Raw genomic sequence first — 71,294 nt, forward strand, 5'->3', positions numbered from 1 at the left:
AACAAGATACTTACATTGGGACTTGGGCAGAGACTCATGCTTGAAGCTTGGACAGCGACTCGTGTTGATAACGTGTTATAAAATAATATAAAATTATATAAAGTAGATTAGAAGAAAGAAGAAGAAGATGAAGAGAGAAAGAGAAAGTGAATGAGAATTTTTAAGTTGTTTATTCTAATGGGGTGAACCCCTATTTATACAAATACAAGAATTAATAAGAAAAAGGGAAAGTAAGAAAAAATAAATGTTGATTACAATTAATGGTAATAAATAAAAAATTTAGACATCCACATAATTATTAATATTTATAATAAAATTATATTATTATAATTAAATATAAATATTCAAAATTATAGTATATATAACATTGTGCACTTTAAAAATAACATAATAACAATAATAATTAAATAAAGTTGTACAATATAAATAATAATAATATAAATAAATAAATTGATTTACACTTGTAAAGCAACCAAATGCTTTACATATTAATATGTGAGTATATATGTGAGAATAAAGTACTTTTTAGTAATTTACTTAGTCAAGGCCGAAAATATTATCACTTTTATTATGGTAATAGATTATTCTCCACAATTTAAACTTACAAATTATCCATTATTATCCACAAATTAATAGACTTTTGTCACAAGTTATTTATGTAATTTCTTGTTAGTATTTCTAAAAAGTACATTTATCTTGTACCTCTCTTACAATTATTCTGATCTTTCATATCTTATTTTTTTTTTCAAGAAATTTATTATATTCTCTAAGTAAATGAGTTTATATATTTGTATATATTGTTGTGCTTCTTTCAAAATTGTTTTGAGCCTCCATATTAAATTTTGCCCTCTGAACTTGGGGCACTATTTAATTTTGTTATTTAAAATATACCATTTGTTAAAATTCTTCTTAAAAATTATACAGTAGAACCTCTATCCAAGAATACACTTGGGACCAAGTAAATTATATTCTAATTGGGAGATTATAACTAAATAGAGTTACACTAGAAAAAAAAAATTAAAAAACCAAAAAATATCAATGTAATAATAATAACAATAAATAATCATTAATACTATATCATAATAGAAATATTTTAGAGTAAATATAATTTCATACATGTAATATAATTTAAAATAAAATTATTAATTTTACATAAATAAATTTACAAAATACATGTATATATTTTATTAAGATGTAATTATTCTTATATAGAGGTATACTTTGTTGATACGGGACTTAGAAAATGTATAACTAATTACAATTTAGAGGTTATTCTTATTTATAACTGGCCCAAATCGGGACTTGATTTTTTTTATAACAAATTAGAGGTTATTCTTGAATAGAGTATTCTTAAATAGAGGTTCTACTGTAATATTTAATTTTTTTAAAGCAATTATAATATTCAGAAGAAAATAATAAAAATTCTTAAAAAATTTGATAAAATATTAATTTTACTTAATAAAACTTAAATCATTTCTAAAAAATATTTTCAAACTTTATTTTATTTATAAACACGTGTCTTAAAAATTAAATTAAAATTATTAAAAATCTAATAAATAATTTAAATAAACTAAAATTTTTGAAGAAAAAATCAAACTTATTTATATTTATAAACTTATATCTTAACAAATAGAGAAAAATATTTAAAAATTCAATAAAAATATAAAATTATTTCTTAAAAAAGTTATAAATTAAATTAAAATAATGCTATGTTTACTTAAATAAATCTACATTTTTGATAAAAATAAAATCTACTCAAGTTTGTTCCCGTAAAATTTTGTTTTTACAAAAAATAAATTTTTAATATCTATATTAATTTTTTAATAAAAATAAATAATTTTTATATCATTTAATTAGTTTTAAAATTTCAATTTATTTTTTATTTTTCTTAATCATTCAACATAATTTTTTTCTTAAGATTTAAATTAGTTTTTGAAGATTTACTAAAAAAAATATTGAATCTATCTCATTTTTATTTTGAGGGGTATAATTTAATAGTTGTCAAAATTTAGGGAGCAAATGTGCTAATTGATAAAGACATGTCATCATTTAAACAGAATAATGAGACGGAACCTAACAGAAGGACTAAATTTTTATAAATGTAAAAGTTCATGAGAGATTCTTAACAAGTCGTATATTTTAAGGGCCAAAATCAATATTATCGAAAGTTCAAAGAACAAAATTGCTAATTATTGTAATTAATATATCATTTGAGTTATATTTCTACTAAGTATAATATTTTTTTTTTATTTTTACAAATTAAAATTGGTTCCACCTTTATTTTTTCGATTTTCATATTCGTTGGAAAAAGTATTATTTCATGATTTTCAAAATATTTATGTATATTATCAGTAGTTATTTTATATTTTGTTCATTTAATAATATGCTTGATTTTTTAGTTATCGAGTTATTGAAGTTATAGAGTTATTAGAATGAAAATTTTGAGTTTTAGCGTTTTCAAATGATATGCTTGCTTTGCTAAAGAACAATATTTTTAGCAGTTTTCTTATTTATTTTTTATTATATTATATATATGGTACTTTCAATTCCAAGTGATTTTTATTAATTGCTAATTTTCTTTATTTTCATGCCATTTAGAATATTTTTGAGGAAGTACAACAAGCAATTGTAAAATTAAGAGTGGAAGATGGAGATTTTCACTAATTCAAGCATATTATCTGGCAATATTAGTGACGTTGGATAATTTCCTTCAAAGTTCGTTGAACTTGTTGATTATGAACACTTAGCAATTGTGTCGGCTTTTGCTAGAAGACATTTTTTTTTTGTGATCTAAAATTACTGTTAGAGGATATAACAAGCATGTTATCCAGATTATCCATATACATATACCGTCAATGTGGCTACATATGAATTAGTTGTGCATACAATTTGTTTGCCTAGAGACTATCTATTATTTTATTATTTAGAATGTATATTCATTTAACCTGTACGACATTATTTAATTACCAGTAATATTAGTCATTGTTTGCAAAAAAAAATATTAAAGGAAAAGAATAACATTATAATAAAAAAATAGAAAAAGATAAAGGTGATAATCGCATTAATATTAGCAAGTTAATTGTGATTTTTGTTCTTTTAACTTTTACATATACTAAGTCATACTTTAAATTTTTTAGCCCGACAAAAATTCTCCTAAACTATTGAAATTATTAAATTTAAAGACTACTATAGTGATTATCTACATACTTTTGCTTTTTAATTTTTTAATTACAAAATGAAAGTAAAATGTTTGTTTTTAAAAAATTTATTTTTAAAAAACAAAAATGCGTTCTCTAACCACTTTTGTTTTTCAATTTTAAAAACAGAAAACAAAAGTGTGTTCTGTAAAGTTCATTTTCATTTTTATTTTTTGATTTTATTTAAGTCGGGTCAAGATTCGGGGTTAGATTCGGGTTCGGGTCAGAAGCCGGGTTCAGTGCCAAGGTCGTGAGGAGGGAATTTTGGTCCGGGTCTGGTTGTAATCCAAAAGATTTATTAAGAAAAAAAACTCTTTAAAAAAATATAGAAAGTGATTTTTTTTTGTTTTTAAAATTTTGATTTTTAATTATAAAATTGAAAAGTAAAATCAGTTTTATATAACATGTTTTTAAAAAATATTTTTATTTTTTCACTTTTAAAAATAGAAAATTGATTACAAAAATATTACCAAACGCCACCTAAATCGTTCATTTTAAATTTTAATATTTACTAAACTTATTAAATTGTGGCCTTAAATTTTCACAATTTTTAATCATTTGAAAACTTGAAAGCCTCATTTGATACACGTGATAGAGGAAAATCCAAATTACCCGTATTATCACGTATTGTATATCGACCACCACCGACTTACGCTTTAAAACTATTTATAACACCGTTTTGTAAAATAGTAACTTAAAAAGATTAAGACTGAACTCATTTGCCCTAAAAAAACTAAAATAAAAATTAAAATTAAAATCAAAGCTTTAAACTCTTCGAATCTGGACTGTTGATCATCATCATCGGGACTTAATAAAAAGAGAGAGTAGGGCTTCTCATCTCTGTTCATCTCTCCAATCACGAATTCAATCCCTAGAACAACGATTCCAAAATCAATAAACGACTCTCTTGCTCCAAATTTTGTTTCTATGGTGAGAAAATGTTTTAATAATTCAATCTTCGCCTTTTTTTTGTTGGGAAAAACTCAAACCCTAAACCTAATCGTTTCTACTCGATTTCTATTCTGATTTTTTTTTAATTTTTTTTTCTCTATTTTATGGATGCGGAAAAGCTCGCACTGAGCGAAGCAAACCCTAGTTTGATTGCTTTCCCGCCCGAGCAGCCGCGGGCGTTGATTAACATCAACGGTTTCTGTTCCGGTACCAAGGCAATGCCCAATGAGCTTTCTCAGAAGTCTCCGCCTTCCGTTGTCGACAAGTTTAAAGCGCTGTTGAAGCAACGGGACGACGACTTGAGGGTTTCGGCGGAGGACGAGGTTTCGTTGCCACGAACGGAGGAAATTGTTCAGCTTTATGAGTTGGTCTTAGCGGAACTATCATTCAATTCCAAGCCCATCATTACGGATCTTACTATCGTCGCCGGCGACCAAAAAGAGCACAGCAAGGGCATCGCTGATGCAATTTGTGCTCGCATTCTTGAGGTCTGTTTTTGGTCTCTGCGGGTTTCGTTTTTTCTGCTTTGTGTAATTATGGGAAGTTGGCTGGGTTTGTATTTTGTTTTGGGTTTATTGTTTTTGAGTTTCTGTACATGTAAACCTAATTGTGATGAACGTATAATCGATATGTCCTCCAAAATTCTATCTTTTGTTCCGTCTGATTGGAGAACCTTAAAATTCTGTTTGAGGGATTTTAAAGTATAAAACTAAGCCGCTCATTCATTGATATCTCAAGTGATGTTGTAAATTTCCAGTTTTCATGTTATACTAGACTTCTACCTTTATTTCATCATTCAAATAATTAGTGTAAATTCCTGCATTGGCTAAAGTTTTAACTTCAGTTGTTAGTGTTACTGAAGATTCTTCTTTCTACTTACATTTTGTACACGAATCTAAGTAATGGGTGTAGCTAGAGAAATCAGTATTCCAGGTGAAAGATCTGTGGTGGCTAATTTTGAGAATGAATGTCCGGAGGAAAGCTTGTAATAGTTTTTCAAATGGCCTTTTGTGTTATTAAGGGTTATTGCAGCTGAACTGCCATAAAAAGTCATGGCTCTGTTTATACTACTCTTTCCTCCTAAAATAGTCTTTATCATGTGTGTTGTCATGAACAAAGCTCTATAGATTTCAATACTTGCTTGCTCTAAATTTGGTTGGCTGTGACAGCCTTTACATTATTACAGATGATTCTTTTAGCTTGCATTTTTGCATGTTATTTTTAGGATTTTTTTCAAGTCAATGACAATAATAAATTGAGGTGACATTCTAAGACACTAGTGATTAGTGACCTACATTCAATAGAGAAATTTTAGTTTTTTACATGTAGGCTCTTATATCTTATTGTTAAGAAAAACATATAGTTCTTATAATATTTATTGTACCTTTTCAGGTTCCCGTTGACCAAAAACTTCCTTCATTGTATCTTTTGGACAGTATAGTTAAGAATATAGGTGGTGGTTATGTCCAGTATTTCTCTGCCCGTCTACCTGAGGTAATCTAACAAGATTAACAAACTGTTGTGACTGTTTTCTCAGATGATATAAATGAATGTATAAAAGTTATCTCAAGAATCTCTAGTAACTTGTGCTTTTAGCTCTTGCTTAGGTCTTCTGTGAGGCATACCGACAAGTTCACCCTTCTCAGCATCCTGCTATGCGTCACCTCTTTGGCACTTGGTCATCAGTATTTCCACCAGCTGTCCTAAACAAGATTGAGGAACAACTGCAATTTTCTCCATCTGTTAACCAACAATCATCGAGAATGCCTCCACTGAGAGCTTCAGAATCTCCTCGACCAACTCATGGAATCCATGTAAATCCAAAGTATTTGCGTCAGGTGGAACATTCAGCTGCAGAAAGTGTAAGTTTTTTCAGTGGATTATTTCTTTTCACCACCTCAAAACATTAGGGATTTGGCTGATAATCTATTTGGATTATATATTTACAATCACAAATATCCAAACGTGCAGCATTGTCTTTAGATCTCAACTCTAATCTCCACTATGAGAAACAAGGAATTGTAGTAAAATCATGAGAAAACTCTCATCAAGCGTCCTCACACCTTCTTTAACAGAAAGTGTGTGGGTCGTGGCTCCCTTCTTCTTTATCTTTACATACGATCATTTCTAAAAATTTGAAACTTATCTTCCAAAATGCAATCCACTCTGAACAATCATGGCTGAACTAGTTTGTCAAGTGATCATGTCAATTTATAATTTTGAATGGGACAAACATCAGGCTAAAGGAGTCATTTTGCCTTGTACTTTGGAATTCATTATAGTGACGTCCTTGAATGTTGTGGGTTCTGGATGAAAACTAGGAATGATGGAGATTATTATTATTATTATTATTATTATTATTATTATTATTATTATGTCTTACTAGTTGTGTATCGGTTGATTGATAAATTACCTTAGCTGCAATGTTAAATATGTAATCTGTTTACAATATTTTGCAGCACATGCAGCAGGCAGGCAGGGCTTCAGCTCTGAACATATATGCTCAAAAACCTGGCATAGGGTATGTAGAATTTTATTCTGGCTGAATCTGTTTGGATTTTTTTTTCTTCAATTAATTATCATTAAATTGTTTTGATATATTTATCTCTATATATATATGTTTTAAAAACTTGGCAGAACAATTGGTAGAGATGATGAGCTTGGTAAATGGCAACGAAAACCGTATCATAATCAGAATCAGTTTGAAACTTCTGCAGCATACAAAGTCAGTAATGGACGTGAGCATCAAGGACCAAGGGCCTTAATTGATGCATATGGAAGTGATGACAGAAAATCAACTTTAAGTGATAGGCCTTTGCAGGTTGAGCGTATTGACGCAAATGGTTTGGAGCATAGGGCTTCTTTAATGTCATGGCAGCATACCGAAGAGGAAGAGTTCGACTGGGAAGATATGACTCCAAATTTAGCAGCAGACCGTGGTAGGGCTGGAGAATTCTTGCCATCTTTGAGAAGTTTTAAAGCAAGGCCAAATTTTTTAGCACCAAGAACTACCCTTGTGGAGTCTGATACTCGGAATAGTTGGTCAAGTCAGGCGCAGCTACCTGCAGCGGATGATTCCTCTATTGCTATGGAAGATGCAGTCCCTCCCCTTGGTGTATGCTTCCTTCATATGTTCTCAATATTGTTTATACGCATCTAATGAAATTAACGAGTTTCCAACCATATCATGTCATTGCATCGTAGATTCATGTTTAATTCTCTCTCTTTACGTTTGTTGGTCATCTTGATTAACATACGTAATTTTCTGTATATGTATTTATGCAGATTCAATTTGTTTGCTTTGTAGTTGTGCTGTGATTCCTTCCCCATTTTTCTTTTTTACTTTACTGTTGAGAGACACTTTATATATTGTTTAGAGATGTCTTCAAAGATTGTTTGAGATAATCTCCGTCATCAATTTCACTTTAAAGACAAAAACAATACATGAAAGTTGTTAAGGAAGCTCTCAGTTGTTAATTTTTTAAGTTTGGCAGTGCTGAGGCCTTGGTCTGTCTTTTGTTAGAACATGGACAAATAGTACATTAAAACCCCAATTTGATCTGCTAGCCAAGTAATTTCTGTTTTGTTTTCTTTACGGTTTTGATAGGCCATACAAAATCCTCGTTTGTCTGACCTTTTTTACCTAGTGCAATTTTCTTCCTAGTCATTGGTTTTTGTTTATGCTACTTAGCTCTGTGAAACATCAGTTAATTGCTATAATAAGTCCCTACACTGATGCGATGTACATTTTTATTTTGTTCTCTTAGTTTTTATATTATGTGGAGAAAGATCTTGTTTAATTGGCCATAAAACTAAATGTGAGCTTTTTGCTAAGTTAGAATGTTATTTGTTGTTGTGCAGTTTGGCCGTGGGTTGCCGGGTAACATATCTCGATTCCAAGATGAGACAAATCATAGTCTAGTTTCTCGTTATCCTCAAGAACACTGGAATATGGCTCACCTCTCTCAGACTTCACACCACCATTCCAGAGGAAGAGGCCGAAACTTCCAAATGCCCATACTTCCAGGTGGCGATAACAAGTCTCCTTTCATTGACAAGCTCCCAGATGTCAGTACACAACAACTTCATGGGTCCTTAAATGTAGTTTCAAGAATGGGTTCTTCCACGATAGAATCCTTTAATGGTGAATCTCGATCAGTTGTTCCATCATCACTGGGAGTTGTTCCATCATCACTGGGGCCAAGGCCAGTACACGTGCATAATTCGAATGTGCCAATGCATCCTGGTTTGCCATTGCGAAACCAGAAGGTTCCCTATGACTTTACGAATTCAAGCAATACCCAAAACAATCAACGCCCAAATAAGACTTCATATGGTTTTGACAACAAGGAGCAAAGTTTAACAAAGCTGCCGCAATTTTCTTATCAGAATGTTTCTATAGCTCATGCAAACCAGCACAACCAGATGCAAAATCCCTTACAACCACAACTTCTTCCAACACAGGATGGCCGTGATAATTTCCTTAACTCTACAGGTGCTCCTTTGCCACCTCATTTGGTGAATCCAAACTTGGATCGTGGATACAGTGCACGAGGATATGGTGTCCCTACTAGTACTAATATGTCAAACCCTGTCCCTCTTGGACAATTGAGCTTACCATCCAACAATATTATGAATGGCTCCTTGCACTTACAGGGTGGAGGCGTACCACCTTTGCCATCAGGACCTCCTCCTACTTCATTGCAAGCAGTTCTGCCTTCTCACAATGCTGGTCTGCCTGTCCCTGGCCAACCACCAGGGAGTGCATTCTCTGGTTTGATTGGTTCTCTAATGGCACAAGGTTTAATCTCATTGACCAAACCTACTCCTGTACAGGTATCTGAGCTTTTTCCCCTTGACCACTTGAAGTTTGAAATCTGCAGTTTAGGCTTATGTTCTTAACCATTTTGTTTAATATTTTAGGAACCTGTGGGACTCGAGTTTAATGTAGACCTTCTTAAGGTGCGTCATGAATCTGCAATAAATGCTCTCTATACTGATCTGCAAAGACAATGCACAACTTGTGGCCTCCGATTTAAGAGCCAAGAAGAGCACCGCAGTCATATGGATTGGCATGTGACAAAGAATCGAATGTCGAAGAACCGCAAACAGAAGCCCTCTCGTAAGTGGTTTGTAAGTGCAAGTATGTGGCTTAGTGGTGCAGAGGCACTGGGCACGGATGCAGTTCCTGGGTTTTTGCCCACTGAGACTGTAGTGGAAAAGAAGAGTGATGAAGAAATGGCAGTTCCTGCTGATGAGGATCAGAATACTTGTGCCCTATGTGGAGAAGCTTTTGAAGAGTTCTATAGTGACGAAACTGAGGAATGGATGTACAAGGGCGCTGTCTATTTAAATGCAGTAGATGTGTCAACAACAGGCACGGATACGTCTCACTTAGGTCCTATAGTGCATGCAAAATGCAGATCAGAGTCGAGTACCGTTCCCCCTGAAAATTTTGGACAAGATGAAGGGGTATTTCTTCTGCCCTTATATTAATTCTTTCAGTTTTCTCATTTTTTTTTTGGTTATACAATGTGTATATTTATATTACACCGGTGAGAAAAACAACATCTTGGTGGTTATAGTTTTCTTGTGATCTTTTAGTGATGTGCCCACCTATTTGAAAATTAGCTGCAAATGTACATTGGTTTTAACTCTGATTACCATTCATTTTGCAGGGAACTATTGAAGAGGGTAGTCAAAGAAAACGAATGAGGATTTAGTGTAGTTAGGTCAACTAGATTTGTCTTCCTGTAACTTATTGAGTTTCTTCATGTTTATGGTACTGGCTTAACTTGTTTTTACAGTAGTGTTGGAGCTTGCAGTACCATGGCATGATGCCATAATCATGTACATGTATAGTTTGGATTTGTACCATTGACACTATCTTGCAGCCAAGGTCAGATTTTTTCAATGCAGTATTGTGCAAAACCAGCAATTTTCCCCATCTCTTTTCTTTTTTCCATCAGATAAACGCATGCAAGAGGGATATTCAAAACAATGTTAGTTCTTTCATAACAGTTTCTTTTATTCTTTTCAATAATATTTTGTGTTGAAGGATCCCATTGAATTATTATATGGTATAAAGCAAAGGGCTCCCGAGGCCTGAAGTATTGGATTGATTGTGTATGTTTTTAGGTCCTTCTGCAATAATATTATAAAATGGTAACTACTGTGAATTTAGAGGATATGGTGATTGTTTCTGAAGCAGGTTCTAATGGCAATGTGAGAGATGTAGTCCGTACAGTCTACACCGACCATTGACATTTGGGAGTGATAAGACACATCTCAGTGGTCGGTCTTAGTTTGTTTCCTTTTGTTTTTATTATTTTAATTTCTATCTAGCAAGGATACAATGTATTATAAATGTAACCTAAATTTAGCTTTTCCATTGTATGTTTTTCACATGTGTTTTTGATGCAATCAATTTGTCTTTTTCATTTCGGTTATTTTCATTATGTACAATTCTCTCTCTTAATAATAATGATTGATCATTGTTCAAAAATAATAATAATAATGATTGATAATAGTAGTATAAGTTGAGTTTTATAATAATTTTTTATATAAAGTCTATATCTTTAATTTATATTATGTATTTATTTTTTGAAAAAAGAAATAAATTTTCTTCCAATTCATATCTTTAAAAAAATATAACTATAAAACAAAAATATATTATATCTTGAGTATTATGATAATTTTTTAAAAAAGTGTGAAATTTATTAGAAAAAACTAAAAAATATTAAAATAATTTTAAAAAATATGAAATTTTATACATGATTTAAAAATCAAATTAATTAAAATTAACGTAAAATAATATAAAAAGAAAATTTCAAAAATATCTATTTATAAAAATTAAGTTTATATTTTTTTAATCGCAAAAAGAAAAAAATATGGGAAAATCCATTTTCAATCTATACAAAAAGTACGAACATATAATTTTTAACAAATCAAATAATAATAATAATACCTTACAAAATAATAATAATAATAATAATAATAATAATAATAATAATAATAATAATTAGGCACAATAACTATTTCTTTCCTTCAATAAATAAAATATAAGCCAATAAGATTACAATCGATCTTCTTCTTTCTTTTGCTTTATTCAATTTTTTAAATTAAAAAAACATATTTTGTATTTATAATTTTGTTTTTAATTTAAAAAATGAAGTTATTATGGTAATTGTTATTTTTTAGATAAAAATTGGAAAAAATTATATTCAAAGAATCAATTGGAATAATTTAATATCGAGTCTCATATATTTTAATTTAATAAATAATATAAAAAATCATTAAACTTATCATTATGTGATACTTAAGTATATTACTAGTGCAAGATTCTTAAAATTTTTAAGTGGTTCAAATTTTTACGTGTGTTGGCCTTGGCCTTAAGAGGCTGACTTTGAATGTATTACAGATGAGATTTTGCAGCTTGAAGAACCTTTAGTTCTTGCTATCTTGTTTTTCTTCTAGGTTTCTCTTAGTGAAGAAAAAAGCTTAGAGAAAGTATGAGTGTTTTCTCTCCCCTCCCCATTACATAAAGGGATAAAGGGGTTTATATAGGCTTAGATTCGAATTCGGAGATACCTGTGACCCGCTAGGGTTTCTGTGCAAAAATAGGCTCACTATTGGGGTAAATACATTTAATACATGACTTTAAGGCCTACGGTAGAATTCTAGATTATGGGGCGAAAGTATCCGTACAAAGGAGGACCCATGCTATCTGGACAAGTGTCATGCATGAGTGCTACTACAGTAGACAAGAATGTCAGAAGGACGTCGTTGAACAAACGAAATATATTTATCCTTGCGATACGTGCACTACCATGTCCTCACATAGGAGATAGGATCTGATTTTGTAGGTCCAAGTGTCAAAGAGTAGTCACGACTCACGTCACACTATAAGGGCTTCTGGATGTACCTCTTGGGCTTCTTGTCCAAATATGATTTGTTGATTGTCCGAAGGATGTTGTTCGCTCTATCTTTTGTAAGGCTAGACTGGCTTCCGGGAGTAGGATGATCTCGTCTCCCTAATTGTAGCTCCAAAAATTCAAAGTGAAAATTACATGAAATATGGGATTTTGTAAAAAAGTTACAAAAATATGGCATTTATAGGTTTGCCACTCTTCTATGGCATTTTTTCACATTTAAGATTTTCTATGGTATTTGATATGCCATAGTTTTGTAAACCTATTATCCAAACCCATATTTCATGTTTTTGTTTCTAACTTAATTAGTTTTATTTTTTTTAATTTATTTTACATTTACATTTTAGGGTTTCTTTCTATTTGGAAAATTTACACCAAATACTAACTTTTTTTTTTTCAAATATTACATTTATAATTAGACAAATAAATTTTTACATTTATACTTTTGTTAATTTTTTTTTTCTTTTTTATTGTTTTTTACTTATTAAAGCTTTAAAAAACTTTTTTTTTGTCTTTTTATATGTATTTTTTTAGTCAATTTTGGCTCTCTTTTTTCTTTCATTTTTTAAGTCTGACTTTTTTTTTTTCTTTCCTTCTCTTCTCTATCTCTAATTTTCTTTTTTATTTTTTTTTTCTAATTTCTCTTTGAGTCTCTTTTTTTTTTTCAATTTTTTTTCTTAAACTATTTTTTTTTTCTCTTTGTATATATATAAATATATATAATAAGTGTACATTTTTGTATCTCATTTTTTTACAGAAATTAAACTTGTTTTTTTTTTTTTGTTAAAAACTAATCATTTTATTAAAAACAACAGAAAAAAAACCAGTTTCATCAACATCATCATAAAAAAAACAATATAAAAAATCATAATCTAAAAAGAATACAAACTTTAAAAACTAGTTTCATCAACATTGAAAGAAACTAACAATTTCATTAAAAGAATAAAAAAAATAGTTTCATCAACAAGATAATGAAAAAAATTACAATCTAAAAACGATACTAACTTTAAAAACCAGTTTCATCAATATTAAAAGAAACTAATTATTTCATTAAAAGAGGCAAAAAAAATAGTTTCATCAATAACATAATGAAAATTACAAAATGACTAATAATTAAACTTTTACAAACGATACTAAATTTAAAAACCAGTTTTGAACATATAAATTTTATATCAATACTTAATAAAAAAACTTCTAACTTCATTCTTTATGTTGGCATTTAATTTTTATTTGCTTGCTCAAAAAATAGAATTGATTTAAACATACATTATGTAGCAAATATAACAAAGAGAAAAAGAAATTAAAATCAAAGAGAAAAAAAGAAACAAAGAAAATTAAAAAGACAAAAATACAATAAAAACCATAAAAGAATAACAAAAAAATAAAAAGAGTGGAATGTGAGAAACCAGTTAGTAGAACAACCAAAATAAAAACTAACAAATAAAAACCAGTTTCTTGAAATAATCAAATAAAAAATTAAAACTTAAAACTCAATTATGAACAACAATAAAAAAACCAGTTATAAAAACTAGTTACTTAAAAAAAACCAGTTATGAAAATAATAAAATAATATGTGTGTCAGAAACTGATTATTTAAAATAAAATAAATAAAAAGTGTTGTTCAAATATCATACAATAATAAAATTGGTTTTATACAAACTAAAAAAAATACAATAATATCATAAAAATGGAGCAACCCTATTATAGAACAGTTAAAACCTGTGAAACCAGTTTTGACGCTATAAAAAATCATAACAAAATATAAATGTTAATTATAAAGTTAACTGAAACCAGTTTCATCAAACAATCAAATAAAACAAATACAAAATATCATAAAAATGGAACAACCCTATTACAGAACAGTTAAAACCTGTGAAACTAGTTTTGACGCTATAAAAAATCATAACAAAATATAAATGTTAATTACAAAGTTAACTGAAACCAGTTTCATCAAACAATCAAATAAAAAAAATACACCCACACAAAAATACAAAAAAAAAAAAAACCTAATCTCAAATATAATCAAAACAACACACCATGCATACCAATATTAAAAACAAAAAATAAATGTAAGTTTTGAACCTAGAAACAAAATAATAATAAAAAAAAAAGTAACTTAAAATAAAAAAATTGAAATAACATAATAAAACTATTTTTTTATTCTTTTAAATTGTTAGTTTCTTTTAATGTTGATGAAACTAATTTTTAAAGTTTGTATTATTTTTAGATTATTTTTTTTATATTGTGTTTTTTTTCAGGATGATGTTGATGAAACTGGTTTTTTTTTTTCCTAATGCTTTTAATGAAATAATTAGTTTTTAACAAAGAAAAAAGGAAAAAAAACAAACAGTAGTTTAAATAAAAAAAAAAACAAGTTTAATTTCTATAAAAAAAAACACATCTAGTCATTTTTTATTTATTTTAGTGTTTTATTTAAAAAAAAAGAAAAAAAATAAAAAGAAACACAAATTTAAAGTTTTTTATGGTATTCCTCATGATCTTTTTCCATATTTGTAAGTTTTTCTAAGAAAATGCCATATTTAGGGCAATTAAATTTTTATGCCATATATATCGGGGGTAAGTTAAAAAATGCCTCTTTTATTCATCAATTAATCAAATTTACCTCTAATTTTATGTTTATTTGAAACATACCTCTTTTTATATGTATTGTACCCAAAATACCCTTACATAAGATAATCACATGGAGAGTATCTTGAAGTGATAGGGGTAAAATTGGTACAATGTTTAAAAAAAGAGGTAAAAATGATAGATTTTAAAAAAGAAGGTAAAAATAAAAGAGGACAATATAAAAAAGGTATAGAGTGTAATTTCCTCTCTAATATCGAAACATATTTTCATTTTCTTGTAAATAGCCCAAATTCAAATGAGCTCGGGCCCATCTCCAACTCCGACTGGCCCTTCTTATGCAAGAAGGTTTGGGCCTGGTATTAGGCGGACAAGTCACAAAATTGGAAGATTTCATTCACGTTCCTCATCTAGAAACATGAATAACACTTCCCAAAAGAAGTTACAGCCTCACATTATTATCTTCCCATTCATCTTCAGCCTCTAACCCCAATCTACTAGTCACCAGCAACCATTAATTTAATCCTAAAAAGAACGAAGGTTCAATTATTGTTACAGCCCTTCTATATTTGCAAACATGCAGGGTTCCTTACACCATTATTTTATTGCTTTTCTTAAATATCGATTTATATTTTTTATTGCTTTAATAATATTTATTTGGACTTATACTCTATCAAATTGATTTTTTATCCTAAAAAAGTAGCTTTTAATAAGAATAAAGTACACAATCTAGTTATTTTGAATGTATTTTTAAATTTTCTAATATTTTTGTAAAAACAAATCGTAATTAGTTTATATGAATATTATCTCAAAAATGAAAAAAATTATTATTTGTACAAAATATTTGAAACTATAAAAAAGTTTCATGTAAATAACAATATATTATTTTCTTTTTATAAACAACTTTGACTAGAAAAAAAAAAAAGAGAGTATTTTGTACTGATTAGTGAAACATAAGTCAGTTTATTTTTTATCTATATTTAGAGGAGTTCATAGTAAAATGAGAAAATGTCTCTTCTTTTTTTCCTTTCTGTTTTTCACATAATAATATTATAACATAATTAAAAATAATTTTTTACAAAAAAAAAAAGAGTGATGAATTGTCTACATTTACAATTACCCCCCCAAAAAAAAAAAAACAAAATTAAATCCTGATGACTGATGCAATTCAATCTTCAAGCACATATCTATTTCTTCTAGCACCAAAAGCAAATCTCTGTGCATTTATGAGGAAAGAATAATTGGGGGCATATTAGAATTTTATGAGTAACAAAAATTATTTGAAAAGACAATGAAGAAAGAAAAAGAAACTTAACTGAAAATATCTGAGAGTAAGCTTTCAACCCAGTGAGGAAACGAATATAAGTTGGCTTCATAGATCCATTGGCAATGATGGACCTTATGTTTGGAACAAGGTATTCTGCAACCTGAACAAACCCCAAGCTCCAATTCAAAACAAAGAATTATATAACAAATCATCTGAGATTTTGCATTAATATAATTCTTTAAGAATCTGTATTTTGAACAAACAATGAAAGCTATTATTTTGATACAACTAGATCAACTTTGGTAACTCACTAGATAGCATAAACTAACCAATTTGGATGGCAACCAACATAGTTACTCGCGTTACTAAGGTGATGCCACCCCATGATATTACCTTTTTATCCATTTTAAAATAGTATAATTTAAAAATCTATTTAGAAAAACACCAACAAGAATTGTAAATTCTTTTGTGAGGGACATCCATGGTAAATTTCAAACTAACCAAGAATCCAAGAGCATGATCTGACTTTGCATACATTTTAATTATTATTATTATTATGTCCTGACCAACAGAATTTAGCTGTAATATCCTAACTCTGTCTAATCTTGATAGTCCATCTACCAGCTTAATGTCATTACATCTACATGAATGGTGCAAAGTTGAGCTTGAATATCGAAAACTAAGGTTCCATAACTGAATGTTCATCTGCTAAAAACTATTACTTTTAGCAAGATGATGGAGAGTTCAACATGGGAGTCTGTACTTAAAGAAACTTAGAAGACATGAGTTGTGATAATGATTAGTTATAGAGTTATATGGAATTTATAAATGCCAGAAGAAAATCTTTGAAAATCAACGATAAATTATGGACTATTCTACGGCTTTGATTATGACTACATAATGAAATGATCATATCATATATCACCTTTGAACAAATCAAAGAACAAAAAACTTACCACTTCAGCTGGTTCTGCCAAAACATTGATGAAAAACTTGGCCTGAAAGAATCAAAATAGTCAGTTGTTCCTCCACGAGGTATGGAAAAGAGATGTGTGACAACAAGAACAGTATTATTTTTTATTTAACCTGTTTTGTAGTAGCACCAGACATGAGAAGATCAGTGGTCACCATTCCTGGCTGGAAAACACAGCAACAAAATAAGTGATTCCAGGATATAACTGCTGTAGCAGATAATAAATTTTCCCAAAAGAAATAACCATATATAGGCTGGAAACCCCATGGAAAAATTACAAGGGGGACAAAATAAAGTTCAGAATGGCATATAGGACTGCTAAACAAAAACATGTAACCCTCCACATGGGCCCATGTCCTGCTCAACCAGATTGGTTCACAGCATGTCTGAAAATGTGGAGTCCAGAGCTAACTGGCCGAGAATATCCAGATGAATTTTGCTTGATTTATTAGATTCTTATCATTTTATGTCTTCTTTTGAAAAAAGAAAAGAAAAGAAAAATCTGTAACCTTTCCCAAGTACAATGAATCAACAAAGGAACCTCAAATGCATTCATAATATCACCCTAGCATTGATATAAGGTTTATAGTTTGGCCTTATCACCTAACATTCACATAAAACCCGGCCAAGATTTTTCTCTCTTCTACCACTGGAAATACTTAACATATCTATGTTGGATATTCTGACTTCCTTTCTTTAGGAGAGAACACCTCCAAGCTTGGTGTGTGTCTACAAGGAAAAAAGGTTGTTTTCTGTTTTAAACACTGTACGACTGCCTTGATTTATTCGTTATTTCGAGTTGGGAAAGAAAACACCAAGCGTTCCCTTCTCAAATGCCAGGGTGTCATTATGTTACACCAACAACAGTTACTCTGGAGATGTACTTCCTGGATAACCTTTCCAGATGTTTGTTATGAGAGCCTATACTGTAATTCCCTCAGAAGTTTCTGCAACAGTGTGACCTCTTACAGATCAGTACTAATTCCACTCCAGATCAATCCAAAGTTGGATTTTCCCTTTTTTGTCTTCACTTATTTTGCCATTTTTCTTGTATCCAAGAACCCATACCATAGTGAAAGGGGGAAATAGAAAGGCAAGCTATAGTTGCTATTCAATTATAGACAAATATATGATGTACATCCAATGGTGAAATTCAACTAGATGGCCTTTAACCCTTTTGCATTCATGGTTGGTATTTTTTTACCAAACGTAAGGATCAAAATATACATTTCACCAATGATAAATTTACAGAAATGCAGAGGAAGATTAGTCCCCATCTTGAAGGCCATGGTCAACATTGTCAATTACTTTATGGTTTTCATAACCTCTTCTCCTTTTATGTGTTCAATTACCAATTATTTTTCCTTATCTAAAGAAAACACTAAAAGAGGCATCTAAATAAATGAGCATTAACCACTTCTCAATATGACATGATTATTTAATTCCTATATTTGTTTCTAACCATGACCGACGATATAAAACATAGTATCAAGATTTATTATACTTTAGAAAATGCCCAATCCAATACTTTTGTTTATCTGATGAAAGGAGAACAATAATATAGGAATGGTGGAAGAACATACCGACAAATTATGTACCACCACATTTTTGACATCTTGCATCTGCAATTCTGACTGCAAATTGAAAGAAAATTTCAGATCATAGGCAAATTAGGTGGATCTCTATGAATTGTATCACATCATAGGTTCAATCCCAAGAAAAATTATGTAGCAGACGGAGCTCATACGGTAAAAAAAATGGAAATTACAGTTATTTAAACGAAAATGCTATGCTATCAAGTTAAAGCAACATTATAACATTCTACATACATAACTTTTGATCAAAGGTGGCACATTTTAAAGAAGTTCAGAAAGCACCTGTAATGATTTCGTTAAATGTACCACACTGCGTTTTGTTGCCCCATATGCAGCAAATCTATAAGGAAAAGAACGAAAGAATGTGACCACCTCAAGTTGCAAGATAGTATGTCACATCCCTTGGCAGGTGAAGTTCACTTTAAATGCAATATAGTACTAGATAAATGAAACCCAATTTTGGTCATACAGCTTAGGAAAATTAAAATGGTACCTTGGAGTTGGTCTTCCATCTGAACCTGCTCCATCAATGTTGAAGATATGCCCGCCTCGAGGCTGGTTCAACATCATCTTTATTGCCTAAACTTATTAAATTTACATGCATAAGAATCATCCTATAAAGAAACTGAGGAAGAAAAAGCAAGTCAAAGGAAGAAATTCTTCTACCTCTCGGCAACAGAGCATCAAACCAAGGGTGTTGGTATTGACAACTTCACTGCATGTAATGAATCCAGAACACAAACAATCAGACAATGGTGAAAAACAGACACGGGACATTTATTATTACAGATACAGAAAGATGAGAAGTTTACATGAGGTCTTCATCTGATGCCTCAGCCAGTGGTTTATAACTATATGCATTTGATCCTGCATTATTTATCTGCACGTATCATCAACATGGATTAAGAATATTAACACAGCAGCAAAACTCTAGGCATAGCAAATGAATATCTTAAAGTTTGTCTAACAATAATATACCCAAATATCAATGTAGCCTAAATTTCTTTTGGCAAATGAAACTAGATCTTTGACATCCTGTCCTTCTTTAACATCACATCGAGTACCCTGTAAAAGATAAATTTGGACTATTGGCATGAAAATATACTACAGACTATCTTAAAAAAAGGAAAGAAATGAGAAAAAATATATCATAATTAAAATGAAAAAATAAGTTGTAAAGGAGGTACCCACACATGCTGCTCCCCAAATTCTTCTCTTAAGCTCTGTACAGTAGATTCCACTCTCTCTGCTGCAATACAGAATATTTACATTCAAAATATATATAATTTTGATGGATATCACCAATTATACTAAAAATTCTTTATTGTAGTGACTTCATAAACTACACCACTTATAATATGTGATGATACATAATAGAAATGTGCAACTCCATTGATCATGAAAATAACCAGAGATAAGGAAAATTGAAGAAGATAACAGATTATTCAGAGGAAAAATGTAAATTAGGGAGAGAAGGCAAGAAGTGAAAAGCTACTGTTGAGATTAGTATAATAGACAAAAGAATTTCAAAACAAGAACAAAGGAGAATAAGATTTACACCGCAAACAACAACAGCAGCACATGAAAACACATGATAAGTAGTTGAATTGAACACTGGAATTGAAGCTATAGATACAATATCACCAGTACTTAGTAAGTAAATACCTGATCTTGAGCAAATCAAAACATTATCACCTGCTTTTAAAAACTCTTTCGCAAGAGCATATCCTATACCTTAACGAATAAACCATAAACAAAGTTAGAACAGTTCCAAAAGAGCCCAAAAATCATAAAAGTGAGCCAAGTGAAAAAGGGCTAACACATTAAGAGTAGTGATGAATTAGAACATGGATTAATGATAAATAATAACGTAAACCCAACATGAATTAGAAATGAGAGAGAGAGAGAGAGAGAGAGAGAGAGAGAGAGAGAGAGAGAGAGAGAGTACCTTTGGTTGAGCCAGTAATGAGGACGTTGTAAGGCGGCACCGCTGGTTCTGTTTCTGAGGAAGGGGCTTGGGCTCTGACCTGATCAGGGCCAGAGCCACGGGAGCTGCTCAAGCCGAGACGGGATGCAACGGTAAGAGAAGTGGCGTAACGGTGGTAATTATGAAGAAATGGGTTGTTTTGGAGGAGAGAGTGACAAAAAAAGAGATGGGCTTTGGAGGAGAAGAGAGGGGAGAGTGATGGGGAAGAAGACAAGTTGAGGGAAGACGCCATAGCCATTGCTTGCTGCGGTGTTTGCTGCCAAGCCTTACTAAGCGCCAAACTGTATTAACTGATTAAAGCGCTCTTTCAGTTTCTTAAGTTATTACAATTAATTTAGATGAGTAAAGCATTTGTCCAAACAAAATAATTGAGTATAGCTTTTTTCTTTCTGTTTGTTAGGTTAGTTTGTGTAATAGAATTATCCTCTTTTTTTTTTTCAAGTTTCAACACTTTAGAATGTATAAATTGGTAAAATTTGAAAAAACTATCTATAAAATAGATAAAATTTTGGGTAATTAGTAATTTTTCCCCCGAACTTTGACATGTACTAAATCGTGCCCCCTGAACTTTTTTGGTCGTTAAAAATTCCCCCCAACTATTGAGATTGTTAAGTTTAAAGACTTTTGTCTAATTTTAGTAAAAAAATTCTAACATGGATGAAAGTTCAAGGGGCATGATTTAGTACATATCAAAGTTTGAGGGCATGATTTGGTAGATATCAAAGTCTGGGGAGCATGACTTAGTACATAGAATCAGTAAAATTGAATGAAATTAGACAAAAGTCCTTAAATTTAACAATCTCAATAGTTCAGGGGAATTTCTAACGGCCAAAAAAGTTCAGGGGGCACGATTTAGTACATGTCAAAATTCGGGGGAAAAATTACTAATTAGCCTAAAATTTTACAAGAAAATAAAACTAAAATTTCAAGCTTAAATTTTACTATGTCCTAATTATATTTTGGAGAAAGTCAAAATATAAAAATTTTAGATATCTTTTTCATGATATGGAGTTTGTATATGAAAATTATGTATATTTTACAGAAGAAATTAGACTCTATACCCTTTTTATATTATCCTCTTTTATTTTTACTTTCTTTATTAAAGTCTATTACTCATACCTCTTTTTTTAAATATTGTACTAATTTTGCCTCTGTCACTTCAAGATACTCTCTATGTGACTGTCTTGTGTCAGGGCATTTTGGGTACAATACATATAAAAAGAGGTATGTTTCAACTAAAAAAAATAAGGTAAATTTGGTTAATTGATTAATAAAAGAGACATTTTTCAACTTACCCCATTTTTAGTCGCGCCTACAATACTTTTATCATTATTTTTTTTATTGTTTTTATGTATTTTTTTTTTGTTTAATTTATGTGTATTTTTTATCGTGTAAATTTTCAGTTTATTTGAGACAATATGTTTATTGTATATATGTGTATTTATTTTGTGATTTTTTTAGTTGTTTTTCAATTTATAATTGTTTAACTATCATTGATTCAAAAAGAAAAAGAGAAAAAAAATAAACGAATAAAATTGTAACAACGAATTCAATGAAAAATTAATGTAATAGTACAAAAAGATAAATTATATTATCAATACTAACTAAAATAATTCGTAATACAAAAACATATTAAGAAATTGATATTATTTTACTTATTGTAATTATGTCAATATTTTGTTATTTTTTTTGTTACTTTGTAGTTATATTTTTCTTGTTTTATGATTATTTTCATGTTGTTTGTTAAATTATTTTTGAGTATTTTTATAATTTTAAAACTTTATTTTTTGTAAATTTTTCCTTGTAAGTACCCAAGAAGCATTCTGGCAAAGTAATGGGCCAAAACTGGAGGAGGCCTAGGCCCATTGGGCCCACGTTGGTCCAATGAGCCATAGCCTCTGGGTTGGCTCTCTCTCTCTCTCTCTCTCTCTCTCTCTCTCTCTCTCTCTCTCTCTCTCTTATCTCTCTCCAGAATTCCAGAGACCTCCATCTCTATTCTCTCTATTATCCAAGTGGAAGGCTGAGCTGGTTTAACGTTGATCGTCAAATTGGTAATCTCATCTCTTCGTTTCGCCCTGCATTTCTCACGTACCGCAATATTCTTGTCTTTCTTAACCTCGAACCTTCCATTCCAGGTATACCTTCCTAACACCTATTATTGCTTTCTCTTTGGTTTGTTTGGAGAACGAAATAGAATAATTTCTTTAGGTATTGAAGGCAATTTTACCTTTTCTATTTTTATCGTAGGGTAGATTATAATGTTCTAATATTTTCATTTTTCAAGTGATAGTAAGTGATTCGGGAGTGGTCTGTGAATTAATGCTGGTTCTGTTCTTGGACGAGGCTAATAGTAAAAATATATATATGTATATAATTATATATATTGAATTTCGTTTGATGCCTAGCTATAATGCATACCTGAAATACTACAAAATTTCAGGATTAAGAAATTATAACAATTGCTATTTAGATGCACCATTTGAGATAACTTTTCTTGGGCTTGGTGTTATTTGAACTGTTTGTTTTGTTTTTATAAGTTCTTCCCTTAGTGCTTTCGCTATTTGATGAGTCCAAAGTTGATTATGATGATTCACAAGCTAATTGTTTTTATCAAATTGACTATTTATTTATAGTATTTAAGTAAATTGCAATGTTAGGCCCTAGGATTAGTATGGTGTGCTAGCATATATTAAATACAAAGTTATTTGAGTCTTTGTTTGGGAGAGTAGTTTTGAGTGAAAAATTACTATATATGTGAGTAAGAGAATAGAGAGTTATGCAATGTATTGAGTAGTCACTCTTTGCATCAAAGGAGCCTAAGAGCTCCCATCTTGCTTGTAATCTTTTCTCATCTTATTATATAATTTTTTAGTGTTTTGCTACTGTTTGGCTACTGTTTTATTGTTCTCTTGAGTTTGGAGTTTTCTGGTCTTATCATACAACCATACAATATTAACAAGCAATGAAATGGATATTGCAGATACAGAACTGTAGGGTTAGAGGGAACATAGAGCTTTGAACAAGAGAGCCTGTGCGATAGCCAGATGAATGCGCTTGGAAGCAGAGCAATGGCTGGGGGGGTCAATCCTAGGACCATATTAATAACAGGGGTGAGTAAAGGACTTGGGAAAGCCCTAGCTTTGGAACTGGCAAAGCAAGGTCACACAATAATCGGGTGCTCTCGGGCCCAGGAAAAGCTCAACTCCCTTCAATTAGAGCTCAACTCTGCTACTGGTTCTCCTGCTTCACAACCTATCTCTTCATCATCTGACAGACACTTGCTGATCAATGCTGATGTTAGGTTGAATAGCAGTGTTGAAGAATTGGCACGGACGGTGATGGCAAAGAAGGGCGTTCCCGATATCATAGTAAACAATGCAGGGACAATCAACAAGAACAACAAAATTTGGGAGGTTCCGGAAGAAGAGTTTGATACTGTTATCGAGACAAATGTGAAAGGTGTAGCAAACATGTTGCGTCACTTCATCCCGCTAATGCTTGCTAGCAAACAAGGAATTATAGTGAATATGTCATCTGGATGGGGAAGATCAGGAGCAGCACTGGTTGCACCTTACTGTGCATCGAAATGGGCTGTTGAGGGCTTAACAAGGTCTGTTGCTAAGGAGTTGCCTGAGGGAATGGCAACTGTTGCTCTCAATCCTGGTGTGATAAATACTGATATGCTTGCTTCATGCTTTGGCACTTCCGCCGGATTGTACCAGACACCTGAATCTTGGGCACTAAAGGCAGCTGCAATGATTTTGAATCTTACAGCAGCAGATAATGGGGCTTCTCTCACTGTTTGATGAGTAGTGTCTCTATGGAGAGAATAGAGTTAGCAATGCACATACCATTTTTTCCTAATGAAATAGAGAAAGGTGGACGAAGGAGACAATGAGTAGCTATTAAGTAGCACCTTTCTAGGTACTTGGCATATATGTTTGTACTTTGTATGATTGCTTTTTGCTGTGCATTTTATTTTTCAGGATAACTCTTGAAGCACTAGGAGAAAGCAATTTTTTTGTGCAGCAATGAATCATTCTTCTTTATAATTGTTGAAATTTGTTCACTTTTCAATTTAAATTTGGTTTTCATAAAAAAATAAATAAATTCTAGGGTGCCTCATAAAGGGATATCTCTATATTCCTAATTATTTTTAATGTGGATGTACATGTCAAAAATAAAGATTTAAACAATTTATTTATTGTGGGCATTTTGTTATACACATGTAAAACAGGATTTATTATGAAATTCTAAAAAAAATGCACTCTCTTTTAATTACTTTATATAAAACCAATTTGGATTATAATTTTTTCATTGCTAAAAATGTAAAAGGGATACAATAGTTTTGAGGTGCACTTTAGAACCACCGAAAAGAAATCGATACTGCAGTGTTACCTTGTCATTAATTACTCATTACCCATCCGATTCGAATGAAAATGTGTGATTTTTTGAGTTTTTGGCCGAAGTGACTTTCACTACTTCAAAAGATAATTTATTTAATGAGATAGTTTTGGGCATTTTATTGGTCTTGGAGACTTGGAGTACTACAAATTACAAAACTTGAGTTGTTTTATTCAGTATTTCCTTTTCTATTTTCTGTGGCAGCAGGATAATCGGCAGTTTGTGCTTCGCATGACGCGAAAATGCTCAGGGTCTTACATGAGATATGAAAATAAATGAGAAGCAATAAATAACTCTTGTAGTATTTATACTTTATATCAGATAGAAAACAAGGACTTGAATCAATTTACATAAATATTACAAGGAATTTCCCCAATTGTACTAGCTTTAACAATTGATCACAATATCAATAACGTAATTCATTTCTTCTTTTTTTCCCCTTAAATAAACATCAAATTTGATTATTTTAGAATTGCTATCTATCCATTTTCTTTTCCCTAAGATCTTGTTGTCAACCAAAATTTCAATATTGTATTATGACTCTCCCGAGTCATATATTCACTACTACGCCTACTCTGACTCTGATCAGCTCTCAAAATTTGATGAAAATCCTTCCCATCTTTGACTTGCATATATCTCTCATTGAAAGAAGCCATTGTTCCCAAAAATTTAACTGTATCTAATTTACTAAAGGGAAGTTTTCATAAATACCAATAATGGAACTGCTACCTTCTCAGCTTGCTAACCTTTCAATTCATCTCCATATTACTAGTCAAACAAAGCAGCAGCGATCAACTCAAACCCCAAAATGAACTCACCGGGGGCAGGATGGCAACAGCTTATATACCAATTACCGGCATTCATCATTAACCTTACCGACCTTTAGATCTTCTACGCTTCCCAAGAAGTTTCAGCATGTTATCAGTGACATCAGGTGGGGTGTTATCATCCTCGTCACGGCTGTTATCTGAAGTGTGAGTCAGCCATGCCAATGCCTCTACAGCAGCATCCCTCTCAGCAAGCTGCTTATTTCGCTTGGGTTTCCCAACAAATTGCATACCCTTGAACTCCACAAGCGCCCTGAACTCATTAGTTTTGAGATGCTTGGTCTTGTATTTTGGAGGTGAGTGACCTGCCCTCATCAACAAAGTCTGAAGCAAGCTCTTTGGATTTGTTCCATCTTTTGTAAATCTGCTGTTGTCATTAGACTCCCTAGGCCTCTTGCTTTCCCGACCAAATACAAATCTTCCTTCACATTGATCTCCAGATACCAGCTCTTGTGCTGCAAGCAAAAGGTACTTCCCTTCCCTGTGAATATCCAGGCTCGGATCTTGAAGCTGCAGTGTCGCAGAACCATTAGTTAACCAATATTTAATTTTCTTCTCAGTTCATTTAAAAATAGAATGAAAACAGATTATTAAAAGAAATCTAGCATGCTATACTTATGCAGCACAGACTGTGTTATAAAGGAAAATATACTAGATCTCCCGTGCAGGGAAAGGTTTCTCAGGCAAAACCACCCCACTGCTGAGATATCTTAATACTTGGTACCTATATAAAACTTGGACTTGAGTGAAATGACAGATTAAGAAAAGACCAAGGCATACCTAATATAAACTCAAGGTTAGTATATCGTCTTATTTCCTACCTATATATTTTTGTTTTGGCTTTCATGAAGATATTACTAATTTATAAAAAGATCAAATCATGTACCAGATGAAGATATTACTAATTTAATTGACTTATTCTTTTTCCACAATAACAATTTTCTTCTTTTGCAACCAAGAAGCAAAAGAGCTATTAACAAATCAAGAGTCTATCGATTAATTTGGCTAAAGCCAAAAGAAATAAATTGACGAAAATTGTATCATTTAGTTTGGGCAATTGCATCCCTCGTTATATCCAATTCACTAGTGTACTTTTATCCATGAAAATTTCCTTTAGTTACAAGTGGACACAAGTCCTCACAGGACTATCTCATCCATGCAGTTGATATACATGGTTGGACAAACACACAGAATATTGTCAAGTTCTACGAAAAGATATAAGTAACATGATTGAAATATGAGAGCTTATGAATGCAAGATAAAAAGGCAATGGAAGGAGGAAAATAACCAAGACAGTACCCAAATGGCTTTACTAGCTTACCTTCCCTTCAATAAGCATATTAAGTTCTTCTTTAAGCTTTAAAAAGCACTCAGCTAAACTAGGATCCATGAAAAAGTCAACGTAACCATCCAACATTTTCAAATGACCAGCCTAGAAGACCATTGAAAATATAAAGTTAGTATAGATTCACAGCAATTCAATTTTTTTACAAGATGTAGATTTATATACCATCAGAAACACTACCTGCACTCCTTGATGTAAAGCACCACCAAAAAGAATCAGTATTGAATCAGAGACACCAGTAGAATCACGTATGAAAACAGTATTGACCTTTACTTTTTCACCGAAAACCAACCATGGGTAGGGAATTGTTTGGTAACGTGCATTAACAGAATTCTGAAATAAATAAAATACCAGTATCAGTTAATGACTGTGCTTCAATATCAGAACTAGTCAGTCAAGCTTTAGTAACTTATAGAAAAATCATGGATACAATTAAAAAGAGGCAAATATAAAATCATTTATAAAAGATCACACATTATAACAATTCCCAAGATGAACTTTCACGAGTTCTCAACAAAAGTAATATCAAAGCACAGTATTAAAACTACAAGTAACAGAGTTATTAAATTAGACTTTTGACCTTGGAAGTGAAAGGAGAACCTGATAAAAATATTCTATACATAGAAGCCTCAACTTAGAAACTTCAGATCATGCCCCAAACAACTGTCAAATCTCGTGGATGGAGAGATTGTGCTAGATCTAGCTCGAGTCTCATTTATCCTTATATAATTTACCAACATTCTACTTGCATTTAAGTATTAGTCAAACGATCTTCTCTCCTAAGAATTGACCATACTGGGATATGAAAGTATTCTTACAAAGTATGACAGCTATTCAATTTCTGTATCCTCTCTTCACAATGATACCATCCTACCATCTAGTTGCTCTAGTAGAGTCCTTTTCTTTTCTTCATAAAATTCTCTTTGGTAATTCCATTTTCCTTTAGAGATATCTTATTGAGTAGTAAGTACAACAATTTTTTGTTTCCATCTCCCCTACAAAATTACCTTCCCCATCTTTCCAATTCTCTGCTTTCATTATTAATTAATTTACATTTTCTCTGGTCTAACTTGCTAGTCAAATTCCAAACAATCTGAGACATGATAAGGGCTGTGAGGAACCAAGTGACAGATAATGAGTTCATAAAATTGTAGTGTTTAGGGATTGGCACTCACAGCGTATAGTAAAACCTGACCATCTCCCATTGTTTTGAAAGACATAGATGTCTCACGGTGCTGCACAGATGGTGAAAAAATAAAAGTCAGCAAAATTTTAAGTTCCAGAAAGAGTAATATGAGAACCATCACTAAGTAGCAAGCTATTTACCACTACAGACGCTATGCCAGGAAAAAGGCCAGAACAAATTATTGCACGGACTAATGATTGGTTGTGACTTAGTCGGTTATTATTGCTTGCATCAACGTCTATCAACCCAGCATCTCTGAGAATGAAGCTAAATTGCTTCCGCAGAGAATGGATAGCTTGAAGTGTTTGGGCTGAGAGGAAATTCCTCCAGCAGTACTCATACGCCGACCCTTCTCTTTCTGCATCTTTCCATCCTTCGTATGCACGAACAAGAGCCATATGATCACTGTAATCCTTAGCTGAAAATCTAGACTTTGCCGTTCCTGCCAACTGAATACAAACAAAGAATAGCAAATGATGTTTGGTCAAAGTAGAAGTAGTACTTATAATGTAAATGGGTTTTCAAATATTATCCCCTTGAAACTTAATCCTTCTGCACTTTCCGCATCCAAATTTAATCTTCTGAGGACAAAAATATATGTATATTTTACAGCACTGTAGGTACTAGGTAGTACTTGGATTCTGTACTTACATCTTTCTTATCTTGAGGCAATAAGAAAGGATCCCTCACACTGAGTCCTGATACTATTGTAAGAACAGGATCAAAACAATGAAAGACGGCACCCATGATCAGCATTTTCCCTAGTTTAGGATCCACCGGGAGCATTGATAAAAACTTTCCTGGAAAAACAAAAAGGACAATAGCTAAGATGCAACCATAAAAAATAATTAATTTACTTTCTCATAAGAGTATTACAGACTAACCAAGAGGTGTTAAATTTTCATTTTCGTCAAGTGCCCCGATCATCTTCAGAAAGCCAATAGCATTTTGGACCTGTTGATTCATTCAATTTAAATATGTACAATCCACAGAATTTTTAATTTGCTTAAAAAAAAAGATTGTTAAATTAACCACCACATAAAATTATCAGAAAATTGCACAATATATAATCAGTGGATCCATGTCCTATAATTAAGCAGTCAAAGACATTACTCTTTACATGAATGACATTCCTTGAAATAGAATGAGCAGAGAAAAAGATAAGTTCATTGGGTTTGGACTGGTGCATTAGGAATCGGAGAAACAAGTATATCCTCTATAAATCTTATCATCCAAATTTATACAACAAAAATATAGAGCTGCTGCATTTGGTTTTCTGAGAAAATTATGCATGACACAGATATGGAACCAAATTGGGATTGAAACAGCAACACAATGTAACTAAGCAACATCACTTACAGCAAGTGGTTCTGGTGGCTGCAGGGCAGATGACAAGAATTCTCCTATACTTCCAACCTGCAGGCTTTTTATTTGCAAGCATAGAGAGTTTAAAGGAGTCCTCAGGAGTTCTGGAAGCTGATATTCTGCAAAAGCTTCATAAACACACTTCGGATACAGGTGGTAACATTCTCCCGGCTGCACACGGCCAGCCCTACCTTTTCTCTGTAGCAAAATAAAATACAACATAATTTATATTAGGTGAGGGAGAATTTCCGTAATACAGAAATGTAAAGTAAAGATGCCAAGGGCATCATAATGGCCTCAAATAAAGTGTGCCACCATCTATTGTATCTAAGGCTATCCAAAGAAATACAAATCTAAGGCCACCAAACATTACAAAGAACTCAAAAACATATCTGGAGGGAAAAAAAAACAAAGATGTATGTACAAATAGGCCAACAATCAAATTGCATAGAAGGTATTATTATATGATTTAAGTAAAAACTAATAATGAAAAGTAAGCAAGTTTTGATCGTTCAAAAGACAATGTACATATTCTAGGGTAAGTGGAACAACTAGCCTAGAACCTAGAGGCAAGAACTTACTTGCCGAGCAGATGCTTGTGATATCCAGGAAGGTAGAAGACAAGGGGTATTATTCAAAGCATCATATGTCGTCTCTTTTGCCTTCCCACAATCAACCACAAAAACTATATCATTGATTGTAATGCTTGCCTCTGCCATATTTGTAGCCAGAATGACTTTCCGAACATTAGGAGGTGGTCTGTCGAATATAAGTTTCTGCAGGAAGTGACAACAACAACACAGTAGATAATGAATAATCGTGCACTTATACGTCAATTTAGCCTTTGACAACAGTTTATGAACACGCAAGTAGATATCCCATCTTTGATTTGAAAAATTATGCCACAGTCATAATTGTTTACACATGATCTCTGGTTTGAAGAAAGAAAAGAACAATAAAAATGTAATTAAGTTAAAACACACCGAACTTTATTGGAGTTTATTTGGTTAGTTCAACACAACTACTAGAAATCACATGCTATGTTATAATCTATTGAAGAGTCCGTTTTGCCACATAATGATAACAAATACTGCTATGTCAAGATCTTGTTTGGTAACAACATTGATTATGCATTAGCTCATTGACAGCATTCAAGGACAACATACCATACCACTTTTTAGTCAGGAAAATATAAACAGGACCACTCAAATTAATCTACACACAAATCTTATGGAAGATTGAATATGAAAACTTAACAAACCTGTTCAGAAGTCGCCATTGAACCATGGCAGGTTAGAAGTAAAACTCTATTAGGATCACCCAAAAGGGGATGGGCTTTAAGTTGATCCCTCAAGCAGCTGATATCCTCCCACCCAGTCATAAACACTAGAACAGCGCCTGGTCTTTCCTTTCTACAGATATGGCATAAAACTGCCTCAATTAGATTGAACCCTATGGAATCAGGCACCCAAGATGCCAACGAGTCACGTGACCTTGGGCTATAAGTCTCAAATGTTGCCTTATTAAGAGCGTCCTGTTCAAAAGAAACAAGGTAGGCAACTCTCAGCAGCTTATTACAGAAGATTGCTTACATCTGCCGCTTCTATCAAGCTAATTTACAATTTATGTTACTTTCAATCAAAACGGACACCAGATAGACCCTAAACAAAAAGTTAAGTTAGAAGAGACTATAGTTGTTGCACAACATTTCAAATGCCAAGAAAAAAATGCTTAATTATTATATAAGTTAAAGTTATATTGTTCCAGAAGCAGAATATAACATAAATATGAGCCATAAAATACATTCTGTTAAATTTTGATTGTAATTTTTTTTTAAAAAAAATCTGTATATCCGAATATTAAAGAAAATTTACAATTACATTATTTGTTGTTGAATAATTTCAAAAGGAAAACAAAACTCTAATTTAATTATCTTACCAAATTAACCCGTGCATGTGCAAACAATTAGAAAGAAAACTTCGGATTTACATTTATAAACAACACTTTACATTTACATTCAGAAAAAAAAATTCTTTAACAAAATTAAATAAATATATTTTTGTTTTAATTTAAGTTTTTTTAAAAAAATCTTTAAAATATTCTCGAATCTAAGTGCTTAAGATACTCAATTTTTTGTCATAATTCAGCAAAATATAAGGTTTTCTATAGTAATTTATTTCTTCCATTTTTTAATATATTGTTCTTATCTTTTATCTACAAAATTGTCTATCACTTCCTACAGAAGTCACATGATCAGCCATTGCAAACACATGTAAAGAGATGCAAGAAACAACTAATATTGTATTTTTAGCACTCAAACTTCACCTAACCCATGCTTTTAAGGAAAAGGTAAGCACAACACACCTCAACAAGAGTAGTGATCAGGTTTTTCCTTTTCCGGGGAACTAGCTGCTTCTGTGTTTTCCACAGCTTCTCTTGGCCGTAATCATCGACTTGATTGAATGAACTCAACTTATATCCAGTCATTTCTAGTACATCTTCAAGAAAATGTGCTTTTACTGGGTAAGTAAAACCCTGAATAACAGACCCTAAAAAATGTCAGCTTCAATATTTATATCAATATATTATTTTTTAAGAAACATAAACTATTATTCTTTACCTTTAAACAAAACAACACTACAGAGTCGTGTAAGACCCAAAATAGAAAAAAAAATAAATAAAAAAAAAAAAAAGGAAAAATAAAAACAAGAACTATTTATTTTGAATTGTTTAGCACAGATGGTGCCACCACTACCTAAATAACTACCCCTTACCCCTCCCCTCCCTCACAACTAAGCTAGCTTTAGTGGCTTAAACAAGTATTTATTAATGTAGAACAAACCAAAAGATAAGATATGATCCTAAGTTAAAAGAAAGAACCCCACCTTCTAACTAAATCTGAAAACAAATGGTGAGTTTTTCAAATCATAAACCAATGTAGCAACCCAATACATAACCCTGTCCCAAACTGCATCTGAATCTCTCACCACATCTTGGAAGATTCTTCCATTCCTTTCCAACTAAATCGACCACAAAATAGCCATATAAAGACCTTAAATACAGTAATGATTTCCAAAGAAAAACTGATCTGTACAATACAATATGTTATGACAACTATTCAGTGGTTTCCGCATTTGGTATTATTGAACTCTACTTGCTGAACACTCTTCAACACTCAGTGCACAAACAGTAATATCCATGTTGGAAACTGCAAGGTACCCAGGAATTACTACTTACATGAAGTTGACTTTCCTAATTTACTTGACTGCATTTAATGTTTTAGCTGAACAAATGTACTTCTAGAAATCAGCTCTATATCCCAAATAGAATAGTATTCTAGCTAGAATAGCTGACAGTCTCTCTTTAATGCCGCAGCAAGCAAACAAATACAGAGAACAAGTACGAGCCAGCTTACAGTCAGAGCTCATGAACTCTAATATAAATTATAAATAAATAAATAAAAGTAAACAGGATAAAAAATTAGGGTTCAGCTTACTGGAATATGAATTGTTGGTGCCCCTTCATAAAAATTAGAAAATAGATCAGCATTTAGTGTAGCACTCATTAAAACTAATCTCAGATCTCGACGGCGAGGAAGTAAATCCTTCAACACGATCAATAGGAAGTCTGAAAAGTTATACAAAATCAAAAATTTAGAACAATGATAACCTGCTTTAGCAAAAATGGCTACTGAACTGAAACTTTCAGGAAGCACACCTTCATTCATTCCTCGCTCATGAATCTCATCAACAAAAACATGGGTTATGCCATTTAGGTTGCGATCGCTCAGCAAACGCCGAAGTAAAATACCACTTGTACAGAAAAGCAAGTGGGTGTTCTTTCCTCTCATTCCCTCTAATCGAACTTTATAGCCAACCTACCAAAAAATATCTGTTGTGGTATCATCATGCATAAAGAATCCTTAAATTTGAAACACTACTTATTTTCTTTTTCTTTTTTTGCCTCATAATTATAATAATTATTTGATTTATTTTTTCAGAAAAGGGGGAACTGAATTTGCAGCTTCTTGTGTGCTTGAGGGAGATATGACTCACTGTTTCACCAAGAGGTTCTCCTCTCTCTGTAGACACTCTTTCTGCAACAGTCATAGCAGAAATTCTTCGAGGCTGCGTACAGATGATGCTACAGAATGCTCCTCGTCCAGATTCAATCTCTGACTCCAGCACATACTGAGGAAGTTGAGTGGTCTTCCCACACCCAGTCTCACCAGATATAACTATCACCTATCATTGTTACAATTTAATCAGATTGTGATCAGGAGTGTAAGAGTAATTAACTCGTTTAATAATGTTATAATAAAAACAGAAGAATATCAGAGAGCCCATGTCCATCACAAGGTTCAGAATAATACCAGAATCAAATATGAAGCCCAATAAAGTATTATTTAAAATAGGGCACTGGATGAAATACTTGAATATTGTGATGAAAATAGAAGCATCAAATGATACAAAAAGTCCTAGATACACAATAGCACTCCTTGAAAGAGTCACCATATGTTTGGCTAAATACCATCTGATTGAACAAAATGAAAATAATGCACATCTTATATAGCTAATTCAAACAATGATTCTAATATTTCAAAAGCACGATTTGAAAATCTATGCTGAGTTCGTGATTCCATATTAATGCACGTCAATTTGCTGCACATTAATCAAAAAAGGAAGCTTAATATCCATAGTCCAGTTAATCTGAAAGAAGAAGCTGTCCTTAGCAAAAACAGAGGAAAAACAGACCATAAGTTTCTGACTAAGCTTGACATCAGATGACAGCTTGTCCTTTATTTTATTTTTAAAAAAAAAGAGACAGGGGTCACTTGTCTACTGTCAATAAAGATTATAATCAAAGGAGTCTTGCAGGAAGCAGTAAGTAAATCAACGAGATACTTCTATATCCAAAATTATGATTAAGTTTAAGTTAGAAGTGTGAAAGGCCCACAACTACACATCTAAGTTAAAGAAAACTGCTTCAAACAAAAAATAAGAAGTGTAACTTGAAAAGAACAACAAAAAGAAATGACAAAAACTTTCTACTCAAAGAAAAACTAGTTTGATTAATATGCTATGAATTTACAAAGCAAAAACCTTGATTTCTATCTGAATTTAGATGAGCCATTTTCGAAAAAGGAACAATGAACAACTATAATGCCTATAGTGATTTCAGAACATGTAAACAAAAATTTCATGTAAAAATAAGGCGGTTGCATAACCTTATAAATAGCCAATTTAATAACCCCAAAAAGATTATTTGGGGAGCATAAGAGATAGTAGAGTGAATAAATATAAAACAAAATTTGTAATTATTTAAAATATAAAGATACATTTTTTTTTCCTTTCTTAAGTCCTGTTTACAGGTTTTAACAAATGCAATGAATTGATCTGCAAGGGCCACATTTAACACAATTTAACTCAATCATTAAAAAACCCAATGCAATAGCTTGGACCAACCTAAAAATGAACTATGAGAATTAATCATTTTACCTCCACCCCACCCCCACTTCCCTTCACCAAAAAAAAAACAATTATGGCATTTAATAGCAGTAATAGAATTCTAGAATACAATTCATAAGAGGATAGCATAGAAACACACAAGCATGATTGTGTAGATGAAGTGAGGAAAAAGAAAAGGAAAAAAAAATCAAAAGCTTAATGATATAAACCTGATTTTGTGCAATTGCCTGAAGCAACCTATCCTTCTCCTTGAAAGAAGGCAGTGATTTCCGAAATTCCAACAACTTCTTGCCTTCAGGTGATTCCTTTTGCAAAAGAGAATATAATAAGAAAACAGAGATGATAATAGTCTGTGTATCCTCTACTCTATGGAAGAATAATAGAATTAGAAGAAAAAGTTCGACAGCATATAAGAAAGCTTGTCTGCGTTAAATAAACTTCATAATAAACGATACCATCCAAGTTCTTTGCATATTACGCATTCGCAAACTCTTCCTCTGAAGAACCTTTTCCATGACAGAGCGATCAAGGAAAGAGTCGGCATTCTCATCCAAAATCACATCTTCAACCTGATTTATAGGCTTATCATCACCCAAACTGTTAGTGACCTTTCCAGAATTTAGCTCACATCGATCTAGGTGTTCCTGTAGCAAACCTTCCACCCTCCTCTGCAAGCCTAGTGGTATAACTACCTGCAAGAGTAGTGCATCAAAGTTTCAACCCTCCATAATACTAGACTTGACAATTATATAAATTAAGTAAATATGAATCAGAAATTCAAGAAATGACTACCTCCCTTTGTGGCCGCTTGTCATCCAAATCTGGCCTGTAATTAGGAAGAGGAACCTTGCTGGCAACCACCACTTTGCCATAAAGTTCACTGAATACAAAGAGCACACATGTTAGTTGAACCAATGTAGATGATAACCAAAATTATGATAATGGTCAATAATCCTCCACCTATAAAGTCCCATCCTTTTGGCAAGATTAGATATCTGCTCATAGTCTCTTCTATCTCTCTTATCTCTGGAAACAATCTCTTGTTCCTTTTCATTGCGTAATAGAAGGCTGAGTTTCCATTTCCATTCATCAATGTTGGCAACTGAAGATGATGCCTATATAACCATGACATTGACTTAGAATTGAACATTCTCGTAAAAGATTTACTCAGATATCCACAAATTTAATTTGATCATAGGAAGTTGTGACTATAGAAATTTAAAAATGTAAATTGTTAGGCTTTACAGATATACATATCCTGAGAGCATAGAAAAACAAATGTACCAAACCTACTTGAAGAGTGATTAAATATAACAATAATGAACATTTCCAATCATAGAAACCATCAGGGTAACAATCACATGAAACTACCAACTCAACAATCAATGATCAAAGTACGCAGAATTCTTCAACTTCATTCAATGCTCTTACTTTCACGCATATAATAATAAAAAAACTTTGAAATTATATAAGAAAGAGAATAGTAACCGAGTGGCTCTCAAAATCGCAGTCGTACTCGTCATCGGAGAACTGCTCAGCGGCGTACCCGCGATAGCTACGCAACGGGACTAGAAAACTACCATATGAAACGGCGGAAGAAGAAGAAGAAGAATGTGGCGGGAGCAGAGAGAACAGATTACTTGTTGCCCTAGAAATGCAAAATGAAGAAGAGGAGAGAAGGAAAGACTGTTTATTGTAAGAGAATGATTTGGTGCGGCGTATGAGAAAAGCTATGGCTACCTTTGAATTGTGCATATTCTACTCTTCTTCGCCCACCATAATCAGTTTTGGACTCTCACACTCATCAACAATTATGCTGTTTAAGCTCCTTTGCACCAAAATGCTTCTTTTGCATTTAGGCTCTTCACATAATTATCTTTTTCATTCAAACCCCATTATCTCACACCATCATTCTCAATCTTTATAATTTAGACTTTGCCTCTTTAAATTTTGACATGTATTAAATTATGATTTTGATATATTTTAACTATTAAAAATTCATCTTGAATTATTGAAATTATCCGTTTAAAGACTTTTTTCATTTTCATTCAATTTTATTGATTCGGTGATTATTTATATACTAAATTATGCTTTCCAAATTTTGATATCTGCCAAATTATGTCTTTTGAATTTTGACATGTAACAAATCATGTTTCTTGAACTTCCATCTATGTTAGATTTTTTTGGATAAATACCATTTTAGACCCTCTGTTTTACAAAAGTTACCAATTGGACCATGTGTTTTGTTAAATGACAAAATGGATACAAATAGGACCCTGAATTGATTTTTTGTCAAAATAAATAATCATAATCCGATCTAAAAGTGTTATGACAAAATTGTTTACATTTTTTTGTATATGTTCGTATTAAGCATTGTCTTCAAGTTGGTTGTATTAAAAAAAAATTGTTAAAAATTAAGCTCAGGGTCCTATTTTTACTATTTTAGAAAATACAGGGTCTATTTTGTCATTTAACAAAACACAAGGTCCAATCTGTAACTTTTGCAAAACACAGGGTCCAAAATAGTAGGGTTGTACATCGGTCGGTTTGGGCGGTTTATCCTATATATTTTCTAACCCAATCTAAAGGTCGGGTTGCTAAAATTTAAGTGCAACCCGCCCAATTTAAAAAAAAAATTCTATAAACCGACCAACGGTTTGGGCGGTTTGGTCGGGTTAACCCGCCCAAACCGGCCAATTTTTTTTTTTTTTTAAGTTTTAAAGTCAAAATTAACAAAAAATTTAAAAATAAATTAAAAATATCACATTCCACCAAAGTACAATACCATATATATGGCTTTAAAACTAATAATTAAGTATATAACTTTATATTATTATATATTTAATCATTTATATTATATATAATAAAAATTAAAAAGTTAAAAAAAAAAAAAAGTGCAAAATCGGGTTGGTCGGGTTGGTCGGTTTAATTGGGCGGGTTGGACCTATTTTCAACCCGCCCAATTAACAGATTGGGCGGTTTGTAATTTTTTCGGGTTATTTCGGTTTGTAATTTTTATCGGTTTTTTCGGTTCGGTTTGGGCGGGTTATTTGGTTTAGGCGGTTTACAAATTTTTTTGTACAGCCCTACAAAATAGTATTTACCCGATTTTTTTACTAAAATTAAACAAAAGTCATTAAATTTAACAATCTCAATAGTGATGAATTTTTAACAACCTTAAAAGTTCAAGAATATAATTTGATATATATCAAAGCTCCAACTTGTATATTAGTATAATGTCACTTGGGTATATGTTTACCTTGTTTTACTTTAACTCCCCATTCTTTCAATTTGTTGCATTTTAGTCCGGCTTCATCTTTCTTTTTACTTATGTCACTTTTTTTAAGAAAAAAAACATCATTTTATCAATTAGAACAATTATGTAACATGGTAGATATACATTCGACAAAAATATTACTCCTAAAAATAATTTAAAATATTACATAAAGATCTAGCAAAACAATGAACTACTTTATTAACAGAATAATAAACAAAAATTAAAGACACATTACATCAAAAAACAATTTCTTATGATCATTAACAACCAAAGTGAGTAGAGAAGTCATCGAAAGATGATTGTGAAGAGCTTGAACAATAATTAAACAATCTATCTCGAGCACCACCATCTGTCACTATTGAATCTCAAGCCATCTTAACACCTCCTTGATGCCAATTGCTTTTACAAGTTAGGGCTCCATCAACTCATCCCGACAACAAGTGTGAGACATTAGCACATGATTGTGATGATCCCTCACCTATCTAAACAGACCTGTGTTGGTCAGTTATGTTGAACAAGGCAACATTCACATTAATCTTGAGCTTAGTCTCGTAAGACTTTACCTAAGAACTAGCACCACTGGTGGAACCAATTGTAATGGTGCAAACGCATCCTTCCATTGGGCATTCTTTCATTGGCCAATAAAGATTCTAGATGAAGCTACTACCTCCTCACTTTATTATGCCAATAGGCGCGATTGGGGTAATGTTGTTCAAACAACGACTTGCAGGAGAGTATTAGGGCAAATCCAATGCAAGCTACCTTTTTACTACGTTGGTGGACCTTATTTTTTAATTATAATACTTTTAAACTAACCAATCAGAAAAAAAAATAATAAATAACAGTAGCATCGCTGCTATTGTCCAACAGCTCTCAAATGTTTATATTTGAAAAGTGAATATTTTTTTTGACAATGAGTCCCATTTTTCTGACAGCCACATTCACTAGCAATTCCATTAGAGTTGCACTTATACATACAAGACTATGAAAAATAGTCTCATATTTTTCACATACGAGATGCTCTTTTTAGACTATAACATGTTTTAGATGCAACTTATAGATAATAGGTAAACACCCCTTTCTTGATTTCCAAACTAAATTTTCATCATTTAGAGAATTTTCAATTACCAAAGCCTTTGCAACAATTCAGAATAATCATCATTCCTTCATCTGTTTTTAAAATATTGTAGAAGCTTGTACGCAAATATCACTAAATAAATACCATATAGATTGTCTCTTCACTCCAATAAAAATAATATTTATTCTCGGGCACTCAAAAGGATACTAAGAATAAGTTTCATAAACATGACCTAATGTTCTAAAAGATGCTTTCTAAAGAAAGTTATAACAAAAGTGTTTAGTAAAGATTTATGGCGCGTTTAGAAAATCAAAATGTAATTAGATTTGTGCGTGTAATTGAAAGTAATTATACAATTTAATATATTTATTTGACTATGTAATTACACTATAACTGTGTAATTAGAAGTAGTTGAGCTTGAGGGGTTCCAATTACGCTCTCTAATTCTCACGGCCCTCCATAAGAATTGAGTGTAATTACACTGTCTAATTACTAAATAAAATTATTTTAAACATTAATTAATAACTACTAAAAAATATTTTTTTTTCTTTTGTAAGGTACTACTAAAAAAATATTATTTTCCAATATAATTACTAACTATTTTATCAAATAAGATATTATGAATTCATATGTAATTACAATTTCATATCTAAACACACCTATAATTTTAAAATATAGTGTAATTACCACCTCATATTGTTTTTTTTTTTTTGAAAGGACCACCTCACATTTCTTTAAACCTTCATTTATATATATATATATATTGATTACCATCTTAATAATTACACTACTTAGTAATTACATAGTTACTTCTAAACATGTCTTTACAAATTATCTAATTAAAAAATTTCATGCTGTTATAAATATTAATAATTATGTGGATGTCAAAATCTTTTATTTATTACCATGAATTGTAATCAACATTCCTCTTTTCCTTAGTTTCCCTTTTTCTTAGTTTCTTAATATCTCACTCTTGTATTTGTATAAATAGGGGTTCACCCCATTGGAATAAACACCTCAGAAATTCTCATTCACTTTCTCTTTCTCTCTTCATTTTCTTCTTCTTTCCTCTCTTCTACTTTATATTATTTTATATTATTTTATAACACGTTATCAGCACGAGTCTCTGCCCAAGCTTCAAGCATGAGTCTATGCTATGTCCCAATGTAAGTATTTTGTTAAAGTTCTTGAATTGTTTCAAAGTCATGATACACTAAATATATATTTATATATATACTTATCTGACTGAAACAATTTCAAGAATCCTTTGTTTTCTTTTTTCTTTTTATCTATATATCTATATATTGTATATGTATGTATATGTTTTTATATATTTATTATTAATTTCATATATATATATTATGTTCTTATCATTCATAATATTTACAATATATATGTGCGCCTATGATATGATAGAGAAAATCTATATAAATTATACATATATCCAAAAGATTATGTATTATCGATAAAATATTGCATATATCCTAAAGATTATGCATCATCGATAAAATATTGCATATATCCTGAAGATTATGCATCATCGATAAAATATTGCATATATCCTGAAGATTATGCATCCTCGATAAAATATTGCATATATCCTGATGATTATGCGTCCTCAATAAAATCTTGCATATATCCTGAAGATTATGCAAATGTAATATTCATTATATAGTTGATGGATATATAATGAAAGAGATGAATACATATTTATATATATGTTCTTCTATTCTTTGAGGACAATGAAAAGTAATCTAATATCGATATAGATTTTGACAAACATTTCCTGAAGTAAATGTTTTATATTTGTCGAAAAAAATGATTGTATTTATGTGAATACAACTAAAGAATCATTAAAAATGATTATTATTGATGCAATTTTATAGTGGGTTTTGAATATCCAAAAAGAATGTTGAGAAAATTGCATTGAAACATCAAAGTATAAGAATAACAATGAGCATGACTAATGTTATTTAAATACATGAGGCATGTATTTATTGTTATCATTCCCTGCAGAGAATGATACGAATTGAAGTCAATTACTTTTAAAGATTCTTCGTATTAGTCATGTTATTATACATTGTTATTACTTGCAATGTTGGAAATTATTGAATCTGACATATATTAAAGATTAAATTTTACATACATCTTGGAGACTATGCAAAAATTGGATTCATATATTCTTTGAAAGATCGTAAAAGAAATTGTTGAATAATTTCTTATATTTTTATGGATGAACAAGTAATAAATTTTTAAGAAATTTATAATAATGTTCTACTTGTTCAACGTCATTCCCCGAAGTGAATGTAATGATTTTAAATAATCAATGACATTATTTACTACTCAAATATTTCTAGAAAAAAGTGGAAACAACCAAAAGATGAGATACCACACACAATCAAAGTGCATGAAATTTATATATCATGTGTGGAATTGAATAATAGTGGTCGCGTACCTGTAGTACGGACATACTTATAATCAAGATAAAAGTATACTTGATTATTGAATAGAATGTGAATTGTACAAATTTATTGTACATTTAGAATATTTAAATATCATTCCCTAAAGAGAATGAATAGACATGAAATTCTATTTCAAAGAATATAGATTTCACATATATTGGTAATGCCAGAAGCAAATTAATATATACATATTTTATTATTTCTTGAAATCAATAGTTTCAAACTATTGTTGGTACATGATATGTAAATATATAGTTACCATATAATTCAGTTTGCATATTCCCAAAAGTGGATATATAATTTACTAATATTTGTTAGTGATCCAATATAATCAAAGTGATAAAGAATCACAAAATGATTAGTTGAAAAGCTTCCTGAAGAAGCCTTACATACAATTGCTACTTTGAGTAGTAAAATGTCTTTGTATGTACCTAGATGTGTAACTTTTATCTAGTTATGAAAGTGATAATAAATAACTTATTATATGTACTTGTTGTACATTTAAATATATAATATATCAAGTCATGATAATTAGACTGATGAATAGTCTATTAATAAATTAGACGACTTGTTAAAAAGATATCAGGAAAAATAAATGATATGTTATGGTTATATATATTTGACCATTACAATAACATGATGAAGTTGTCATGTATCTTTTAAATTATACACATCATTGAATTGATGATAGTGATTCCTGAAGAGTGTATATGTTTTGGAGAATAATATAATTATATTATTCGTGTATATAAAAATGAAACTTGTAATGATTATGTTGTAATGAATTTACATTATATTTTGAAAGTTTCATTGAAATACAAATTATAGTGAACCTGAAGTTCATGAATTGAATTATTTTGACATGATCAATAATATGCAATAAATTGTCAAAGAATTTGACTAAATTTTGTTGAAGAACCAGAAGATTCTTCTCATTGTTATTTATAAGGCTCAAAAGAAGAATGTGCATATATTTCCACATAGAAAATATTTAAATTATATTTTCTTAACAATCTTGAGCCATTGTTAGATTTTTATTGCATAGTTTCTTATCGATGTGATAAGATTATATAATCATGCATTTACAAAATGTGTAAATTTATGTATTTCTAATTATACACGTATGACTCATTCTTAGAAATGAATTAAGTTCATAAGGATTGAACTTGAAATCGAAGTTTATTGAACTCCGAAGTTCAATGTCATATAGTATATATGAGTTTAAACAAATATTGATTCATTGTGATATACTGAAATCCCTACAGGTATATTAATATTATTAGATATCACAATTTTTAAAAATTCTCTCGATCAGGGGGAGAGAAGCAGTTGGGATCGATGATAATTTTTGAAAAATGATCCTTGCACAAAGTATATAAGAACAATATAGTTCAAAATGATATAGACCAACTGCAAATCAATATTATTCAAAGTTGAGATAGAATGAGTTGAAAACGGCTGAAGCGTAAATGAACAATGTAGAAATTATTAATAAATGTTCATTTGATTTGCCCTGAAGTTGTTAAATCTAGAGGTACTCATGGAGATACCTTAATGTTATAAAGTATTAAAATGATAACCGTGATGAAAACGGTACTCGAAAAGACTCCCAAGAGAAGTTAGACATAACACATTTGATCATAATTGAATCCCTGAAGTGATTCTATATAGGTACCTATAAATGATAAACATATTTGAAAAATATGTAATTTAAAGAGATCTCTATAAGTTATGTCAATATGGGAGGAAATTATCATTTATTGAAATTTTTGTCGACAATAAATATTGAATGTTTGCATATGCAATAAATTAACATGAGATAGCAAGGATCATGGTATTAGATTTGTCGAGAATCATCGACATACATTTTGATTTTTGGCCAAAATATTATGACGCAATCCAGGCAAATTTACTCACATAAAGTGAAGTAAGACCTGTAGGGTGTGCAAATAAATATTTCTAATGAGAAATTTACATATATGTATTTGTACATAATGAATTGCTGTACAAAGTTTGCATAGACATGAGATTGATTGAAGTAAGGCTTAAATATTGAGAAAATATAATCATGATTTGATTATAGCCTGGAATATATTTTATGAGGATTTATAAGCGTCACATAAATGTTGCAACAAAAGGTTATTTATTTGGAGCTCCTAATATAGTGAGAATTTGAAATAAGCCTTATCTAAAAATTCTAGAAGAATTTAATACATGTCTTAAGTGATATAAATTCAAAGTCGCGCGCACTATATGACAAAGATCTTTGTATGAAATAAAGACATGTAAGTAAATTATTATTTGAAAAATACCTATGGTTGTCTATGCAATATAAATACGTAAATTATACGTTGTGATAGACTCTTGAAGAGTTTTTGATTAATTGAAGAACAAACTTTTATTTCTTTTGTATTTCGAGAAATATTAATGTATAAAGTTTGTCATTAGTATTGAAGTCCTGAAGTACTTCATATGTATCAAGAATTATAAATATATGATCATTTAATATGGAAATTAAGATCATAAAACAAGATGGAATAAATATATGGTCTTTGAGTACCATCATTGTCACAAATGAAAATTTATAGTACCATTAATGTGTTATGTTCATATCTACTTGAAATTTTAAATTTTCGTATGAACAAAGTTGTGTACACACATGAATGATACAATTAGTTGGATAAAGACTAATGTTCCACGAACCCCTCATCTATAATTTAGAAGTCCATACATACTCTGTAAGAGTTATAGAAAATATATGATCAAAGATTATATATGGTGATATTTTAAAAGTGATAACAATAATCTTATGAGATATATTATCACCAAAAGAATTATGGATCATATGTGCATGAGGGGGAGACATATTCATGTTGCACTCTTTTTCCCTTAGTTCAGGTTTTGTCCCAATGGGTTTTCCTGGCAAGGTTTTTAACGAGGCAACTTGCAAATAATTATGAATATGAAATACATATTGTACTCTTTTCCCTAGCTCAGATTTTGTCCCACTGGGTTTTTCTGGCAAGGTTTTTAACGAGGCAACTATAAATCATGTTAATATACTTGCATTTTATGAAGCAAGTAGAGAATGTGTGTGAGTGAGATCATTGGCATAGCATATTCGAGAAACATATGGATTGCACTCAATAAAGAAGTATCAACCCAAGCAATTCTCTATGGATAATACTGCTTGCATCGTTCAACTAAAAGGAGGTACATTGAAGGAGATAGAGTTAGAACACATTTCACGAAATTCTTCTTATACGCTTCAAGAAAATGCATATTGGTGTTCAACATATTCAATCAAGTGTCAATCTTACAAACTTATTCACAAAGCTATTACCAACATCAACATTTGAGAAGACGGCAGACAAGATCGAAATTCGTCGATTAGAAGATCTCCACAAATGCCTAAATGAGGGGGAGGGAGTTAGTTTACACTATACTCTTTTTCCTTTGACCAAATTTTTCAGCAAGATTTTTAATAAGGCAGTTATATTATGGACATCCAAGGGGGAGTGTTATAAATATTAATAATTATGTGGATGTCCAAATCTTTTATTTATTACCATGAATTGTAATCAACATTCCTCTTTTCCTTAGTTTCCCTTTTTCTTAGTTTCTTAATATCTCACTCTTGTATTTGTATAAATAGGGGTTCACCCCATTGGAATAAACACCTCAGAAATTCTCATTCACTTTCTCTTTCTCTCTTCATTTTCTTCTTCTTTCCTCTCTTCTACTTTATATTATTTTATAACATATGCATAATTTAAAGTTGCAACAACTTAATTTTATTAAAATAGATATTTATAAAAAAATTTATTATCTAAATATATTTACTTATTTATTACCAAAAATAAAAATATTTTAAAATAAATTAATATGGTAAAACAAATAATATTAAATCTCTAATGCCTTTTATTTTGTATAATGTTTTTTTTTTTAATAACAAACGTTAATGTAAAACTTGCATACACTATAATATTTTATTGAGAAACTTACAAAAATACTGTTTTTTTATCAAATATTTTCAAAAATACTGGGACACGGCAAACTTTACATTTTTACTGTCCAAGCCCATTTTTATTTCTTTTATACTGCCCAGGCCCAATATATTTACTTTTATACTGTAAACAGTAATAAAACACAAACGGCACCTCTCCTTCGTGGTTGGGGACAGACAAATCAACACTGGAATCATAGAAACACTAGAAAAAAACTATAAAATCTGGCAAAGAGAAAAAATTACTAAATCAACAGCAAATTATTGTTTTGTAGTGTTATTTTACTGTTGTTTTAATATGAAAAAAAGGCCACATAACTGAAATATTATAAAAAATGACAGGACATGGAATCTATACCAGTTCTCAGAAAGAGCAATGGACAATGGGAAAAAGAACATAATTATTTCAAGAGAATGTGACAATCCTATAAAAAACATAAGAAAACACTACTAAAACAACACCAAAAAAAAAATAAAGAACATAAAAAACAAGCATAAAAAATTTTTGGAATGGTAGTATTCCGATCGGGTGTACTTGGATTCCCAATCTTATAAAAAAAAAAAACATAAGAAAACACTACTAAAACAAAACTAAAACAACAAAAACAAAATAAAGAACATAAAAAATAAGCATAAAAAAACATTAAAACTAAAATAATGAAATGACACACCTCAACAACCATTTTCCTAATTATGTCTTCAAACAGATCAGTTGATTGAACAATCTTCACTTACTATTTACCCTTTCCCTAAGAGTTAACAAAATAAAACCAAAACAACAACAAGACACAGAGTCAAACAAACAGAAAACTATAAAATAGGACTAAACAAAAAACAAACATGCAAAAAAAAAAAAATAGGAAATATAATCAACTTGAAAAAAATCCTAAAACAACACAAGATCAATAGAAAAAAACCTTATCAGATTTGAGAGATTTTGGAACTTTGGCTCAAACTCAAAATCAGAGTCAGAGTTCTCTAACACGGATTGAGGGTATTTTTGATTTAGTGTTCTTTGAAGTACCAGAACCTATATTTGCAAGAATAGATCTAGAAAATCAAAATAAAAAAACCACTCTTTTATTTCCCCCCAAAAGTGTGACTAAAAATTAGAAAAACTAAAAAAATGAGAAGAAGATGAAAAAGAAGAACTGAACAAGAAATAAAAAAAAAAAATTATATGTTAATGGATAGAGTAAGAGAACTTAAGGAGGAAGATAGTGAGAAAAAAGATGATAAGTGTATAGATTTTGAAAAAAAAAAAACAAAAGAAAGAGACCCATGAAGAAGAAGAAGAAGAAGAACAGAAGATGAGCAATTACTATTACATGACACCTTATCTTCATGTTCATCAGATGAGTCCACCCATCTTCTAAAAAGAACAGGTACTTCATGTTGTTCTTGTTCTGCAAATATTTTAGAAGGAAAGGTGTTTGATAAAATATTTGTAGATATTTAGTCTGAAAGTTTAATTTGTTTGTGGTTGTGAATGTGATGAGTAGGGACGACATGGACTGCAATGGCTCATATAATAACAGGTGTGATAGGAGCTGGTGTGTTGTCACTTTCATGGAGTGTGGCTCACTTTCATCAAAAAGTAAAATGAAGACACGTTCTGACTCAAATCTTTATCATCTTTAATTTTAATTTAATAAAAATAAAAATAATAAATACAAATAAACATGTAAAAGAAGGTTTGTTGAACTTTAATCATTATTTTTAATAAATAAATAAAAAAACTGCCACAAAATTAATCACATCATAATTTTTACACTCATTAAAATAATAAAAATGAATACAAATAATCCACGAGATAATAAACTTGAAAAAGAAAGTTTGTTCAGCTTTAATCAATCAAATCATAACTTTTACACTCATTAAAATAATAAAAATGAATATAAATAATCTATAGTGTGACATGTATCAGTTAAAATGGAATAACAAATTTGTTTAGCAAAAAGTTAAGACACAGTAAAAATATAATAAATAACGTTCAACAGTAAAAATGAAATAAAAGTAGAAAATACAGTACCAGGCATAAATTTCCCTATTTTATTTTATGCTTGTTATATTATTTTAAAATTATACCTTATGAAATGAATATCTATTCTATATAAAATGTGGCTATATAACTGAATTCTTGGTTTATGAGAAATTCATGGATTGGTTTTTTATTTATATTTAATAAAATAATAAAATATTATTTATATATAATAAAATAATAAAATAAAAATTAAACAAATCTCATTAATATTTGAACTGATATTTTAATATTTGAACTAATATATAACAGATTGAGAAATTAAATAATAAATTATGAGAAATTATATAAGAGAAACTGGAAGTTTATGTGATAGACGGTCAAATTTGTAGGTTATTTTTACTTTTACATGTATTTTCAAAATGATCAATTATCATTCAATCCAATTGGATGACTGTATCCAAACTATATTGGATTGTAGCTGGTATTTACTGTATATTTTTCCCACTTTGTAAAATTAGAATCAACCTGCTCTGGAGAAAGATCGATATAAGATACGTCAGGCATTTATAGCTGCACCTGGAAATTCCCTCATTGTTGCTGACTATGGACAGGTAAGTTTTGTGTGGACAAATTTGAAAAGTGAGATTTCATCTTTAATAAAAAAAATTATAAAATAAATAAATAAATATAATAGTAATAAGATGTCATCTGTTGATTGATATCCGTTCATATCACAGTTGGAACTTAGGATTTTGGCTCATATTGCCAACTGTGAAAGCATGTTGGATGCCTTCAAAGCCAACTGCTAAAGGTATATATAGACATTTCACTGTTTTGATTCATTCGATGAATACATTTTAGAATTATATCAAGGAGGTCCAGACATTGAGTTGTAATTTATATATTTTCAGGATGCCTTTGCTTCTGAAAGAAGAAAGGCTAAAATGCTCAACTTTTCTATTGCATATGGAAAAGCGTCGGTTGGTCTTTCCCGGGATTGGAAGGTATCAATGGAATATTCTATATATCTGTATAAGCGCGGAGGATCTTGTTTACTTCACAACCAGATAAAAGTTAAAATAAGATGAAGTAGAACTAATAAAAAAAGTTGATGTACTAAAGGCAGCTATTTATTGGTCTTTCTCAGGTTTCTGTGGAGGAAGCAAAAGAAACAGTTGTTCTATGGTACAGAGATAGAAAAGAAGTACTAAGATGGCAAGAAAAACGTAAAAGAGAAGCTCATGAAAAAGGGTGTGTTCGAACCTTATTAGGACGAGCGCGCTGGTTTAATTTCCTTCAGTGGTTGGTGCTTCTTATTCTCAAAGAGGTCATATTGAAAGGGCAACCATTAATACTCCGCTGTTGATGCCCTTTTACGGCAGAAATATACTGAGTGTTGATCTTGTTGTTGATGCTAAGTGTGCACAAAACTGGTACACTGCCAAGTAAAACATGGTGTGGTCTCTTCTCTGCTATGGATGAAAATTATCAATCAATCAATCAAGGTATCTATCTGTTTTTAGTCTCTGCATTTAGAATGGAATAGGTTGTTAATGTGAAAGTTTTTGTTGAAGTAAACCCCATATTATCTATACACTGTCAAACCAGATTTTTTACACAGAGATTACAAAGGCAGTAAAAATCTTATGTGGCCTCAGGCCTCTATTTACCTAGACAGGTTTATAAGTTAATTAATAAAGTTTGTTAAAACTTTATTATTAACTCTTCTCTTGTATTCCACTACTATATATAAAGCCAAAGATTACAACATCAGAAGGTGAAGAAAAAATCCAGATCGATAACAACACAACAAAAGACTGAACATTACAAAACCAGATCAGAGACAAATATTCAGATTCTTCTAGAGATCAATACAGAGCAGCAAAAGAGAGGGAGTTCGTGGTTGAGGCTTACAAAGGTTTTGCCTTGAAGCCCTAGTTTGGGTTTGGAGATCCACAACTCAAGAAGGTGTTGTTCATGTAACAAAGAAGGAAAAATACACAATTGTTAGTAGTGATTGTTGAGGGAAACAGAGAGAATAGAGAGCAAGAAAATATTGTATATATATTCGGATTACCACTCTTACCATTGTGAGTTGGAATCCAAGCTTTGTAACTCTGAAGATTCATTGTGGAACGAGGCGAGCTCGAAGAGGACGTACCCGCACAATTTTAGGGGAACCTCTATAAAATTTTGGTGTGTTCTCTCCATTTTATTTTTCTGCAATTACTATTGTGTTTATGCTATTTTTCTGGGTTTATTTTTCTGGGATTCTGGGTTGTTCTGGGTTGTGTAAAAGGGTTGTTCTTCGTGTTCTTCAGTGAAGAACAACGAAGAAGGTGTTCGGGTTTGAGGGGATATAAAGTTCTGGGTTGTTGTGTATCACGGCTTGGGGTTTTATTTTACTGGTTGAGTTTTTCTGGGTAGTGTGTTTATTGTTCTTCATGTTCTTCAAAGAAGAACAGTGAAGAAGGAAATCGGCTGCTAGGTTTTCTAAGTTGTGCATGTGTGTGTTGAATAGAAATGAGAGTATATATATGACTGATTTAGATTAGGGTTTCTGGTATGGCTTAAACGACGTGTAGCTAGGAAATTAAGGCTGTCGTTTTAGAATTTAATGCACGGGTCAAAAAGGAAGGTTTGACTGAGTCATAAAGATATTAATTGACTTGGTTTTCTGATTTTTCTCTTGCTGAGGTGTAGGTATTAATTCCTACAGTGGTATCAGAGCCAAACAAGGCACAATCTGCAGCAAAGGTTAATCAAGAAAGCATAAAGAAAGCATAAAGAAATCATCAAGAAAGCATCAAGATTCACATTCATACCAGCAAGAATTCAAACACACAAAACCAAGATTGCAAAGAACAACACCAGGATTTTTCTAAACTCATTATCTATATAATTTCTTTGAAATAACTTTATACATATACAATTATGAGTTCCATGAAGGTTGATATAGATAAGTTTGATGGTTCAGGTGATTATCGTATTTGGAGGAAGAAGATTAGGGCTCTATTGGCTCAACACAAGCTGTTGAAGGTTCTTAAAGATCTGGTGGAATGGTCAAGTGATACAACCAAAGACCAAGAAGAAGAGTTCTGGAAACAAAGAATCGGATTGATCATTTTCAACCTTTCTGATGCTATAATCAGATTGGTTGACAAGGAAGATACACCCGCCAAGATTTGGAACAAGTTGGAAGAGCAATTTCAAAAGAAATCTTTGATCAACAAGATTTACTTGAAAGAGAGAATCTTTGGTTTTAAAATGAGTCCATCTAAATCTCTAGAACAGAACTTGGATGAGTTTTTGAGATTACACATTGAGTTAGCAAACTCGGGGGAAAATGAGGCCTTAAGTGATGAGAATCAAGCAATTATAATTCTCAATTCACTACCGGAATCCTACATGGAGGTTAAGACAGCCATTAAGTATGGGAGAACTGAGATCACTCTTGAAGAAGTAATCTCAGCTTTGAAATCGAAAGATTTGGAAATGAAGGTTGAAAGACCGGGGCATACTAATGGGGATGTTAACCTAAGTAGGGGAAGGCCTGGACAAAAGAAACCATGGCATAATAAGGGTAGAAGCACTAGTAGAGGTTCAAGCACTAGTAGGGGTTCACACAAGGGCAGCAATCATCATCACAAAGGGAGGTCAAATTCAAAAGGTCCTAAGGATCCAAATGGGTGCTACCATTGTGGAAAGTTAGGACATTTCAAGAGAGAATGCTACTTTTACAAGAAAAGCAATGGGAAACAAAATTCAGATCATCAAGAGGAATCAAACAAATCAAACAAGACTAAAAATGACTATCAAAATGCAAACCTAAGTGATGGTTATGATAGTGGAGATGTCTATGTGGCTGCATCATCTTTTAAAGATGATTGGATTATTGATTCGGGTTGTACTTTTCACATGACTAACAATAAGTCTTATTTGTTTAATTATAGGGAATCTAGAGGGGGCAAAGTCATTCTTGGGAATGACCAAACTTGCAACATTGAAGGTTCAGGTTCTATTAACTTTAAAATGTTTGATGGCATTATTAGAACCTTAACTAATGTTAGATATGTTCCTGATTTATCTAGAAACTTAATTTCTATTAGTGTACTTGATGATCTTGGTGTTGTTAGCAAAATTGAGGCAGGTACAATAAAGTTGGCAAAAGGTTCTATGACTATCATCAAAGGACACAAAAATGGTGGTCTATACTACTTGCAAGGAAGCCCCGTAGCTTGCTGCCACAACAACAAGGAGCATGTGACGGAAGACACTAAGGCTATCCTATGGCATAGGAGGTTGGGACACATTAGTGAAAGAGGGCTACAACTTATGAGTGAACAAAAGCTACTTGGTAAGGACAAGGTAACCAAGGTAGATTTTTGTGAATTTTGTGTACTAGGAAAGCATCATAGACTTAAATTTCAAACTAGCACACACAAATCACAAGGCATCTTAGATTATGTTCATTCGGATTTGTGGGGTCCTGAGAAAACCCTAACTTTTGGGGGTAGTGCCTATTTCTTGTCTATTGTTGATGATTATTCTAGGAAGGTTTGGGTTTATCTGTTAAAGCATAAAAATGAGGCTTTTCAAAAATTTGTACATTGGAAATTACTTGTTGAAAACCTAACTAACCGGAAATTGAAAACCCTAAGAACAGATAATGGCCTAGAATTTTGTAATGATGAGTTTACAGGTTACTGTCAAGACAATGGAATCCAAAGGCATAAGACCGTGAGAAAAACTCCTCAACAAAATGGTGTTGCTGAAAGGATGAATAGAACCATATTGAACAAAGCAAGGTGCATGCTTTTCAATGCCGGGCTCGCAAATGGATTTTGGGGAGAAGCAGTTGTAACTGCAACATACCTAATCAACAGAAGTCCCTCTAGTGCAATTGAAGGTAAAACCCCTGAAGAAAGGTGGACTGGTAAACCACCTGACTTGTCTAATTTGAAAGTTTTTGGATGTGCGGCTTATGCACATCAAAGTGTAGGCAAGTTAGAGCCTAGGGCTCTAAAATGTGTGTTTCTGGGTTACCCCGAGGGTGTAAAGGGCTATAGATTGTGGGTGAAAGGGAAAGGAGGTTTCAAAACTCTCATTAGTAGAGATGTGATTTTTCAAGAAAATGATTTTCCTTGTAAAAATACTAATGAGCTTGATGCAGGTTCCACAGAAACTAACCCTACTGGTACATCTATTGGAGTCTCTCAAACCGGCCCAACTGAAGTGGAACCGAATCCAGATCAAGTGGAACAAATTCAAATGGAACCTCAAGAAGCACCAAATCAGGTGGAACAAGTTCAGGTGGAACATGAAGTTCAAGATGAGGAAGACGGGAATCAGGAAGACCTCATAGAATATCAGCTTACAAGAGATAGAGCTAAAAGAGTCCTTAAACCGAACCAGAAGTACAGTTACAATGTGTGGGATGAGAGTATTGCCTATGCCTATATGTGCAAACTTAAAGCTGAGATCTATGAGCCACAATCTTATGAAGAAGCACTCAAAGACCGAAACTACAAGGCTTGGTTGAAAGCAATGAAGGAGGAAATGTACTCTCTCATAAAGAATAAAACTTGGAGAGTTGTACTTAGACCCGATGGCAAGAGTGTGGTATCTTGCAAATGGCTTTTCAAAGTCAAGGAAGGGAGAACCGAGGATGAACCGGTAAGGTTCAAAGCGAGATTGGTGGCAAAGGGGTTCACACAGAAAGAAGGGATAGACTTCACAGAAATATTCTCACTAGTGGTGAAATATAAGACTATAAGGTTGATGCTCGCACTAGCTACTCAGTTTGACATGGAGATTGACCAAATGGACGTGACCACAACTTTTCTACATGGGGATCTAGAAGAAGACATCTATATGGAGCAGCCAAAGGGGTTTGTGGTTAAAGGCAAGGAAGACCATGTTTGCAAGCTTGACAAGTCTCTTTATGGATTGAAGCAATCCCCGAGACAATGGAACAAACGGTTTGACACCTTTATGACCAAACAAGGGTTCAATAGAAGCTACTATGACCACTGTTTGTATTTTAAAGGTTCGGAAATTACTAAAGTCACTTACTTGCTACTTTATGTGGATGATATGCTAATAATTAGCAAGGAGAGGTCAAATGTCAACAAGGTCAAGGATTTGCTCAAGTCGGAATTTGAAATGAAGGACATAGGTGTGGCTACTAAGATTTTGGGGATCAACATTCAAAGGGATAGAGGCAAAGGGAAACTCATGCTACATCAGGAAGACTATATCAACAAGATCATAGAAAAGTTTTCTATGAAAGATTCGAAGGTTGTTTCACAACCGATTACCAACCAATACCTTATGTCTAAATCTATGTGCCCTAAGACCAAGTTAGAACAAGAAGAGATGGCGAATGTTCCCTACTCTAATGCAGTGGGGTCCATAATGTACTTGATGGTTAGTACTAGACCTGACCTTGCTTATGCAATCAGTGTGCTAAGCAGGTTCATGTCTAGTCCTGGAAAGGAGCATTGGAAAGCCATGAAATGGCTTATGAGATACTTAAAAGGTACATCTAAGTTGGGATTGGTCTATCAGGGTCACCAAACACATCAGAACATCGAAGGGTTCACTGATGCAGATTATGCGGGGGACAGGGACACTAGAAGATCTACTTCGGCCTACTTTTTCTTAACGGGGGGAAATTGTACTAGTTGGAAAGTACAATTACAGCCAGTAGTGGCGTTGTCCACTACTGAATCTGAATATATAGCTACTACAGAAGCTATTAAAGAGGCTCTATGGTTAAAAGGGCTTATGGAGGAGCTGAAGTTAATGAAAAAGGAGCCTATAATCTACTCCGATAGTCAGAGCAGCATCTATTTATGCAAAAACCCAGTTTTTCATGATAGGACAAAACACATTGAGATAAAATATCACTTTATCAGGGATAAAGTTTCACAAGGACAGATCGGGATAGACAAAGTGCCTACTGAAGTGAATCCAGCAGACATGGGCACTAAGGTTGTGTCCCTCAATAAGTTTAAGCTTTGCTTAAGCTTATTGGGGATTGACACAGGTTGGTAAAACCCTTAATGGGTTCGAGCTAAGACCCTCAGTTACACTCAAACAACACAGAGACTACAGTGCACAGTTCATATGGGGTTTAGGTGGAAATTGTTGAAGTAAATCCCATATTATCTATACACTGTCAAACCAGATTTTTTACATAGAGATTACAAAGGCAGTAAAAATCTTATGTGGCCTCAGGCCTCTATTTACCTAGACAGGTTTATAAGTTAATTAATAAAGTTTGTTAAAACTTTATTATTAACTCTTCTCCTGTATTCCACTACTATATATAAAGCCAAAGATTACAACATCAGAAGGTGAAGAAAAAATCCAGATCAGTGACAACACAACAAAAGACTGAACATTACAAAACCAGATCAGAGACAAATATTCAGATTCTTCTAGAGATCAATACAGAGCAACAAAATAGAGGGAGTTCGTGGTTGAGGCTTACAAAGGTTTTGCCTTGAAGCCCTAGTTTGGGTTTGGAGATCCACAACTCAAGAAGGTGTTGTTCATGTAACAAAGAAGGAAAAATACACAATTGTTAGTAGTGATTGTTGAGAGAAACAGAGAGAATAGAGAGCAAGAAAATATTGTATATATATTCGGATTACCACTCTTACCATTGTGAGTTGGAATCCAAGCTTTGTAACTCTGAAGATTCATAGTGGAACGAGGCGAGCTCGAAGAGGACGTACCCGCACAATTTTAGGGGAACCTCTATAAAATTTTGGTGTGTTCTCTCCATTTTATTTTTCTGCAATTACTATTGTGTTTATGCTATTTTTCTGGGTTTATTTTTCTGGGCAGAGAGGGAAATTTCTGGGTTGTTCTGGGTTGTGTAAAAGGGCTGTTCTTCGTATTCTTCAGTGAAGAACAACGAAGAAGGTGTTCGGGTTTGAGGGGATATAAAGTTCTGGGTTGTTGTGTATCACGACTCGGGGTTTTATTTTACTGGTTGAGTTTTTCTGGGTAGTGTGTTTATTGTTCTTCATGTTCTTCAAAGAAGAACAGTGAAGAAGGAAATCGACTGCTAGGTTTTCTAAGTTGTGCGTGTGTGTGTTGAATAGAAATGAGAGTATATATATGACTGATTTAGATTAGGGTTTCTGGTATGGCTTAAACGACGTGTAGCTAGGAAATTAAGGCTGTCGTTTTAGAATTTAATGCACAGGTCAAAAAGGAAGGTTTGACTGAGTCATAAAGATATTAATTGACTTGGTTTTCTGATTTTTCTCTTGCTGAGGTGTAGGTATTAATTCCTACAGTTTTCCATCATCTAAGTAAGATGATGAGTTTGTCACTGTCAGCCATGAAAAGTGTCACTTTGGCTGTGTTATTTATTGTAATTCTTAAACATGGGAAGGGAAGTCCAGTGTTGTATTTGTATTTGTATATGTATATATGGAAATGTAGCTCTCAAATTGAGTTGTTTTAATTTAATGTAACTTCATTAAGTTGTTTTTTGATCGGGTGAGTGTGCACAAATAAATCTTATCAGGTTTAACCAGTTTGGCTATAAAAGGTTTTTCTTTTTTCTTCTTAATCACTTAATAATTTGTCAATAAAAATCTATTTTTTATGAATTGTATACATGAAATAAACTTAATTAGCAAAAAACAAAAAAAAAACCAATTATGCTTTTTTTTCTCTCTCACTGATTTGAAGTTCAATTTCATTTAGCCAGCCATAGTCTAACATTTTGTTTGTGTTAATTATAGAGGAAGGAAGAAGATTTGCTTGCACAACAGAAAGTACCAGATGATCAGAGGGAGGAGATGTCTCATTTCAATGCTGACACGGGATGATATCGAGTCCTTAGCAGACACGTTAGTCTTCCTCATAAAAGGAAGGTTACCCTGGCAAGGTTATCAGGTGAGTTGTTGCTTTACGAAACGTGCTTAAAACTTCTGATACATGATTACACTCTTTCTAACATTGCTCTAAATGATCTGCAAGGTGAGAACAAAAGCTTTCTGGTATGTAAGAAAAAGATGGCTATTTCCCCTGAGTTGATGTGCTGCTTTTGTCCAGCACCATTCAAGCAGTTTCTTGAAGTTGATACAAATATGAAGTTTGATGAAGAGCCAAACTATGCCAAGCTGATATCATATTTTGATAGCTTGATAGAGCTAATAGTACCATTGAGACCAATTAGAATAGATGGTGCTCTTAAGGTAATCAAAATATATTTAATCTCTTCTGTTTGTTTTATGTTCTTCCTTAAAACTAATTTTTAGTCTTTTTAAAAATACGTGGGGCAAAAAACGAGGAAAGACACCTATTAATATAGAAGAAGACGAGCAACCAAAGAAAAAAGTACGATATAAAGTAGTCCAGCCAATCGATTGGAACACATAAATTACTTTATTACATTAAGAATAATTACTATATGAGTATAAATATATTGAGATAAACTTACTGTTTATTATTGAAAACAATGTGTATATCATATGTTTATATACGACATTCTTAACAAGTTTACTTTTATAAAACAAATCGTTTAAAAAATGATTTACAATTAATTACTGAATCCTTAATCAAAAATTACTAGAACTTTAATAAAATTAATATTTACGTGGCTCGCCACGTAACTTTCATCTAGTATATATATATAAAGTACTTCTTATTCACGACTTCAATTTTAAGATATTTGTAACTATTTTATAATGTCATTATCCTTATTATTAAATATAAAAAAAAATATTTATGTATTTGATATAATATAATTGTTTAATGTCAATTTAATTAGTATCTAACAAAAAATATATTTATATGAAGATATATTTAATACATGTGATTTGTGAAATGTGTATATAATATTTACTTTTTAAGTAGAAAATAATAAGTTTTGGTAACTTAAAAAATAACATGAATTATGACTAATATATTATTGTGTTCTTGGATTTTTCTTAACTTGTTAAAAATAGTACTCGAACAACTCAAAGTATTATAAAGTGGTTCTTCTATTAAGTTTTATCATACATGACAATTGAAATGAATGGAATAATAAAGAGACTGTTTAGGTAATTATCAACTCAAAGTATTATAAAGTGGTTCTTCTATTAAGTTTTATCATACATGACAACTGAAATAAATGGAATAATAAAGAGATTGTTTAGGCAATTATCATGTCATCACCAAGTGATGTGAATAATTTAAAATTAAAGAAAATTGTATTTTTTAAAAGATCATTAAATTAAAAATTAATTAATCATTAAAAAAATGATGTAAAACTAAATTAAAACTTTTGAAATATGTTTTAAAAATTAATTACACATGCGGTGTTGACATTATTATTTTATTTACTACGTATAATAAAACCAAACAGAATAACTAGTTTATAATATTATAAATAGTTGAAAGACTATTTTTAACATACTAAAAAATTCAAAGATTATAATAATATTAAAATTTTGGAACAAAAATCCTAAGCCAAAATAAAAATTAGGGTCAATTCTATTTTGGATATTGTGTTTTGCAAAAGTTACTAATTAGACCATCTATTTTGTTAAATAACAAAATAGACCATGTATTTTCCAAAATAGTACAAATAAGACCTTGAACTAATTTTTTGTCAAAATAAAATTTAATAATAATCCGATCTAAATGTATTATCATAAAACTGTTTATATTTTCTATATCTGTTCGTGTTAGGAATTGTCTTCAAATTGGTTATATTAAAAAAAATTGTCAAAAATAAGCTCAAGATTCTATTTTTACCATTTTGGAAAATACAAGGCCCATTTTGTTATTTAACAAAATAGATGATCTAATCTATAATTTTTGTAAAATACAGAGTCCAAAATAGTATTTGTAAAATTGTTAGTTTGTTTTATTTTTTATTTTTTTTCGTACGAACATATATAAAATCGGGCTGGACTTGTTGTTCGATTACTTTATGGGCTTCAAATTCGGGGCCAGAGCTTCTGTGAAAAAGAAGAGGGAAAAGAGAAGCGAGTGACTGAGTGTGACTGAAGGAGAACCAGAGCTGGTCTCTGAAATCCAACTCAGACTCAGAACAAAGTGTTTTTGATTCCCTTTCTTCTTCAGATTTTGTTTCGCATATCTTCATTCTCAATTCCAAATTCACTCCGCCTCCATTCGCATCATAAAGCCTAAGCTTTGACTCTCAAACCTCGTACATATATACGATGAACGCCCCTATAATCGGTAAGCTTTTCTCCTTTCCTAATTTATTTGATGGAATTTTACAAATTTCTGATGATGGGTTTGTCATTTTATAGTCAAGTTTTATAATTGCCTGAACTTTTTCGTGCTTTCTGTTTTTTCTATTTTTTTTTCGGTAAAGATCCTTTGCAAGGGGATTTCCCTGAAGTTATAGAAGAGTATTTGGAACATGGGGTCATGAAGTGCATTGCTTTTAATCGTCGCGGCACCCTTCTTGCTGGTAATATTCGCACTTTTAGCTATTTCCCTTATGTTTTTTCTGTACTTTACTGTGCAGAGTTTACTATATATGCGTGTTTTCGCGAGTTGGTGCAAATTGGCATGCCTTTGATAATGTGGCTATCTGGGTAGCCTTGAAATTAGTTACTGTAGTGGAGCTTACTGTCGCTTATTTGTCATCATGTAGAATTTCGTCTGTGTAAGTTTTTAATTCTCTGCCAAAAAAAAAAGTTTTTCATTCTACCTGACTTTGAAAATACGGCTCAAGTTAGTGAAAAGTGGCTTTGTTTGTCTCAACTTGTCAGTTTTAGGCATATATTTGGGATTAGTTGTGTTAAGAAAAATGAATTAATTCTGATTAATGTTTTTTACCTTTGCTTCAAATATGGATTCTAGTTTGTAGCATTCCGTGCACAAATTTGCATTGTTGATTTGGTATGCTGGGGATGACCTAGGACAGGAAACCAGGAAATTTTCATGATTATTTAGTTGAGTGGATGCATGCTCTCTCCCCTTTTGTTATATTTTGATTTTGTTATTTGCTGGTGATATTTAAATGTTATCTTTTTCATGTATTGATTTGGAATTTGTATTCTTGAAAAGCTGGATGCTCTGATGGGAGTTGCATTATATGGGATTTTGAGACAAGAGGCATTGCCAAGGAGCTAAAGGATAAAGATTGCAGTGCTGCCATTACAAGTGTATGTTGGTCAAAATACGGTCATCGTATTCTTGTATCTGCTGCTGATAAGTCGTTGACACTATGGGATGTTGTTAGTGGCGAGAAGATAACACGTACAACTCTGCAGCAGACCCCTCTACAAGCTCGTCTGCATCCTGGTTCTTCTACTCCATCCCTTTGTTTGGCGTGTCCCCTTTCTTCTGCTCCAATGATTGTTGATTTGAATACAGGAAACACAACTGTGCTTCCAGTTTCTGTTTCTGACAATGGCAATGGAGCTGCTCCTCCACCAAAGAATAAATTTTCTGATGGAACACCCCCGTTCACTCCCACTGCTGCTTGTTTTAACAAGTATGGGGATGTGGTTTACGTGGGGAATTCCAAAGGTGAAATACTTGTGGTAGATTACAAAAGTGCCCAAGTGCGTGCTATGGTTCCTACTTCTGGGGGTGCTGTCATTAAGAACATAATTTTCAGCAGAAATGGACAGTATCTGCTTACAAATTCAAATGATAGAACAATTAGAATCTATGAAAACCTTCTTCCATTAAAAGATGGACTTAAAGCCCTTGATGGCCTAAGTGAGACCATAGAGGAGGAAGATCTGGTTGAGAAATTGAAGAGGGTTGGTTCAAATTGCTTAACACTTTTCCGGGAGTTTCAAGATTCCATCACAAAGATGCACTGGAAAGCGCCTTGTTTCAGTGGTGATGGTGAGTGGGTGATTGGTGGCTCTGCAAGCAAAGGAGAGCACAAGATTTACATATGGGATAGAGCCGGGCATCTTGTTAAAATCCTTGAAGGGCCAAAGGAGGCCTTGATTGATTTAGCATGGCATCCTGTTCACCCTATTATTGTCTCTGTTTCCTTGACGGGCCTGGTTTATATATGGGCCAAAGACTATACCGAGAACTGGAGTGCATTTGCTCCTGATTTTAAAGAGCTTGAGGAAAATGAGGAATATGTTGAACGAGAAGACGAATTTGATCTGATTCCTGAAACTGAGAAGGTGAGAATAAATTAACCTTTTACGTTTTTTTATAGTTAATGTTCTAGGACCTGTAAGTCACATATATTCTTTGCAGGTGAAAGAGTCTGATGCCAATGAAGATGATGACGTTGATATTGTCACAGTGGAGAAAGATTCAGCTTTCAGTGATTCAGATATGTCACTAGAGGAATTGTGCTTTTTGCCTGCAATTCCTTCTCCTGATGTTCCTGAGCAGCCAGAGAAGTGCTTAGAGAGCTTGTCTAAGTTAGTGGACAGTAATAATTCTGGATCCCCTCTTTCAGAAGATGGTGAGCCAAATGGAGGAGCAATGAATCATGCATCAAGTCCACTTGAAGGTACAATATACATAAAAATATTTTAATGCATATTTTCAGTAAAATGGTCTTTAGATTATATACTCGCTGGTTGTCTGGCCTTGATTATTGGCTTGTATAGTCTGAATTCCAAACTCAAACTAAAATCATATCCTTCACACTGTTACTGTATGCTAAATTAAGATACCTTTAGCTAAATAAACACAAACTACATGGAAAGAGAAAAATAATGAAGGGTGGTATTAATAGTCCTGGCCCATTGACATAGACATGGCTTTTGTTGTGGTGCCCCTCTAACTCTGTCCTGGATATGCTGCTTTGTCTTCATTTTAATGGCGTAGTGTTTATTTAAATGAAAGTAAATAATTGTTTTGCAGAGGATGCTGGGGAAACACGCTTAAAAAGAAAAAGGAAACCTTCAGAGAAGGGATTGGAGCTGCAGGCAGAGAAGGTTAGGAAACCTTTGAAATCTTCCGGTAGATCGTCAAAACCTAAAAATAAATCTGTAGTTGATGAGGATACTAGTAATGGATTTAATGGAGATGATGTTTCTGATGAGTATCATTAGATTCTAATTCTTACATGATTTTCTTTTGTGGTCCAAAAATTTCCATCCCTTTTGGGTGATTTAACTTACTAGTCTCTTGCACTTTTATTTAATTTTGCACGGTCAGCTTGGCGAATATTGTACTCTCATGGGATTCATGCATGGTCAGAATTCAAATTGAGAAAATTATAGATTATAGATTAAAATTTGTTTAGGATGTCTTATCAAATGTAGTCAATATTTGTTCTTACATCTTCAAAGATTCTATTTTATCACCCAACCAGGTCCGTTTTCCTTGTATAGATCTGCAAATTGCTCAAGTCTTTCAAACAATGATTTCTCTATCATTCAACTTTCACTAGAAATGGAACTTCCTAGAGACTTGTTCATCCACTTCATTGCTTGCAAATTTTGAATTTTTTCCATCCAAGGATTCCTGCTAAATTGGGAAAGCCATCGTTCTAGGGATTACAGTTTTGTCTAGAGAAATGTTTACCTGTGGATACCTTAACTATGACTAATTGAATTTGAGGATTGGGTAGAATACGTTAGAAGTCGGGTTTCGGTTAGGTTATGAGTACATTTGGACCCAACCCTACTACTCTATTATAATCATACATATTTTTAGTTATTTCATAAGTACATTTTCTTTCAAACATTTAAATTTATTTCAAAAACTACATTATAAAAAAATTACTTTTATTTCTAAATTTAATTAGTATCTTAGTATATACAATATGACTATTATTAAATTATAAATAAAATAAACTTTATAATTAGTGAAAACATGTAACTATATATATATACTAATACCTTAGGTATTAGAATGATTAGATGGAAAGGTTCTAGTAAGATTATTTATGTCTTCCTTTATAGTTATATTTCTCGATTGTTATTAAGTGAGGCTGTCTAATAAATTTTGGTTAGGGTCACTCATGGACATGTGACCCGTCTCAATTTTTTTTTGTGAAAAAATATACTACTACATTAGTATTTAAATTTTATAATACAAATATATTCTTATACTGTTATACTTTATGTTGCATGGAGTTAACACATAATCTAAACTTATAAAATTAATTAAACACACACTACTAACATAATTAAACTTTTTATCAATATAAATTATAAGTACACTTAATCCTGTACCTGGTGTAGTAATTTTTGTAAGATACCAACTAGAAATAATAGGGCAGTATCGTGGAATAGGCATACACAAACTCTATCTTTTGCCATCCCTACTACATCTTCCAAGGATCCAACCATGAAAGGAACAAGTTGCATAATTTTCACACAAGGATGCAATGGCCTTCCAAGGGCACCAATGTGCCAATTCTCACCCCTAATCCCATCAATTCTCATTAAGATCAATTTTGTTTTTGATCACCCACCCCAAACTATAGTGTACCACCTTCTTTTGGAAAAAGCCTTAACCACTTCATTAGAAGAGAGTTGTTCCTCTATTTTAGAATGACATTTCTAAAACCCCTTGACATTTAGTGCGACCGAAGGAACCATGTGACTCCATTTTTAACTTGCTTATTTGCCCTTGTACATCAATGTAGTCTAGAGGAGAATGGCAACAAAATCATCATTTAGGGTCAAATTAGTCATTTTCGTATCATCTGCTCCTAGAAGTGGTGTAGTCCAATTATTTTTAATAAGAAACTGAGAGTATAATAGGTAGAGGAAATCCAATAGATTTACAATGTCAATAGATGATAAAATATAACTATGTTAGACACTAGGATTAGTAGGATGTGGAAGGATGTAGCAAATAAAAACGGGTATGACTCATTGTATTGAGGAGAGTTTGAGTAGTAAGTAGGATGGCATAAATAAGTTAGCAAGGGAACAGAGTGGGTATGCAAGAATTAAGATCAATGTCTTTGCATCACTGTCGTCCCAAGGGGCCATTAGTGTAATAGTTTTTCCCTTGCTTCAGTATACAATTTCTACTCAGTTTACTTCATTGTTCTATTATTTGTTTGGAATCATACTTTGCTTAAATACTTAAATAGTTAACGATCAATTAGAAACAAGAATGCAAAATCCTTAGTTCTAAAGATCTAAACCACCCAAAATGTAATACAATCCCAAAGTTGAAAGTTGATACCCAATTCAAAATCTTGAAAGATTTTCTTATTTATTTATTTCTTCTTCTTTTTTGAAAAAGTAACAAAGGTCACACATGTCCATGAGTGACCTCCTCCAAAGTTTATTAAGAACCCTCCCCTGTGACAGGGAAAAACATGAAATTTGGGGAAACAGAAAAATAAAGAAACACATACTCTAATTTTACAAACTAAAACACAATTAATACAAAAAGTTTCCCCAATCAACATAGGCCTCCTATTTCTTTCTAACCAAAGCTCACGACAAGTCGCTTGTGAAGCAACATTCCAAGGTTTTTGTTGGACTTCAGCTGTAACCCTCCACAATGCACTAAAATATCTTCACAATGGTCGGTTCGAACCTAGAAAACACCAAAAGCCCCCAACAACAAGGAAGGACCAAATTAAATTTGAGAAAGAGTAGTGTATGAAAAGATGGTCTTGGGAGGCTAGGGCTTGTTGCTTTTTTTGCATAGAATGTACCGATATGGGGTTAACGCCAAGGGAAGGTGTCTTCTTCTTTGAGATTGTCATTAGTATTTAAATTCCCCATAGAAAAAAGTATGTTAAAAGCTTAAACCTTAGATGGGACCACAATTTTCCTCATAAAAGGAAACTAAGAGGATTGGGTGCTTGTTAGGTACCATAATCTTCTACTTGCTATGTCTTGCAATTGTCAGAATCTTGATTGAAGGGTCATAACTTGAAAACCTTGATTAACTTTGACACCTTTTCAAATTCTTCATCATCGAAATTTCCAAAGAAATGAAGGTTTCGAGAAAAGCTCCATCTCTTAAGAAGAACTCAACTAACTACTTAAGGTAGCAATGCCAATGTCAATGCTAGTGTTACAGGTGTTGTCGATAAGCTTGAAAAGGAGGGGAACCTATCTACAGGAATAGCAATTCCATTTCCAACTCACATGTGTTCTCCTAATGCATTCTCCATTTTTCCGTGATCTCGTCGGGTCAAATATTGATCTATTGGAAAATAACTATTTAGAGAAAGTGTTCTTTAAAAGCCTTGACATAAGTGAATAGGTGCAAGACTTTAAAAGTTAAAGCAAACCACTTGTATATTATTTCATGTCCTTATTAAAAGACAAACATATGTACATATATGTTACAACATTAGGAACACCTGATACTTGATTTTGAAAGCTAGGATAAATTAAACTTACAACATAAATGGAGACAATTACATTGACAACTTAAGAAGACTAGTTTTCGCGTTTTGGAGAGGACCCGTAGCTGTAGGTAACATAAGCCCCAAGTGCTACAATTACCAGAACTGCAGCACCAATATTTATTAATAATTGCCTATCGTCATCATTTAGCCTCTTTACTACATTTGTAACAGTCTGTTTTGCAGTTTCTGCCATATACTTCACTCCCATCTTATTTTCATTTGTAGAACTGCTATTTTCCTCCTTGGACTTTTCTTCTTTTGCAGTGCTTGAAACCAATTTCTGGAAAGTTTCCTTTCCATCATTTAAAATCTTGGACACATTCACTGCTCCAGCTAAGGGTCCTGATGATTCTTTAGCTTTCTTGGTACTTTCAGTTTCCTTCTCCGAACCCCTGTCTGCAGTTTTCTCAGATTTTACTATTTTCCCAAGATTCTCATTTGCGGTCTTCTGCTTTTCCTCTCTTTCCTTTGGAGAACTTACTTCCTGTTCTTTTCGAGATTTTGCCACACTAGTATGTTTTTGAGAATCAATCAAAGCTACCTCCCGTATTTCACTATCAACCACTCTTTGTTTAGGAATAATTTCCTCTGGAATATCCTTTTGCTTCTTTGGCTCAAGGGGCTCTTTCTGAGGGCTCAAAATACCACCCATCGTTTTCTCAATTCTCTGTTTTTCATCTTTATCTGCAATTGAAGCAACTGTTTTAGGAACTCCTTCCTGACCCTTTTCTGCTTTCTTCTCTGCAGCAGAAGTTTTCTGAGATATTTTCTCAGCATTAATGTCGTTGGTAGCTGTTGGAAGTTTCTTCTTCTGATCCGTTTGTGCTCTTGCCTCAGCTGCAACTGCAGCTTTTCGAGTAGGGGCAGAAGTAGAAGGAGTTTCTTTAGTTTCAGTTGCTTTGGAAGGAGTCATGTCATTAATATTTGCTTGAGTTTTTTTCTCTGCAGGAGGCTTTTCTTCTGTAGGAGACACGTTCGTTGTTGTTTGGGGAACCTCCTTTGGCATGGTAATGGTAAGAATTCCATTGTGAAATTTGGCATGGATTTTGCCCTCCTTGCAGTTTTCTGGGAGTGGAAGAAGCTGGCTGAAACGACTCCGTCTGTTGTTCAGAAGAGGTCGCTGTCCTTGGACTCGTAATTTACCATCCTCGTATGTGATCTTCAGTTGCTCCTTCACAAAACCTGAAGAGAAGTTTGAGGCAATTCCAAATAATATTGTAAGTCAATTAAGGAAAATGCTAAAATTAAGGATAATGCTAATTAATTATCTGGATTTTGTTTTTGTAGGATTTATATCTTGTCTGACATGGTATTATGTTAAATAAGTAAAATATTAGAAATGAATTTATTATACAAACATGGTACCATTATTGTTAATTTTAATGATGTAACAGTTGTTTGTAAGTCAACTTCATTGTATTTGGTCATCAAATAGCATATGGTTTGATATCTTAGTTTCCTAGATTTAGAGGAGTCGTACCAAATTATTGATTCTTAATTGTGCTATAAATGACAAAATGAACATTTATTTTGTAAACAAGTAAGTAGACAGAAGTTAATTTATGGTATAGTTGGTTAGAACACAGACCAGGAACATGTACAATTGCAATGTGAGCTGCTTCTTGTTCGAAATTTTCAATCCGTGGCTGGAAATCTTCATAAATGGGACGGTTAGTTGTTCTCGGCTGAACAGAGGTAGCTCCACCAGTTCTGTTTCTCCAAGACATATCTATGGGCTTGTTTTGGTGGTATTTTTAATATTTTGAAATGTGTTTGTTGTCTCTTTGTTGTAAAATTGGTTATGTTCAATTAACAAACGTGGTGTGTATATATGACATTTGAGAATGGCCTTGATATCTTTTGCATAAGCATGAGACATATTCCATTTGGTAGCTTTGGCTTGCTGTTTTGTTTGTCGTTTGGTCTTGTATGTGGTATAACTTTTTCCACAATTCAAGTGAGATAAGGTCTTTGTTTTGCGAAACCTAAAACTAAAAATTTAAAAGGTTCTTTGTTTTGCCGTTAAACTTTGTTATTTAAGTTTTTAAGTTGCGGAGTGTGAATAGGATTTTGAAGAATAGAAAAACAATACTAAATTGCTTTCAAATTGGGTTTTCAACTTTTTGAGTCCATCTATCTTTGGCCGGAAACTAACAAAAGTTTGGAAAAGAATCTGATAAAAGGGACTTTCATTTTTGGTTGGAAATATAACTTCTTTAAACAAAGCATGATTAGGCAATAATTAATGTCATAAGTTATTTCAAAGCAATCAATATATATTTTTGGTAGGTCCAACTTGAGTTCTTTGCGTGGATGTGTAAAATAGATGGGTTACCCGTATGGTAAGAGTCATCTTTTAACTTATTATGCCATGCATTAATGTGTCATAAAGTTTCTCCTCTACTCTTTCATTATTATGGGGAATACCTCCTTTTCAAAGAAATAATAGTATTAATCGTTACAATAAGAAAAAGAAGCTTCAAAATAATTATAGACATAAGGTATCTCTTTTCACAAAAATAATTCTATGTTCGAATCTATCTCTTCAATATATAAACAAAAAAACCTAAAATTTATTGCAAAAAAATTACTTTGTAATTTACTTTAAAGTGAATATTGAAGTTGTTTGAGGAGGATACGTAGTATGGTTATGGTGGTGTGATTAGAGATCATCTGAGTTTTTTGATGGCTGGTATCTTGGGGATGAAGGAGGGTCTTGTGCTGCCTGAAGTTGCATAGGCCATGACGCTTAAGGAGGTGCTGTCGTGGTTGAAGCGTGATTTTCTGGTGGTTAAAGTTGTTGAGTCCAATGTCTGGTGCTGGTGGAGGTTGTTCATAGTCCCAATATCATGCATTCCATCTTTGAAAGTGTTGTTGACGATTGTAATTATTGTTTTTGTAAGTGATGTTTCTTTAAAATTTGTCAAACGATCTGTTAATTAAGTTGCTCGTTATGTGGTTAGAGTTTCTCATTTATATGTTGATTGCATTTTTTTGAGATCTAATATCTCAATTGATGTTTTTGTCATTGTTGAGACCGAATTGGTCTAGTTAAATGAAAATTTCCAGTTAAAAAAAATGAAAATAAAAATATGTTTATTCAAAAAAGAGAAAAAAAAGAAAGGGAAATATATTTTTTACTCCCTCAATTTTGTTTAAGGTTTTATTTTTGTGATTTACAATGCACCCTCATAAAAAGAACAACACTGATGCAATTCTTATTTGTTTCGGTATTCAGATTTTTTTTTCTTAGTCGTGTACGCTATAGTTTATTTAAGACATCATCGGCCAAATTTTAATAAATTTAGAATAATTTATAATATAAAAAATAATATTCAAATAATCTATTTCACATGTGTATATTATAAAAGAATCACGTAAGCAATAGACTATTTGAATTCTATTTTTGGCGTTTAATTTTTTTTAGATTTATTAAAATTTTGCAAAATGTCAAATAACAACAATATATACGATAATGAAAAAAATAGACTAAAAAATTTCTCTAGGTGCCGAAACAGATAAATATATATCAGTGCACCCTTTTTAAATAGTATATTGTAGAATTATTCTTTTTCTTTTTCTGTTTACAAATTAATTTCGTAATAAATAATAATTTATTTATTTTGAGACTTGAGGCCAGTGTAAACAATTTTGGTTCAGGAGTAAGTGTGATATAAAAAATAAAATAATAAAAGGGATAAAAGAAATAGACTTTAGGTAACGTTTGGTTGGAAGTAGTGAAATAAAATGAAATATAAAAGAAACAATTTTTATTTTTTGGTAGCATTTTAAACTATTGGAATGTCATTCCAATGAAATGATTTTTCCATTATTTTATTGAATTGACTATTCCATTTTAAAATAGAAAAAAGACTGTTTTAATGCTAAATAATAAAAAAAATAATAATTTTTTATCAATTTTTTTATACCTTTTAAATTTAATTCCATTCTTACTGTATACTTTTATTCCTTTTAACTAAATGTCATATAATATGAGAAAGAAATAAAGTGTTTGAAAAGGAATAACAAGACTTGTGAGGCATTGAAAATGAAACTATGAAAGTAGAAATGAAAATAGATGAAAAAGAAGGAAAGAAGGGGTGAGAAAGATAACTCATATAAAAGATAGAGAGAGGTGGAAAATGGAAAAAGAAAAAGATACAGACTATATATTAAATAGAAGAATAAATATGATGCAGGTTTAAGATTCGACTATGAGATTTCTTTCTAGCTTTACTTTTCCAAGTTGTTTTTTAAGCAAATTAAAGTTTGGATTTTGTATTCTCCATTTATAATAAGCTAATCAAAGTTTGGATTTTGTATTCTCCTCTCCAATTAATTATAAAGAATATATTGCTGGGATTGCTTATCATTATTATTTTGAATATAATTTTTTTTTTTTTATTTGCTGAGTTTGAATATTAAAAGTTGTGGGGCATATTTTGTCTTATAAAGCCAAAGCAGACCATGCAATAAAGAATTTTAAGAAAATCACAAAAAAAGGAATACGGAAAAAAAAAAAGCCAAAATTTCGCTTATTACTTTTTCTTTTGTTGGATAACAAAAAAAAATTACTTATTACTTATTTAAGAGCAATTATTAAATTATTAATGATCACGGGCAAAGATGGTATAGTGATTTTCAATTTTGCTTGATTTCAATTCTAAATTTTATTTACACTCCAAATATTTTTAAAAACACCATATTTTAATAATTTTTATTTTATATAAAATTTATATCTTTAATTGTATTAAGTTTTTTTAACTTTTTTTTTTCCCCTAATTCATATTCTTAAAAAATATACTTATTAAATAAAAATCAATTATATTTTAAATATTATGACAAAAAAATTAAAATAAAAAATTATATGATTTTTTTTTTTTTAAAAAAAAAATATACATGAGTTAGAAAAATTATGAAAATAAAATCATAAATAAGTATTGAAATTAATATAAAATAATGTGAGGAAAAACATTAAAAAAAATATTGAGAGTAACTTTTAAAAATTATTTAAGTTTATATATTTTTTTTTAATAATAGGGTGTATTTATCATTTTATAGGATGCAAATAGAACTCCCCATTCTGAAATACCAGCAGCCAACCAAACTACTCTACCTTCCTTAGTCTATTCTATTTTTTTTAATACTCTATTAAAATTTTATTTTTTCTATTTTATCACACATTTATATTATACCATATATTAATTTTTCTATACATCTTTGTATTATTTAAAAATAATTTTTTATAATATATTTTATTCATTTAAAAAAAAATAAATATACTAATATTACACATACCTACATTCTAAAAAGTTTTTTTTTTAAAAAAAAATAATACAATATTTATAGCTTAATGAATATCATATAATTTGTTAGTGTTATAATTTTGTGACAGTGTTTGTTCTGTTCAATGTCTAGTCGTATCTGGATTTTTAGTCTGTTATATCTGCACTAACGTTTGCTTACGAGAGTCTCATTTAAGTTTTAGTTAGTGCCAGCTGGACTTATTTTGTGGATATATAAATAGTCGGTTTCTGTTAGTAAAGTGGTTATCCATTAAATCGTTCAGACAGTTATTTCGGTTGTTTGTGAAGAGAGAGTCGTATCTTGTTTCTTGTTGTTGTGATTACAGGTCAGATCTTGGAGCTTGAGAGTGTTCATCAATGGCGGAATGATCTGAATCTGAAATTGCTGAGTTCAAACTGAAGGGAGTTCAGTGTCATCTTCATCATCAGATCTGAAGGGATTTCAGATTGAAGACATGTTGAAGAAGAGCTCAGTTGCTGCACAAGGGATTGTGCGTTAACAATCAGTGTTCTTGATTGTCGTTGGTAATTCATTACTAGTTGCTGTTAAGGTTGTATTTGATTCCTTTAGAGAGAATTGAAAATTGTAATATGAACCTTTGAGAATTAGTGGATGAACTTACCCTGGTTCGGGGAACCCAAGCACTAGTCAGCTGAGATGTGTTCTCAGTGCAGATGAAGCTTGTAAATTGATGTGTGATTTACAGCTTGACTTTTAATTCATGTTCATAATTCATATCTTGAAATTAATCAATCTAAAGATAGATAACTTGGTAATTTGAATC

At 31.8% G+C, this 71,294-nt stretch overlaps 6 protein-coding genes and 1 long non-coding RNA gene across 15 annotated transcripts; 4 read left to right on the forward strand and 3 right to left on the reverse strand.

Moving 5' to 3' along the window:
- The first annotated feature begins 3,884 nt into the window (after positions 1–3,884).
- LOC115705730 (polyadenylation and cleavage factor homolog 4) lies at positions 3,885–10,208 on the forward strand. Of its 3 annotated transcripts, XM_030633147.2 has the most exons (9): positions 3,885–4,127; positions 4,268–4,636; positions 5,541–5,642; positions 5,756–6,010; positions 6,608–6,669; positions 6,786–7,263; positions 8,010–8,984; positions 9,072–9,620; positions 9,827–10,208. In XM_030633147.2, the coding sequence occupies exons 1-9, from the start codon at positions 4,125–4,127 to the stop codon at positions 9,869–9,871; spliced, it is 2,838 nt and encodes a 945-aa protein (XP_030489007.2). In that variant the 5' UTR covers positions 3,885–4,124; the 3' UTR covers positions 9,872–10,208. The 3 variants fall into 3 exon arrangements, with proteins under 3 accessions (XP_030489007.2, XP_030489006.2, XP_030489010.2); XM_030633146.2 differs by having other exon boundaries at positions 3,885–4,636; XM_030633150.2 differs by lacking the exons at positions 3,885–4,127; positions 4,268–4,636 and having other exon boundaries at positions 5,745–6,010.
- Positions 10,209–15,665: 5,457 nt separating this feature from the next.
- On the reverse strand, positions 15,666–20,843 carry LOC115705760 (chlorophyll(ide) b reductase NOL, chloroplastic). Its single transcript, XM_030633190.2, has 13 exons — positions 20,449–20,843; positions 20,166–20,234; positions 19,688–19,749; positions 19,479–19,565; positions 19,313–19,380; positions 19,167–19,215; positions 18,994–19,079; positions 18,783–18,840; positions 18,489–18,539; positions 17,019–17,069; positions 16,889–16,930; positions 15,982–16,092; positions 15,666–15,881 (listed from the first exon to the last, which is right to left on the reverse strand). The coding sequence occupies exons 1-13, from the start codon at positions 20,723–20,725 to the stop codon at positions 15,834–15,836; spliced, it is 1,059 nt and encodes a 352-aa protein (XP_030489050.2). The 5' UTR covers positions 20,726–20,843; the 3' UTR covers positions 15,666–15,833.
- A 2,688-nt stretch (positions 20,844–23,531) lies between these two features.
- On the forward strand, positions 23,532–24,548 carry LOC115705775 (NADPH-dependent pterin aldehyde reductase). Its single transcript, XM_061107157.1, has one exon. The coding sequence runs from the start codon at positions 23,532–23,534 to the stop codon at positions 24,291–24,293; it is 762 nt and encodes a 253-aa protein (XP_060963140.1). The 3' UTR covers positions 24,294–24,548.
- A 619-nt stretch (positions 24,549–25,167) lies between these two features.
- LOC115705727 (DExH-box ATP-dependent RNA helicase DExH3) lies at positions 25,168–36,993 on the reverse strand. Of its 3 annotated transcripts, none has more exons than XM_030633141.2 (19): positions 36,571–36,993; positions 36,043–36,197; positions 35,875–35,962; positions 35,538–35,774; positions 35,292–35,387; positions 33,670–33,858; positions 33,332–33,491; positions 33,111–33,241; positions 31,979–32,149; positions 30,876–31,148; positions 30,196–30,390; positions 29,609–29,812; positions 29,134–29,203; positions 28,901–29,049; positions 28,390–28,698; positions 28,239–28,298; positions 27,244–27,396; positions 27,040–27,150; positions 25,168–26,228 (listed from the first exon to the last, which is right to left on the reverse strand). In XM_030633141.2, the coding sequence occupies exons 1-19, from the start codon at positions 36,835–36,837 to the stop codon at positions 25,764–25,766; spliced, it is 3,483 nt and encodes a 1,160-aa protein (XP_030489001.2). In that variant the 5' UTR covers positions 36,838–36,993; the 3' UTR covers positions 25,168–25,763. The 3 variants fall into 3 exon arrangements, with proteins under 3 accessions (XP_030489001.2, XP_030489002.2, XP_030489003.2); XM_030633142.2 differs by having other exon boundaries at positions 36,823–36,978; XM_030633143.2 differs by having other exon boundaries at positions 36,599–36,736.
- An 11,272-nt stretch (positions 36,994–48,265) lies between these two features.
- LOC133032769 (uncharacterized) lies at positions 48,266–57,374 on the forward strand. The gene is made up of 6 exons (XR_009685367.1): positions 48,266–48,500; positions 48,627–48,700; positions 48,801–48,893; positions 49,037–49,394; positions 56,658–56,811; positions 56,896–57,374. It is a non-coding gene; the product is annotated as an uncharacterized LOC133032769 (long non-coding RNA).
- Positions 57,375–58,832: 1,458 nt separating this feature from the next.
- Positions 58,833–66,740, forward strand: LOC115705743 (protein RBL). 5 transcript variants are annotated; one of them, XM_030633167.2, is made up of 6 exons: positions 58,833–59,109; positions 59,249–59,347; positions 59,950–61,037; positions 61,114–61,375; positions 61,732–61,830; positions 65,951–66,740. In XM_030633167.2, exons 1-6 carry the CDS (start codon positions 59,091–59,093, stop codon positions 65,962–65,964), a joined length of 1,581 nt encoding a protein of 526 aa, XP_030489027.1. In that variant the 5' UTR covers positions 58,833–59,090; the 3' UTR covers positions 65,965–66,740. The 5 variants fall into 5 exon arrangements, with proteins under 5 accessions (XP_030489027.1, XP_060963159.1, XP_030489029.1 ...); XM_061107176.1 differs by having other exon boundaries at positions 65,954–66,740; XM_030633169.2 differs by having other exon boundaries at positions 61,732–61,805; positions 66,152–66,740.
- On the reverse strand, positions 65,013–67,039 carry LOC115705749 (protein RESTRICTED TEV MOVEMENT 2). Its single transcript, XM_030633176.2, has 2 exons — positions 66,792–67,039; positions 65,013–66,385 (listed from the first exon to the last, which is right to left on the reverse strand). The coding sequence occupies exons 1-2, from the start codon at positions 66,928–66,930 to the stop codon at positions 65,235–65,237; spliced, it is 1,290 nt and encodes a 429-aa protein (XP_030489036.2). The 5' UTR covers positions 66,931–67,039; the 3' UTR covers positions 65,013–65,234.
- Positions 67,040–71,294: the final 4,255 nt, after the last annotated feature.

This window comes from Cannabis sativa, chromosome 1 (genome assembly GCF_029168945.1).
Source record: "Cannabis sativa cultivar Pink pepper isolate KNU-18-1 chromosome 1, ASM2916894v1, whole genome shotgun sequence".
NCBI lineage: Eukaryota > Viridiplantae > Streptophyta > Magnoliopsida > Rosales > Cannabaceae > Cannabis > Cannabis sativa.

Excerpts from the sequence above, each read along its gene's own strand:
- LOC115705730 (XM_030633146.2), top strand. The coding sequence starts at position 4,253 with ATGGATGCGGAAAAGCTCGCACTGAGCGAAGCAAACCCTAGTTTGATT. Across the intron at positions 6,011-6,607 it reads AACATTCAGCTGCAGAAAGT|CACATGCAGCAGGCAGGCAG; the intron begins GTAAGTTTTTTC and ends AATATTTTGCAG. Across the intron at positions 9,621-9,826 it reads ATTTTGGACAAGATGAAGGG|GGAACTATTGAAGAGGGTAG; the intron begins GTATTTCTTCTG and ends TTCATTTTGCAG.
- LOC115705749 (XM_030633176.2), bottom strand. The coding sequence starts at position 66,930 with ATGTCTTGGAGAAACAGAACTGGTGGAGCTACCTCTGTTCAGCCGAGA. Across the intron at positions 66,386-66,791 it reads TGCAATTGTACATGTTCCTG|GTTTTGTGAAGGAGCAACTG; the intron begins GTCTGTGTTCTA and ends ACTTCTCTTCAG.
- LOC115705727 (XM_030633141.2), bottom strand. The coding sequence starts at position 36,837 with ATGCACAATTCAAAGGTAGCCATAGCTTTTCTCATACGCCGCACCAAA. Across the intron at positions 30,391-30,875 it reads CAATGGCGACTTCTGAACAG|AAACTTATATTCGACAGACC; the intron begins GTTTGTTAAGTT and ends CACTTCCTGCAG. Across the intron at positions 29,204-29,608 it reads AGCCACCAGAACCACTTGCT|GTCCAAAATGCTATTGGCTT; the intron begins GTAAGTGATGTT and ends ATGAATCAACAG.
- LOC115705743 (XM_030633166.2), top strand. Across the intron at positions 59,348-59,949 it reads TCGCGGCACCCTTCTTGCTG|CTGGATGCTCTGATGGGAGT; the intron begins GTAATATTCGCA and ends ATTCTTGAAAAG. Across the intron at positions 61,038-61,113 it reads TGATTCCTGAAACTGAGAAG|GTGAAAGAGTCTGATGCCAA; the intron begins GTGAGAATAAAT and ends TATTCTTTGCAG.
- LOC115705775 (XM_061107157.1), top strand. The coding sequence starts at position 23,532 with ATGAATGCGCTTGGAAGCAGAGCAATGGCTGGGGGGGTCAATCCTAGG.
- LOC115705760 (XM_030633190.2), bottom strand. The coding sequence starts at position 20,725 with ATGGCTATGGCGTCTTCCCTCAACTTGTCTTCTTCCCCATCACTCTCC. Across the intron at positions 18,841-18,993 it reads GATGGAAGACCAACTCCAAG|ATTTGCTGCATATGGGGCAA; the intron begins GTACCATTTTAA and ends TTTTCCTTATAG. Across the intron at positions 18,540-18,782 it reads ATTTAACGAAATCATTACAG|TCAGAATTGCAGATGCAAGA; the intron begins GTGCTTTCTGAA and ends TTCAATTTGCAG.